General features: G+C 37.5%; 1 protein-coding gene and 1 long non-coding RNA gene across 2 annotated transcripts; one reads left to right on the forward strand and one right to left on the reverse strand.

Annotated features, from left to right (window-relative positions):
- Nucleotides 1-1,606: 1,606 nt before the first annotated feature.
- Nucleotides 1,607-35,996, forward strand: LOC148116713 (uncharacterized). Its single transcript, XR_015731253.1, has 2 exons — nucleotides 1,607-5,211; nucleotides 35,421-35,996. It is a non-coding gene; the product is annotated as an uncharacterized LOC148116713 (long non-coding RNA).
- Nucleotides 11,028-27,479, reverse strand: PROKR1 (prokineticin receptor 1). Its single transcript, XM_087882282.1, has 3 exons — nucleotides 27,272-27,479; nucleotides 24,411-25,038; nucleotides 11,028-18,538 (listed from the first exon to the last, which is right to left on the reverse strand). Exons 2-3 carry the CDS (start codon nucleotides 24,902-24,904, stop codon nucleotides 17,842-17,844), a joined length of 1,191 nt encoding a protein of 396 aa, XP_087738408.1. The 5' UTR covers nucleotides 24,905-25,038; nucleotides 27,272-27,479; the 3' UTR covers nucleotides 11,028-17,841.
- Nucleotides 35,997-72,089: the final 36,093 nt, after the last annotated feature.

Here is a 72,089-nt window from a genome sequence, read left to right on the forward strand (position 1 = left end):
ATTCACCTCACAGGGTGGTGGTTGTGGGGAAAATAGGAGGAGGAAGGTGTGTTGAATATGTTCATGTCCTTGAGTTATTTGTAAAAATAATAAAGGCAGGATATAAACAAACAAAAGTTCCTGAGACCACGGGAAATCCAAATAATCTGTAAATTCATGAAGAACAGAAGAAATATGGACATGCAAGGAAAAAGAAATGAATGGGATGAAAAATGAACGCTTGACCTGAGCAAAATGGAACAGAGTTTTCTGAGTAATGCCAGTGATAGGCAATAAGTGACTCTTTGGAGGTTAGTGGTTTAAAACTCCCATCATCCATCCAGCCCTATATAATAACTCCAATGACCAATGATAATGGTAGGGATTGTCTGACACTACCTCATGTCCATGAAGATTGAAATGGTTGGTAAAATATGCACTGGAGTTTGTGAAATGCTGCTTGCCCCAAAGGAAGGAGGAGAGAGGTAAAAGTTATGAAGTCACCTTCCATCAGCAATTCCTTGTGCCTTTGGAAAACATACAGCATGTGAAGCCATGTAGCATAAAACCAGCATTATGTCTTCTTCATACTTCCTGCTTCCATTAAGATGTTGCCATTGACCCATATGCTTTTGGTGAGTGCAATGGATTTTCTATTTATGAAATAAGTAACCTCCAGTTCATCATTGTGCAGATTGTAACCTTCAGGGGTATGAATTGTCATATTTTAGAGGGATAAATATGCATCCATTTGAAATATTTATAGATTGCTTCAGAAAGTATTTCATTTGAGGTTCTGAGAAGCAAAATATTTCAAAAGAGTTAAATGCACTATTACTTTTCCAGTAACAGCCGGTCCACTTGCATTCACCTTACCGAATGCACAAATTACATTGTGTAAACTAAATTGTTGACCAGACAAAACAAGATTAGAACTGCAGTTAACTTTGGGGTGAGATCAGCAGAATTATAACTACAGAGCGATGACCTTCAGCAGTCCAATGAAATAGAACACATTTTCAAAACCAGTAGAGAAAGTGTAATAGTCAACAATCCTGAGGATTATTTCAACGGTTTGACACTTAAATGATGAACTCTTGCCATATGATGAATACAATGTTACATTGCTGTACCTCACATAGTTACAAAATTATGGAAATATGTAAACCAATAGCATCTTGTCTCATTTTAATCATAATAAAATGAATGTTTTCACATACCTTCTGATGATTAGAACAATAATCTATCTGTCATAGGCTATTCCTGCTTTAAAACTGACAGGAGGAGCCTGAGTGGCGTAATGCGTCCTACTAAGGCAGTTAACATCCAGCTGCCTGCAATTCTGCGAGTTCAATTCTCACCAGGCTCAAGGTCGACTCAGCCTTCCATTCTTTCTAAGGTGGGTAAAATGAGGACCCAGTTGTGGGGGCAATAAACTGACTTTGTATAAAATATACAAAAGTATGAAGGCTATTGCTTAACGCATTGTAAGCTGCCCTGAGTCTCCGGAGAAGGGTGGCATATAAAAATCAATAAATCAGTAAATCAATAAATCAATAAATCAATAAATCAATAAATCAATAAATAAAATATCCACAGATATATGGTTACATAATTGGATCTTATTTTCACATTATTTGTCTTTTGTAATTAAAAAAATAAATATATTGTAAGATTTATTATATGTTCCACCAAGTGGAGCCAGAAACAAACATGGGGCAGATTCAAGTTCCACTAATTTCATCTGGAAACAAAATGTGAATAAGTATCATTGTTTAATTTACAAATGTACATCGTATACAAGTGGATATAGCATGTACAGCACCAATAGCTTTATATAGCAGTATAAAATCACTAAAAAATCTGAAATGCCCAGGTAAGGAGATGAATTTGAGTCAGTCCTAAACTATGACAGATACATCTAGCTATATAATAAAGTTAATATATTAACAGTATATTCTACTAAAGTACTGGTCATGTTTTGACATATTTAGTAATATCTTTTAGTAAAGTCTCACAATGTGTTCCTTATTTTAGATCTCTTCAGGTGATTAATGCTGGCACTTAAAATGATGAATTATCAAGGCTCCCCTTGAGTGGGATTGAAAGAATTCTCTCTCAATTACAGATATTTTTAAAATGAAAACTCTTTAACTCCCTTGTTCTATAACTGCCACTGAACCAACAACAACCCATCTATTGATACATTTTTGTTATTGGTACATTGAAAAGTAATCCTGCATTTATCAATACATCTTGGTTGAAGTGGGGGAGAGGGGATAGAAAAGCTTATACAACTTATTGACTCGGAAATTAGCTTTCTGGAACCTGCAGATCTCAAAGATGAAGGAAAGAAAGGGGCTGTTTTTTGCAATTTGAACAAAAGATAGGTAATTAGTTTTGAATTTGGATCAAACTTGGCAAATGTATGCCAGCCTCACTCCTTCAATATCAGTGGGGACCTTTTATTAAAAGCCAAATGGAAGATAGGATAGGAAATCTTTTTTTTTCATCTTTTTCATCTTTCCAACTATTACATAATCTTCTGTTCATTACTGCCGTAATCAAATCTTAGGACTGGCCAGTGAACAAACAGGTTATTTTTGAAACAGATCTATTCAGAAATTATAGGAATGCCATGGAGAAAACTGTTTAAAATGAAAACTCACTCACAAAAGCTGTGTGTTACCTGTAGATAACATTCCCATTAATAAAGTCACTGAAGATTTCTATTAATATAATAGTATTGTGCGCTATCAGATACAAATGTGTTCCAACTCCAGCTCAGCAAAAATTTGAGCCTATTCATATAATACTCTATATATCCTAATAGTGTTGTATTGTGGGGAGGAGGTTAGATAGTGAATTGTAAAAACATCCAAAAAGCCCTTTACAGACAGAGTTAAGCAGAAAGACCTATCTGGCATACCGAGTCATAGGATCACACAGTGTAAATTTTGGAAGGGACTAGTTCAACTTCTTCCCAATGCTTAAATCAACTTCTACAGCCGCAGTCCCCAACCTTTTCGGTGCCAAGGAAGTTTTCGTGGAAGACAATTTTTCCAAGGACCGAGGAAGGGGGGATGGTTTGGGTTTTGCACATTTGCTCGTTGCTCACCTCCACCTGTGCAGTCCAGCTCCTAACATGGTACCAGTCTGTGGCCCAGGGATTGGGGACCCCTGTTCTACAGCATCCTTAAGAGATGGCCTCCAGCCTTTGTTTAAACACTTCCAGCAAAGAGGATGGACCAACTCCTGATGCATACTCAAAAACCTATTAAAAAATATTCTCTGATGTCAAACTGAAATTTACTTATTGTAACGTTAGTGCCATTGTTTCTTGCTCTGTCCTACAGAATAACTCTGAATACATCTCTCCTGACTTATATGTGACAGTCTTTAACATGCTTGGAAACAGGTATTTTTGGTTGCAGGAAGCTTAATAGGTATATCAGCCCTATAAAGTGAACTAGGCTAAGAAATCAATGTCATGTTAGTCAGTACTACTTTTATTGTAACAACCACAGTAACAAAACCTTGCGGGTCTGAGTTTGCCTCCTGCAACCTTCCCTATTTCTTCATGTGATTTAGGCAGGGACTTGCCTGAGATGTTTTCTCAAGTTACTTTGATGATTCAAGCTTAGTCCCCCTTTTAACTTACAGTTGCCTTGGTAGCAGCTGTCCCTCCTATCCTTCAAGGCCATTCCCTCTGCCCTCTACAATTGTCCAACAGAGATTGACAATTGCTGAGTGCTATTGTTAGATAATGTAATATTTTTTTGTGTTCTATAAATTAAAGCACATGTACAATTGGTATTTTCAAAATCATAGATTTATCTTTCAAAGCAATGGACATTCCTATTTTATTAAAACAGGAGTCATTGGCAGCTAAAGTCCAAGTCAGATCCTATTTCTGTATTTGGAAGAACAGGTGTTTTGTGACCATCCAGCCACATTTTACAAACATCCCTATTCCATAGATCTAAACATAATTTGGAAAGGACGGCAAAACAAAATCGGAACAGATGATATCTGTGCAATATCATGACTCATAAAGAAGTATGTTGATTGTGAAATTACATCTTCCACATTCTTGAAAATTTATCATGGTACATTCTAAGCCTTTTCAATGATGTTTTCCTCCTTTTGTTTAACAACCAAGCTAGCCATATCTTACACAAGTTACAGAAAAATTATAATATTTTAGTTGGCCATAGCAATCCAGAGATACAGTACCTCCCTTAGGTGCATGCAAAAATGCCATTTGATACGCGGGATTATTTTACTGCATTTGTGGACATCTTGGAGTGCTTCACATTGAAGATCTGACCTCCAACCACTTGCCATAGTTCATTCTGGAGGCTATAAAGGCTCAGAAGAATCCTTTGGAAGTCAAACTGGTTGGTGATTGAAAGGCAGGTTACTCCACTAATGGTAGGAAAGAGGAAGAAATTTAGGATTGGGTAGAAAAGATGATAGGTGACCCAGTCGTGGGGCAGGGTAGAGGTGTTGGATGATCAAGATTGAAAAAAAAAAAAGCACTTCAGAAAAGCATGAAGTTCTAGGATACAATTGTAGCTTAATGTCTTTATCCCAGTTCCCAAGAAATGAATTATTTCACTTGTGGCCTGTTAAGGCACTATTTAGTGGACTACTCATTTTTACTGCTGTACTGTGCTTTGAATGATTCTCTGGATGCAAATGCTTCAAAACCCAGTTTAAATTTGGCATGCTCAATAACCTTCCTTAATGTGGTACACTCCAGAAAGCATAGATTATGCATCCAACTGGGGGATATGGGAGTTATAGTATCACACATCTGAAAGGCTAGAGATGGAAAGGGCATCGTTTCACAAATCCTAGCAGGGGTTTTCTATTTCTAGCTCCAGTAGGCTGTATAATTTTACAGTATGAGAAACAGCTGAACTGTAGCTAATGGAGTCCCACCAATAGAGTTTACATCTATTAATAAGATTTAGTTAGCTCTTTCTCCTTAATGGTGTAATTGGGAGCAATTGGATAAGACTGCTTTTTATAATTTGATGATACTGTAAAGACTGCTGCAGCCAGAAATACTGATTTTTTTTTTGTTGTTGTTGCAACATATGGCAACTGCCATTACCGGTGGTAGCAAATCTTGTTTGCTTTGGTCTTCCAGAATCTTTAGAAATGCATTTATTGCCTCCAAGCTTAAAGATGTGCATTGGATGTTTGGTTGACTCAAGGGAACAGGTGAGTAAATTATTATACAAATCTGAAATATACCAAGCAGAGAGAGAGTCAGAGAGATGGAAGGAGATAGTTAATTCACAAACTTTAATCCCACTCAACCCATTAAAGCCTCCCTTAAAGCTATCCAGCTCAATTTTAGCTCTGGAAAAAGGGAGAGGTCTTACCTTCTCTTGATGGATGGTTGGTTTCACTGTCAAACTGCTCTTAGAATTAGAAACATTTTTCTCCCAATGTTAAATTGGAGTATGCCTTCCCTATCATTTAAGAACACAGTTTTATAGGCTTACACTCTGGGATGAAAGGAGAAGATCAAGGGTGCCATGTAAATTAGACCACAGTCAGTTCTGGTGATCATTTATGAACACAGCTTTGCTTTGTATACACTGATCTTCCAGTACTAATGGTTAAAGCAATAATTTAGTGCAATTTGTGAATAAAGCCTCTCTAATTCATGCTGTTTTTCTGTCTCTTGATTCTCCCACTAGGCTTTTTGTAGCTTCCTGTCCACTTAAATAATGTGATGATCTTGAAAGTATTGCATAATTTTGTGCATATTGGATTGGGTCTTAGTAAAAGTATTCTCTGTCTGATTGTAGTTTTGGGGACAATCCTCCAGATAACATCACATTTGATCACTTCTAATAAGTACAGGAAAAGTTTTGTTGGGTCTGAAGCACCGTCAGGTGGTGTGGGCTATGTGAAGAAACCTCAATTCTTAATCTTGTTTTCCCTTTTGTTCCTCTGTAACTTCTTTCTCAATCATTATTAAAATTGTTGGATGTTGATGGACTTAGTAATAAAAAAAACAAAAACAAAATAAAACCATCCTCAATGGCTGAGAATGCAATAATTTACTAGGTTGCGATCTTAATACTTTTGTATAATTCCATTCACACTTTGATGTCAGTAGAAATTTCAGTTCCTTGTCATTTAGATTCCACTTATGTACTATGGAGGTACATTTTATGGATTCTACTCTATACCAGTGGAGTTATGTTTGTAATACACTGTTTTTCTTTTAATTCATATGGGAAAAACTTTGGAAGCAAAATTCTTGCTTGTCCCAATATTTTTCTTAGTTTTTCCAGTTGTACAGTAAGTTGCGTCTGCTTGACTAAGGAGCCTCTTAAAATCATTCTCAGCAAAAGCTTTATAAAAAACAGGATTTATTTCCCACTTTTTATTTTCTTTCTACTCCTCTACTATTAAGACTGACCTCTAACTAAAGATTAGTATATGGCAGCAAAGATATTTTGTGTGTGTGTCTGTGTAAAATATACATATATATATACTGAGTTTTGCACCCCATATTTAATTACTCTAATTAAATTATTATTACAGACCCTAAGCCTGAAAAATACTGTGCAGATGCACACAAAGGTATAAAACGGTCTTCAGACACAACATTGTTGAGTAATGATTGGTTACTTGGAGTGTAAAAGAAAGTATTATGCAGGAAAAATATGTGATTATAGTGTAATATTGTAAAGCTGTCTCAGTATGTGACTTTGCGTGATCATGTTGTAACCTAAGTGAAAAGACAAAGACTGGAATACCAACTTAAACATATTAAAATGGGATAGTTAAATAGATACCAAACCCTGATCCTTGTCATTCTTCCTTCTAAATTCTAAATGATTAAACAGATTTACAGAAACACACCTGTGCCTTTATGCATATGTTATGAGATATATCAGATAAAAGTGAGTATGGATTGCAAAGGATTATTGTATTAATTTACCAAGTTAATGTGTTTATGTACTGTATCCTGATATTTGTGAAAAGGATTATGCCTGTGTTGGAAAGAAAATGTTTGTGCCAACATAGTCCATGGCAATACTGCCATCAATATGAGCAGCTCTGGCTTTTAAGGCCTTCTGCTACCCTTCTGGAATGTTTAGTGCTATCCATATTTGTAAACATGGCAGAAAGGGTTTAGAAAAGTGAGATTTTTTTTTTATGCTGAATTTCCAGATTTAGCATACTCAAAGATAATAGAAGATTCTGGTCTCTGAGTCTGACTGCATCTTACATCCAAAATCATTACATTCAAAGCACGAAGATCTCACCAACAGGCAGAAAAATGGGGATGACAGAATTTGACCAGATAAGTATACAGAGTCAGGACTTTTTAACCACTAGAGATAGTTGTATTTCTATGGGGATGGTGCTTTTCCCAACTGCAGCAGTGATGACACAACTCTTAAGAGATTAGAGAAAGAAGACTTCTCTCAATGCTGTGAGGCTTCCTGAATTCAACTTTGCTGTGTTCTGTGGAACTTGAAAATGGCTCGGCTGAGATCACAAATAAACATAGTTCTATAATATCACAGTGTAAGTTGTCAACTTGCATGATAGATCAAGTTCCAGTGCTTAGATTTTGATCCTACCTACACAATCAGCCCAGTATTATGCATTCTACAGCAACACTGAAAGACTGACATTTGACATATTGAGAACTAGGCAAAGATTAGCTTCAGATAAAGTTGAACTTTTTAAACATCACTGCTAGCTAGGACTAATAGTTCTGAGCTGCAAAATCCCAAGCAATCATGAAATGGCTACAAAGAGAGTTGTCTGTATGTCTTTTGTGCCATGTAGTAGTCATTGTGGTGGTATTGTAGCCTCTAACTCCCCCTCCCCTTAAAAGGAAAGCTTTTTAGTGAATTCATCAGTCCCTTCTTGGAGAAATTTAATGAAGCATACAACACTGCATTACTTACAGTGCTACTGGGATTATCACTTGTATGTTTCAATGAACCTCTGTTCAGCCACTGATAATTCTTTGTGAACAGCCGACTCATTATGAATTTGGGAAAGCTATGATGGACCATTTGATTGTTCTCTGTGGACCACAACTTGGTGCCAAAAGATACAGGAGAAAATGTGAAGAAAATGTATTATAAAATTTTCACTGACCTATCACAAGAAATTCTTAAAGCAAAGGGTGTGTGTGTGTGTGCAATGCACATGAGCAGAAAGTTTGCTCCCAAAGAAAATCCACTGGATAATTCAAAATCACCAGCAGTTATAGACTTCAAAATAAAATAGAAAATACAAGCAAGTATTTGGGGATTGGACTCTTGGGAAAGAAAGAACACTTTAAAGAGGCCTCTGGCTAGGTGGCTGGGTTTAAGCAAGCCAGTTTGAGCAATATAATGGCTACACACTTGGAATAGAAGAGTTAGCTGAACGGTCATTGAATAGCACGCATCCTAAGAGATCCATAGTTGCTACTTGCTTCTCTCTGAATGTTAACACTCCATAAACTGACTTGCTTTCCTTTCCAAGCTTTCATTTGATTAATATAAAGGAGGGTGAGTCCAGTAGGCACTTGCTTCTATCCATAGTTCCATGGAAGACACTCCCTATATACAGAGAATAGGCATAACTAACCTTTTTCAATATATACTGATATTAACAGGAGAAACATCTGCAAAAGCACAGATATTTACTGCCAAACATCTGCAAAAGCACAGATATCTGAAAAACAAGTACTTGATGTTTATTTTTAAGTATCTACTGTATATCGGAATGGGAATTTATTCAGGTGATGCCCTCAGTTATCAGTTGTATGATGCTTTACAGGAAGCATGGCTGCCTTATATAAATGATTGAACTCACTTCTGCCTAGGATGGGAATTAGCATATAATTTGTTTCAAGCGATAAACAGAAATCAGGGCACTGTGTTCTTTTGCTTCTCTTTGTTGATTTTGCAGTTTAGGAGCTAGATATACTGGCTAAAACATTACATGCTGGCTTAGTTGTTTGTCGACAGTAAGCTGGAGAAGTGGATTCCCCATAGTGTTTTTAATAGAGATGTACTGCTGTTGTATAGAAGATGAAGCAGGTTGATTTTTGGGGCTAGAATTAATCAATGGAAATAGACTAGATTTTAGAATGGAAAATTGTAATAGACTAGATTTTAGGAAAATGGACTAGATTTTAGAACAAGCTTTTCAGTGGTTGGAGACATTCAACATGGGAAGTAATATCTCAGGGCAGGGTTGGGCAACCTGTGTTATATACAAACTACAAGATCCCTTGGACAATCTGAACGTCTCCTCCCCCTGTCCTTAACAGGCACAGCTAACATTTTCAGCCAGTTCTTTTTTCTTTTCCCTCCTGTATTTAGAAGAATTGTAGGGGACAAAAGAGGTGCCTTCTGTTTGTGAAAACCTATTTATTGATGTATAAATCAAAATTTGAGACCACCCCACTCATAGCAAGTCTATATGGGGTGGAACTAGAACTCACACACTTTTAAGTTTTTAGCCTGGTACCTTAATCACTACATCAGACTGGCTCTCATACTCTTTAATCCTTGACCAAATAGGTTTTGCTATTTCTGCTAATTCTGTCATCTTCACGATCCATTCCTCCATTCTGGCTATTCCACTATTTCTCCATCTTTGTGCATATAATAATCTTGCTGCAATAAAAGTGTCATTTATGAGCACTCAAGTGATGTAGCGATAGGACAAAATGACAAAGTGCAGGCAAGAGGCTGAAAATAAAATTAATATAAATATATAAGCTATATTTAATATATAAAATCTAGAAAGCAATATGCTTTCCTTATTGTGTGATAAAACTCTTCAATGGAAGGAAATAAAGGCTGAGCTATCTCCAGAATTGTGTAGATGCATCTTGCCCGGTGGATCTTGCACTGAGCAAACAGTCCGTTTGACAATTTTCAAGATTTTTCTCAGCTCTGTGATTTGACTTCCAAACCAGGAGATATAGTCAACTTAAAAAAAAAAAATTGCTGGTGTAAAAGGACATTCATACACTGTAACATTTCCTTACACGTCCCTGTATAATCAACTGTTATAAAACACTGTTTTGCTCTGAAAACCAGACATTGTCAATATAAAAAAACATTAATTAATTGGTATCTTGCCCAGCCAGGTCCTGAAAAAACAGGAATGTAGGATGAGGTGGGGAATAGGATTTAACAATGGACGGCATGTGGAAGCTTAGCTGTGGTGCCAAGTTGTTAATATTTATGATTTGAATAGATATATGTATTCTTTTGTTTCATATTGATATTGTTTTCATTATTGATTGGAAGACGCCCAGAGTTCATTTAAAAATGGAGGTCTATTTAAAATGTTTTAAATAAACTATATAAATAAAGAATGGTAGATATAATAAATATCACCCTGGCATAAAAGATGATCAGGCTTACAAATGATACATACCACCATAATTTATGACAATCTGCAGCAATATATTTCAGAATGATTTATGTCTTTTTCTTGACACCATTAGTAAATGATGGTGAGCCTAAACATAATGATTTTCTAGCCTGTCATGTTTATTTTGGCCATATTATTATGTTAAACCATAATTGCATTATTTATCTCCAGAAGATATGTGATATTCCCACTGTATACAGCTGGGCTGTAGAAGGCCAATTTGACTGAGCTCAGGACTATAGCAAAAATCCTAAACATATTTTAATTTCTTAAGGCACAGCTTTAAAAATATTAGAAGCTTCTTTTGGGAGCAGTATGTATTGCATCAGTGAGTATATTTAACTCAAATACATTGTAAATGGAAAGTAATTTATCCTTTTAAATACCGAAGGCTAAATATATGTGCTCCTTTAGAATGTGTCTCATTCTTGTATGACTGAAAGGGAGATTGTCAAGAAATCATGGAAAGTAATGATTATTTAGATTTGGGGGGGTGGGGGAAGAGACAAATATCTTGACTTTTTTTGTCCTTCAAACTACCATAAAGTTAAACTTAATTATTATTTCTTTGTGATGTTAGCTGCAAGCAAAAACAAACAAACAAACAAACAAAAAACAGCACCCAGCCCTTTATAGATTCTCTTTCTTTCAACAAAAAGTGAATCAAAAGAGTTGCTTTGATAAACAACCATTTATATTCAGGAAATGGCAGCATCTAGTTGACCTTGGCTGATCTTGAAAAACTAAGCAGGATCAGAAATGATATTTCTCAGATGGGAGGTCACCTAAAGGTCCCAGGTAGATTGGGAAGTTGAAAAATGCCCCTGGAAAAAAGCAATAAAAACATTTTGACTCAGCCGGTGGGGTGGGGGAGATAGAAACACATGAATATGTCTATGAGGTCACCAGGAATTGAGCATAATATGAAAGTAACTCTTTTTTTTTTGATAACCAGTAATTCTAGTAGGTGAAAAGAAAGAGAATTAAAAACATTTTTGTACACTTTCCTAGTATTTGCTATTGTTTCTGCATTTCTTGCAAAACAAGTCTGACTAGGTGGCTCAGTGGCTAAGACACTGAGCTTGTTGATTAGAAAGGACAGCAGTTTGGCAGTTTGAATCCCTAGTACAGGTCTCCAGGGGGTTGGACTGGATAACGTCCAAGGTCCCTTCCAACTCTTTTACTGTTAAAAAGAAAACAAAAACCTACCAAAACCAGCCTGGGTGATCAGGTACACAACACAATAATGTCAATATGCCCAGTATTGAGTTCTGAATTACTGCAGTGAAAATAATCAAGAAAAATAGCAACTGAAGAACCTGTCTTTCTTTTGGAAGATTTATTGCCATTTTTCAGGAAAAAGCATTTCTAAAGCAACTTATATCAAAACAGTTTCTCTATATCTTTATACGCATTGGAGACGAGTTTATTTTCTTACATATGATGATAAGTCTGGTAATGTCTAGAAGGAGTGCTTTGAATGTCAAAATATTGATGTGTTCAAGTATTTTGCTCTTTTTGCAATCAAATGTTTTTCAAGGCAGCTTACAAGCAACTGGTGGCAATTATACAACACAAGCCCAAATGCATATTCATGTTCTCGCTCTTTTTCTCGCACATATTCATTCAGCAATCTTTTATTAATAAGCACTTCTCCCTAGTAAAAGCTACTAAATGCTCCTTTGGGCTGATGTTGGAGTATTCTCGTGCCACAACAGCAGACAAAATTTCTGCCTATGGTGAATAACCTGCTGGGAACAGGTTGGCTAATTATGAGGAAATGACTATTCTCTTTGAAGAGTTTTTTTTTTTTTAAATGAATCATCCCAGATGGTGTTAGTCAACGAAACTGGAAGATGGTGCAGGACTAACATTCAAAGGGAATAAATTGCTTTTTAAACGGTCTGGTCAACGCACAATGGTATTTGTATGTTGTCCTATTAAGGTATCAGTGGCAACATTTCTTTGTAGTAATACCATATGTCTTTCTGTCCTGGCTTTGGTGATTAGGAAGCATAATGCAGTGGAAGTTCTTCTTGCTTTGGGATTGATCCCAGCTGATGTTAGCATGGGAAGGACCTATTTCTTTTGGCTCCTCCCTCAATTCCTATTTAACTAATATGTGAAACCTCCAGCATTCTCTCCAACGTTTAAATGTTTAACTGTTTATTTTTTTATAAAGATTTAACAGACTTTTTTTTTTTACCTGTAAACTGCCCACTATCATGTAGAGGTGAGATATGTGGTTTATAAATATGATTAATTAATAAATAAACCACTGGTATGATTAGTATGAAATCAGATATCATCAATTTACGAATGATTTGCTTTTATACTCTCCCCCCCACCCCCATGTGAGCCAAGGGATGTCATCAAAATGCTTTCTCAGTATCTGGAGGTTAGGTTAGGATGGGAAAGAATAGGTTTTGATTTAACCCAAAGCAAAACAGAGTAATTATGGGTTTAGGAATCTCCCAAGTCTGGAGATTCTCCATCTTTAAATTTGGATGGGGTTGAAGTCCCCTAGATAAAAAGGATGAAGAGTTTGGAGGTTCTCTTAGACTCTCACTCTTGTTGAAAGAGCAAGTGGAAACCATGGCCATGAGGGCTTTCCCCCCAAATTCTTCTTCTCTCATTGCACCAGTACATAGGTCAGGAGGTCTTGCCTACCCTGTTTCCCCCAAAATAAGACATTCCCTGATAATAAGCCCAATTGGACTTTTGAGCACATGCACTAAAATAAGCCCCCCCCGAAAATAAGCCCTTTCCGAAAAATTTTAAATGCAGAGCTGGAAATCAGGTAAGACGGCAAGAGGAGCCCCATCTTGCTCCATGTGCCCCAAAATAATAAGACCTCCCCGAAAATAAGGCCAGGCGCTTATTCCGGGGTTCAAAAAATATAAGTCAGGGTCTTATTTTTGGGGAAACACGGTATGGTTACTCATGGCTTGGTAACCTCCTGTTTGGACTACTGTAATACTACATGGGACTGCCCTCGGATCATCCAGATGCTTCAATTAATCCAGAATGCAATGGAATAGGTAGTTATGGATATAACATGCTATGCCATCTGTGTTTGCTATGCATGACTGAAGGGAGAAGGCTGCATTTCAGAGATCTTATCAGTACATATTTTATGTGCTGTTGGGAGATGGATTTTGGGTAAAGTATTAATAGAACTCCAGGGCTTATCACTCTGGTCTAAGGATGTGACCAGAAAAAAACATTTCAATACATAAATACATACATACATACACACACACACATACCATGTTTCCCCGAAAATATGACCCTGTCTTATATCAGTACAGTATAGCTTTTATAAAATTATTTGTATTGTTTAGCTGTGTTTGTGTGTGTTAGGTTTGATACATCAACATTCCAAATACACATACAGCATTCACAGTTAATTCCTAAGTTGGGGATTTTGGGCATGACTACAGATGATGGGTATTAAGGAAGAATAAGTGTTTAAATTAACCCCTACACCATGATGGATGCTATGCAGTTTCTACTTGAACACATCTAAACTCCCACTTCTCTGTGTAATTAGTTCCATGGTTGAACCATTAATTAAATAGATTTTAATTGAACCATTGTTTCTATTATCTCTCCCACTGCTAAATGAATCCAGTAAAGCTAGAAAGTTTGTGTTACAGTTAGCTTATATATTTTTAAGGATAACCACTGCTATATGCCTCTGTCATGATGATAGAAAAAGGATGACATGTACTTTATCCTTGAGTCCTGACATCTAATGTAAATATATAAGTTATAGTATTTGTGTTATGATGCTGTGGTGCAAGTTTTGTGGTGTCTCTTGTAGAACTCTATAATTATTGTGTTTAACTTCTATATATATTTTGTCTATTATCATAGAATATGTTTACCTGTATTATTTTTGAATCTTATCTTTTTCTTTACACACACACACACACACACACACACACACACAATCTTGAAGCAAGTACTTTGTGCCTTGAATAATTCTCATAATAAAACTGCAATAAATCTGAAACCTAGCACAAGACTCCTTTCTTTTCTTGTGCCTTTTCTATTGACAAATAGCATAGCTACCCTTCTTCAAAGTAGGACTGCAAGTGGGATTTGAAGAAGGAAGCTGAAATAGAGCTGATAAGATAGCTTTTCTGATATTCTCCAGGGTGGGGATGGGGAGAGAGATCAGAAAGATAATGCATTATTCCTTTTGCAGCATGGTTGAGATGACCAGCAGTTTGGATATTACTAGATGAAGAAGACTATACAGTATGAATATGAGGTGTACATCTCTGTTGATGTACTCATAGAGTCAAATAGAGATTGCTTGTTTCCCTTTTCCTATGTGAGATAAAATTAGATTTGAGGGGGACCAATTTCATCAAGAGATTGCTATTACCACTAGCTCAGGGTGCAAGAATGAAGAAAATGTGGAAAACGCATGTATTTGAGATAAATCCCATTCAAATGAGCCCTTAAAATCTATTGATAGATCTCTTGCAGGTTGTCACATCTTAAACATTTTATTGTGAACCTCCTCTCCCACATTGATTCATAAATACACAAGACCAAGATACAAAAGCTCCACTTGACATCAAAACTAGTTTTACAAAATGACCAATGTTTGTAGCTTTACAATATGAAATTCTCAAATCCTAACAAATGAAGCCAACTATCCTGATTTGCATTCAGGCTCCCATTGATTGCTACTGTCTGTTTCAAAAATGTGGTTTCCTCACGAAAGAGTGTATGATGAACTTAATGGCACTGGTTTTGTGGAAGTTTATGCAGAGTTTGTCAGTGTGGGTTGTACTATAGTGTGGTCAAAGCATATAATAATTAGAACCAATTGAGCCTATAATTAGCTCCTAGTAGTTTACTCCAATAGTAAACGTGGTGGCTCCAATAGGGATGTGGTGGCTCAGTGGCTAAGATGCTGAGCTTGTTGATCGAAAGGTCGGCAATTCAGAGGTTCGAATCCCTAGTGCCATGTAATGGGGTGAGCTCCCGTCACTTGTCCCAGCTTCTGCCAACCTAGCAGTTCGAAAGCATGTAAAAAATGCAAGTAGAAAAATAGGGACCACCTTTGGTGGGAAGGTAACAGTGTTCCATGCGCCTTTGGTGTTTAGTCATGCCGGCCACATGACCATCGAGATGTCTTCGGACAGCGCTGGCTCTTCAGCTTTGAAATGAAGGTGAGCACCGCCCCCTAGGGTTGGGAACAACTAGCACATATGTGCGAGGGGAATCTTTACCTTTACCTAGTTTACTCCAACTTTATTTCGGAGCAAGTTCCAGTAGGTTTGATGGGATAATTTTGAGTAAACCTCCATATATTTGGCTATAAGGAAAGAGATTATCGCACTAACAAAGATCATACTCTAGAACTGACCATCTCTTCTTACACTGTTAGCCTGGGATGATGTTATTTGGAGGGAATCGTAGGAATGTTACAATAATTAGAGCTCCCCAACTATTCAATTACAAACCTGGTTCTTTTCATGGCATCCAAAGTTCCTGGGTCTTTCAAGTAAGCTTCTTAGCTGGAGATGTTGTTAATGCCTTATAAATTGTCCTGGAGAAATCTCAGAGTAGGTAGTCTGTCAAGATTCCTCTTACCAAGTGGGGTAACCCTGCAGACAATGGGGATGAAGCCCAAACTCTTTTGCCCAATCTGGGGCTCCCTCCAAAATGGGTGGGATTTCAACTCCCCAAATGCTTAGCAATGGCTATGCTAAAGGCATAAGTGTCAGTTCAAGCATTGTGACATTATGATGCAAGCATTGCCTCATCGTACATGCATTATAACATCATACTTAGCGGGCAGGATGTATTTGCCACTTGTCACCTTGCACCCATGGATACTTAAAGCTAGCTGGGGAATTCTGGGAGTTGAAGTCTACTCATCAGGAGGTTGGTCATATTCAGCAAGGCCAGTTCACAATATTTGGTAAGTTCCCTGATTTTCTTGACTGCATTACTTTGGGGGACGGGAAGGACATTTCGGTTTCAGGAGAATAGTAGGGAATTATTTTTTTCTTATCAGACAACATTTGTTCTGTGTTTCAGATTTGCAATGTGTACTTTGCATTTTTCAAGTCATGGTAAATATCTGTAAGAAAGAAAAGATGAGTACTGTGTATGCACCATACATAAAATGCACAATGTTTGGGCATCTTCCAGCTTTCCCAGTTTTTTTCTGTGAATTATATCTATCCAGGAATATATTTTCAGTTCTCCCTATTATGTACATGTGTGCTAACTGATCTCTATGGCTTTTCTTTCTATCTGGGTACCACAAGCATAATTGACCACCTTCTACTCAGCACTTGAATTACAGGAAGGCAGAAAGGCCTTTCCTTTTTAACTGTTTTGAAGCAAACCAGTTTTAGAAAGCTCTGAAAAACGATAGGGCATCTCAAAAAAACTATGGTTCAGAAGGCAATATGAAGTTCATTAATTCTAAAGTAACAATGGGATCCTTATCTACCTATGTAGCTTGTTAGATCACTTTAAACAAGAGTCACATCAAAGTTATGATAGAACAGTGTTAGGCAGCCAATTTAAATTTAAATAAATAAATACATACATACATAAAAATAAAAAGATGACCATAATAATGAAAAAACCCAGTGTTTTCCAAATATAGGGGGGTCTGTTTTCTTTTTCCCTAATGTAAATGCAAGTTAAATAGATTTGAGAAATGGGAAGAAGCTGACTGAGAGAAAGTATAGCAGCTGTATCAAGCCTGTAGTAGGAATAAAAACATCTCATCCATACATCTATAAACATCAATAGGCTACAAGATTTCTGCAAGAAAGGGATATTACTGATACTATAAAGGGATACTATTACAAAGAAAAGAGCAGAAATTTTACAGAAAATTTGACTAATTTCAGCCATTCCAGAGTCCAGTTTAAGGGACCTTATCACAGTATTGGAATTGCTTGGGTAGGTTCTGATAAAATAAGGAACATTTTGAAGCTCATTGGTCCATAACAATTGGCTGATCATAAAAGGTTCCTTGCCTTTCTTTGTCTTACACATGGAGTGAACAGGCATGTTGTTTGCCTCTGTCCTGACATGAAGTAATGGGGATTTTGATGAGAGTCAAGAAAGAATCTTAGATTTCGGAATAATCCCATTCCCCCTCCCTCAATCATTTTCTGATTTCCAGCCTAGATATACAGTAAATATAATTTCAAACCAGAGAAACTGAGTCACAACAAAGTGAAATAACAGTGATAAAGCTGGTTGTGCTCCAGTGTTCTGCTTTCTGGAGCATTTCAGGGGTCTTGTTCAGTCTGTGCTCTGCTGGACAGCAACTTTCCTGGTAAATGTTGACACATTGAAAAAAGAAGAAAAGAAAGCAAAGCTGTGAATGAATGAGGCTATGGAATCTTGGCTGTGAGACTAACATCTGTCAAGATTTCATTTTAGTCTAATGCAGTCCACCTCCTCAGTGATGGGCATTGCACTGGTTCTGATGTCCATATCTACACTAGCCTTGGATCCATAGTAGGTGGACCTCCACCTAAGCAGCATAATCTTCTTGAAGTATTTCATGGTGGTGTTCTTGACTGTCACAAAGCACATGGTATTTATCATGCTATTGCTCATGGCGATGCATTCCACTATGTAGAAAGCTGTCAAGTAATGCTTTTCCTTCACAAAGACAGTGGGGAAGAAGTCACGGACGATTGTGAAGCCATAGAAGGGTGACCAGCAGAGAACATAGGCAGTTAGGATGCACATGAGCACCAGCACAGTTTTCCTTCTGCAACGAAGCCTTTTTCTGATCTGCTCCGTCTGGAAGCCTGGCACAGTTTTAAACCAAAGCTCCTGTGAAATCCTGGCATAGCAAAGGGTCATGGTGAAGACTGGTCCAACAAATTCGACACCAAAGATGAAAAGAAAATAGGATTTGTAATACATCTGCTGATCGACTGGCCAAATCTGTCCACAGAAAAACTTCTTTTGGTTTTTTATCATGAATAGTTCAGTCTCGGTTGCAAAATAGGCTGATGGTATTGCAATGATCAGGGAGACGATCCACACCAAAGCAATTAGACAAGTTGCTGTTTGGTAATTCATCCGAGGTTTCAATGGGTGAACAATGGCAAGGTACCTGCAAAATACAGAAATTTCCAAATTTGTATTAGAAAAGAGCCACTTGTTTTTATTGCTTCAAAGCATCTTAAGGTAATTAACTAAAATGGCCATTTGTTTTATTGGCTGCCGAGCTGCTCTTATTCCAATATTTAAGAAATGAAATTGTAGACACTGTATTATTGATATAATGCTACTAATTCTAACCGAGAAATTGGGAAAACAATTTCTGCATTTCATTATCCTGCATTTCAAGCCCTAGTATAATTTTTTTTTCAACTGGGGAGTACAGCTCCCATCATCATCATTGCTCTGTAGACTCCAAATATAGCTTTCCCTACTTCACATACCCCAGTCTGTTGGGCTACTATACCCACCATTCCTTGACAAAATAGAGTTTGGTTAACTATAGTTTATCCCAGTGCGAACTAGTAGCGCCGGTGGCGGGAGGCTCTGCCCACCCACTGGGATTTCATTACGTCCCATTTTTGACCCTCTGCGCATGCGCAGAAGGCTCTCTGCATGCGCAGAAGAGGTGTGCACTCTCACACTCCCGAACCTGTAGCAAAGGTAAGTGCATTTCACCGCTGATGAAAAGCGGGCCACATCTGCAGGCCACCAAGAAAAGAGACATTGTCCTAATATTTGATCAAAAGACTTCTTCCACTAATGTTAAAACATAGCATCCAATAATAAATCACTCCTAGAGATACATAGGAAGGGACATGATAACTCCAGAAAAAACAGCAAGATACCACTTGTTCAAAGGAATCTGGGACCATGCTTCTCTAATTTCTTCAGATTTCAGATAAACCTGCAGACACTGGTCACAATCATACACAGTGCCTGTTCTCCCCTGCCTTTAATTTCAGAGAATTAGGGAGGGTTAATTCTGAGATGCTTTCTCTATCCCCATTTGTCCTTTGGACTATAGGCTATGGCACTTTGTTCTGACTCCTAAGAGCGACCCGTGCGCTCCCACAGAGAGGGCCTCCTCGGAGTGCCATCAGCCAAACAATGTAGGCTGGTGACCCCCAGGGAGAGGGCCTTCTCTGTGGGGGCACCTACCCTATGGAACCAGCTGCCCCCAGAGATAAGGAGAATCCAAGACCTCGGTGCCTTCCACCATGCCCTTAAAACTTTCTTTTTTCAGCAAGCCGGGCTGGCTTAACATATTTTTAAATATTTTAATTGGTTTGTCTTTTTAAACTGGGGTCAAATTAATATATATTCTTTTAATTGTTTTTAATGTTTGTATTATATGTTTTTATCTGGCTGTACACCGCCCTGAGTCCCTCAGGAGAAGGTGCGGTATATAAATTTGAAATAAAATAAAAAAATAAACAAATTATTCCTACAGCTCTTTACACTTTACAGCCATGTACAACATAAAAATCCATATGTTGATTTTTGTAATACATGATTTATGATTTTATGTATGTGTGGATCATGGGTTATTTATAGTGCCATGGCTTAGTGTGATGTGCAAAGCCAGAATCTGTACACTTTGGGTGACTGACAGTGTGAGAGTTATGGCTCTGTCTGAAGAGGTCTGGATTTGCATTGGGGAGACTATACAATTTGTTTCATCGAGTTTCAGAGGCAATGTGGTTTCCCTCAATGAGCCACTTTGTGTCACCTTGAAGACTTGGACAGCAGTTCTGATAGTGCCAATAAAGGGTAATATTTGTAGCTCAGGGTTGACATGAGGGGTCCTTGGTGCTCTCTGAACTTGGTTGATGATATTACCTAGTTTGGGTAATAAAACAACTGCAAGAAAACAACCAAGCTCAGAGAGCACCAAGGACCTCTCAGTTCTAATAGTATGAAGAGGTTTCTGAGCCTGATCAGGAAGACTCTTCCAACAATGGAAAACTATTTGGAATAGTTAGGGAAGGCATCAGAAATAATGCAATTGCTTCACTTTTAATATGTGGGGTTTGTGTATGTGGGATGAAGGTGGAAATTGTCATAGCTCTTCTTCAGTTAGGTGATTGGACTGAAGTTTTGCATAGCCCTAGGGAATTAAAAGGGACATGGTGGCTCAGTGGCTAAGACGCTGAGCTTGTCAATCGAAAGATTGGCAGTTCAGTGGTTTTAATCCCTAGTGCCGCGTAACGGGGTGAGCTCCTGTTACTTGTCCTAGCTTCTGCCAACCTAGCAGTTTGAAAGCATGTAAAAAATGCAAGTAGAAAAATAGGGACCACTTTTGGTGGGAAGGTAAGAGCGTTCCGTGTGCCTTTGGTGTTTAGTCATGCCGGCCACATGACCACCGAGATGTCTTCGTATAGCATTCGCTCTTCAGCTTTGAAATGGAGATGAGCACTGCCCCCTAGAGTTGGGAACGACTAGCACATATGCGTGAGGGGACCTTTACCTTTACCTTTAGGGAATTATTGGTCAATGTTCACAGCATCATACTATTAGCTCTTCAAGGAATATCAGAATGTACTAACACCTTCTTTAGATTTTTTAAAAAACTCATTTTGTACACTGAGATGAGTTTCTCTTCACATCTTTTCTCTCTACATGACAGTGACATTCTCCAAAGTCAGGTTGTACAATAAAAAAGAAAATCAAATCTTGTCTTTCCTTTGTCACCAAATCTTTTCTGCTGTAGCGTAATATTTTCCATTTCACTGCTCTCAAATATTTTCTATTTGACCTTAACTGAGTAGGTGGTTCCCATTATTTGTACATCAGATCCAACATCTCAGATGGTGATACAGGTAGTATCAAATAACTGTGTAAAAAAATTATTCCTGGTACATCACGGAGTAAACTATTTGAAGGGAGTATACACTTATTTATAGGTTTCCCTATACATTGCTATTAATCTGGCACATTTAAAAATGTAATTATTTAGAGAATCCCATGGTGCATCATATAGTTTCATATATAAGATTGATATCTCTAGGGCAGGTCCATATTTTAAAAAGAAATGACAAATTCCAATTCTTCCACATTTTTAGCCTATTCTGCAAAGATATCACATCAGTATAAAGGTAAAGGTTCCCTCACACATATGTGCTAGTTGTTCCCGACTCTAGGGGGCAGTGCTCATCTCCTTTTCAAAGCTGAGGCACCAGCGCTTTCTGAAGACATCTCCATGGTCATGTGGCGGGCATGACTAAATGCCAAAGGTGCACGGAACACTGTTTCCTTCCCACCAAAAGTGGTCTCTATTTTTCTACTTGCATTTTGTATGTGCTTTCGAACTGCTAGGTTAGCAGAAGCTAGGACAAGTAACAGGAGCTCACCATTATGCGGCACTAGGGATTCGAACCACTGAACTGCCGACCTTTCAATCCACAAGCTCAGCATCTTACCCACTGAGCCACCACATCCCCTCACATCAGTATAATTGTCTATAAAAACAGATATGCTGATGAATGTATCAATGTATATTTGAAACATGCCATTAGATGTTGAATATGTCAATGGCCACTGAAAATTGATGTCATAAATATCCTTAGCTCATTCCAAGATTAAGCTGTTGTACAAGATAGAAATAATGCTTGAACAGAAAGGATTGCTATCTTTATAGGATGTCTGGTTTGGTTCTGCAACCCAACAAGACAGACACAGACTTCAGAGGATAATTAGAACTGCAGAAAACACAATTACTACCAAGCTGCCTTCCATTGAGGACCTGTATAACGCACGAGTCAAAAAGAGGGCTGTGAAAATATTTACAGACCCCTCGCATCCTGGACATAAACTGTTTCAACTCCTACCCTCAAAATGACGCTATAGAGCACTGCACACCAGAACTACTAGACATAAGAACAGTTTTCCCCCGAACACCATCACTCTGCTAAACAAATAATTCCCTCAACACTGTCAAACTATTTACTAAGTCTGCACTACTATTAATCTTCTCATTGTTCCTATCTCCTATCTCCTCCCACTTATGACTGTATGACTGAAACCTTGTTGCTGGTATCCTTAAGATTTATATTGACTGTTTCCTAATATGATTTGATTTTTTATTTGTTCCCTATGACTATCATTAAGTGTTGTACCTTATGATTCTTGACAAATGTATCTTTTCTTTTATGTACACTGAGAGCGTGTGCACCAAGACAAATTCCTTGTGTGTCCAATCACACTTGGCCAATAAAGAATTCTATTCTATTCTATTCTATCCTCTGGGCAAACCTTCCACAATTTGGCATTCTCTCCAAATGAGTTGGATTATAACCCCATTATCCCCAGCAACCCCATTATCCCCAGCTACAGATCGCATGTCAGAAAGCAGTACAGATAGTCCTCAACTTACAACAGTTCATTTAGTGACTGTTTGAAGTTACAACGGCGCTGAAAAAAGTGACAATTTTTCACACTTATGACCGTTGCAGTGTCGCCATGATCATGTGATTTACATTTGGATGCTTGACAACTGGTTCATATTTATGACCATTGCTGTGTCCTGGTGTCACATGATCCCCTTTTGCAACCTTCTGACAAACAAAGTCAATGGGGAAGCCAGATTCACTTAACAACCGTGTTACTAACTTAACAGTGATTCACTTAACAAATGTGGCAAGAAAAGTCATAAAATGGACAAAAACTCCTTTAGCAAATTTCTCACTTAACAATGTAAGTTTTGGGCTCAGTTGTGATCGTAAATTGAGGACTACCTGTCCTAGTTAAGGAGATGAGGATTGTAGTTTTGCAATCTGAAGGAAAGCTGCTACCAAGAACATTTTTCACACACATATCTAACTGACACTAAGAGTTGCTGCTAATAGAGCATCTATACCTATTTTATCCAAACTTTGCCATTTTCAAATGCAAAAAAAAATCCCATGAATTACTTTGGGGTTCTTTTTAAATCTTTTTAAAAAGCCTGCAGATTTACATAATTGCTTTAATGTAGGATTGTTGCCTGAAACATAGATTCTCTTGTGGAGGGGAAATTGAGCAATCTTTGTTCATGATTAGTGTTTCATTGCAGCCTCCTTAATAATTACGCTGGAAAGTTATTCCTTTCAGCCTTGCCTGTGTTCCATATCTGAACGCTGTTCAAATCCTTCGATATATTTCAAAACCTGATGTTTGAAATGCAATAAATGGTTTGGGGGGGGGGATCGAGTCCCACTAGGACAAACAAAGCAACGGCATTTTGATTTATATCTGAGATGTGTACAACATGCTGTTTCAGTCTAAGCATTCTAAAACTGCAAAAATGAGATCTGATTTCTGCTGGTTAGTGGTCAATTGGGAAAACACAATTCTCAGAAGCATTTTGCTTTCATTCTGCAAATTGCCTTCTTCTGCAAATGACAATAATTATCAGCATGTGAAACAAACGAAGAGCTGTGTTTTTGAAAACAAAATGCTTATTACTTTGGAACCATTTGCAGCAACCACAGTATTCTTCCCTTCTTCATAACCACTTCTAAAAGAGCAGAAATCCATCACCTATCATTAATGTAGTAATGCAGGATCACTGGAATTCCAGAGGTGAGTAACCTTAGAAAAGCCATCAATGTCACTCTCAGAAAGCCAGAAGAGACTATCCCAAGCAGAGGTATAAGTGGAAGATTTCTGCCCAAACCTGGGGTGGTAATGGCGGTTGATTGCTAAATTGCAGGGCTGTGACCCCACTTTCAATCTGCACACAGCTCTGCCAAGACCTAGCAAGCTTTGTCAGATATTCCCCCAGCAGCTTTTTATTATAACTCTCTGCTTTTGATGTCAAATGATAACTGTGATTTATCTTTCAGTGCAATGATGGTGAAGGGCTCTGAAATGGAAGAAGGCTTCCAATAAATCATACTTTTTTTAAAAAAAAAGAAAAGAGGATTAGGGAAATTAATTGCAAAAACAATAGATACAGCAATTCCTGGCTCCAGTCAACCCTAGTTTTCCAATAGTCCCCTTACCTGTCCATAGCAATGGCCAAGAGTGCATTAGTTGAAACATAGAGGGAAACGGTGCGCAAATAATTGATGGATGCACAGAGGATGTGGCCATGCTCCCAGGATAGTTGGCGCACCACATAATAGTCCATCTCAAATGGACAGCAAACAATGGCTACAATGAAGTCTGAGATAGCCAGGTTTGCAATGAGAAGATTGGTGAGATTCCGCAGCTTCTTATAACGGATGAGAGCAGCAATGAAAATGAAGTTGCCAATACCGCAAACCAACATGATGCCAGCCAGTGCCACACCAATGACAATTTTGGCAGCGAAGAAAGTGCGAGTCTTGGTCACATCATCATCATCATCCAAGAGCAGATCATAGTCACTGTAGCTGAAATTGAAAGGGAAGGTGAAGTTTTGATAAGCAGGGAAGTCTCCAATATGGTTGCCATAGATAGCAGCAAAGCTGGTATGTGGGTATGTGCTATTGGGATGATGTGCTTCCTGCTTCATGGTGTTGTTTTTGTCTCTTTACTTCAGTGATGCTTTATTGAACTTTATCTTTTCACCACCATCCATGGGAGAAATCTCACTGTTCTGTAAGTCATGTTCTCAACATCTTCAACGGCAGCAGTATCATTTCTTACCTTTCAAGACAGGAAAGAAGTAAACCCACTTAGAGAAAGGCTAACATACAGTTCTCTCCCCCAAAACGTATCTTGAGGCATGCCAAAAGATTGGGAAGGACAGTCACAAATCTTTTTTTCTAAGATCCATTCCCACTTCTTTATGGTCAGACAAAACAAGGTCCGTTTTGTCAAATCCACATGAGGGGCTTTTTCAGGTAGTTACATTTTATCAGAATATTTTCCGCACAAAGACAGAGCTCACTGATTGACAGTGAGGAGAGGGAAGAAATAAAGTTAAATTTCCTTCAGCCTTCTGCAATCTTTGAAAGGCTCCTAGAGAAACAAAATTGCCACTCTTGCATTTTAGCAACCCAAGTAATTAAATTGAGTGTGATGAGTTTCATGCCAGCCAGATTTTCTTTTGCAAGTAGATAATTCCAGTACCAGTTTAAATTTCTCAACCTTTTGTTCAAGTCAACAAAACAAATTGATTGATTGATTCTTGACATGAATAAACTACCTTAACCTCAGAGGCTCAATAAATCACTCCAAATACAGAAAAGTAAAGGGAAGTTGGAGAATCTTACTGTGCAATGGAATCAATGATTCCATCCTGTAGGGACAAGGGAATGAAATTCTTCAGCTGCTTGGAGATACTATGATTATATAAATCAAGAATTGCTATCCAAAGTTTTAGGTAAGGTTCTCTGATGCCCTGATCTGAGTTCTGGCCATGAAGGGTTTTCCACTTTCATGAGTAAGGAGGATTTTCAACACTGAGTCTCTCAAATATATATTGTGCCATCTATATTGGACCATTCAAGTGAATCGAGTGATTTGTGGGGGCAATAAGCTGACTTTGTATAAAATAGAGCACCGCTTTGGGGGGGGCCAAAAAGCCCTACTAAGCAGGTATATACAAAAGTATGAAGGCAATTACTTAATGCATTGTAAGCCGCCCTGAGTCTCCGGAGAAGGGCGGTATATAAATCGAACTAATAAATAAATAAATAAATAAATAAATAAATAAATAAATAAATAAATCTATAAACTGGACTCATAGAGCTAACTGAATTTCAAACTTCACCACTGTTTTGGATCTGTAGTTTGCTCATTTACCTGGACCACTTTCCTCTTTTATATAAGGAAAAATGCTTTGCAAAAATAGGACTTGGTTGGTTCATTATAACAAAATCAGCAGTGCAATGGCTGCTTAAATAGCCTCTGGACTCCAGGGGAAAGGATGTGGTTAATCCAATCTGTCTGTTCTGGTTAGAAATGGTGCAAACATCCTCAGGAAAAAGAGGGGTTGAAAACAAGAGGAATTTTATATAACCTTTCATCAATGACATTATCTTATGTAGTCTCATGTTTGTGTTTCCATTACTGGAAGGAAGACTCATATGTAAATTTGCAAGATCAGAATGTATATTTTACATCTAATTATGTAACTACCCAAGTGGAGCAATTGGATTCCAAATGCTGCAAAACAGTTAGACTTATTTTGCATGGTGGAGATGTCAAGCAGCGTCCGGTATTTTGTCTGGGTAGTAAAGAAGATTCTGCTTATGCTGATCAAACATCAGTCATCATAAATTGGAGCAGCCTATATATTCCATCATAAACAATCACACAACCAAATAAACAATTAAGCATAATTTTCAAACAATACATTGGGATTCTCAGGGCAATGAGCAGCCAGATTTTGCCATAAGAAACGTCTCTGGGAAAGTTCAGCTGCTTATCATGTTTCATGTGTAGTAGGAATGTGTGATGCAAATGAAGAGGGAAAACATTTCACCTAAGTCCGTCTAAAGAAAAAGGTAAAAAATGCAGACTTGTTAAAGGCTTCCTGAGGCATTAGGTGGTTGCCAGGTCAAATCTTTGTTACTCTTCCGTTGGCATTCACATAATTTTTGTGTGAAATTTAAGAGAAAAAAGTCTAACAGCACCATGTGTATCAGATTTATTCAGAACTAAGTTTCACTGACTGTCAGTGTTTCCGACAATTCCACCCCAAAGAAACTGCCTTAGGAATAAAGTGTAAATTTCTAGAGATTAATCGTTATAATGTCTGAGAAGAGTGCAATGTTGAACTATTTTCTCTCTGTGGCAGAAAAAAAAAAAGAACAGAAAAATCAGTATGCCTTGACTGTAAACAAAGATATAATCAAAAGAAACTAGTAAATTGTACATACTGTTATTGCTGATAAAAACAAAGCCACTTAAAAATAAATATATCAGACTGTACCTGTTCTAGGGCTTGTACTTAGGATAAATTCTGACTTCTTCATATGCTGTAATCCCAAGAATACTTGGAGAGTCTTGAAAATCACTGCAGAGTTAATGAAATTGAAGAATGCTGTCTGGTTCTAGAAGTGAAATTGCAGAATGCAGGTCTTCTTTAGAGCTGAGCAAGAACAGAAGTCCGGCTCTCTGTGTGTCTGCATCTAAAGTCTATCCTCAGTAGGTGGCATCTTTATGCATATGTAATTTTAAAGAGGCAGTACTCAGTATGTCATATTCTGATACACATGTGATGTGTATGTTAAGAATCCATGTGTGTATTTTGCCCAGCCTTCAAGAAAATGGATTTTATTTTTACACCTTTGAGTTTGTCAAGGGGAATTATCTTAGAAGGCTTGTCCTTGTGATCTACTTAGATCACTTGACAACCAGAGAAATCCTTTCTTTTTCCTTCTCCTCTCCAAAAGGAATTGTGCTTTTTTGCTGAAAATCTAAACGTAGTATGATTTTCCATACAATGTGCTTTTCTTGACAGAAGTTTCAATTACTGAAATTGTTTTAGGCAGTTAGTGCCGTTTCAAAGGTTTCTGGAAGTTGGTCATCCCCTGGACCTGATGTGATTGAATTTACTGCATGAAAGCTGCCTTCTCAACTTCTAACTGAATAAATAAATAGTGGGATAAGAGATAAGTGCACATAGAAACAGTCCATCCAGTCCAAAGCCTTTTAAAATACCATTGAGTGGTTGCAGTTAATGGTGTCATTTCCCCAAATTTTGCTTTTTCATGTCCATCATTTTACAGTACTTTGTCCCCTTTGTGTAGATTAAATATTTAATTAATGTACTCAGACATCCTGGCACTGATAATTATATCTATCAGTTCATTAAATCTAAGTCACAAATCCTATGTCATGATTGATTTTAAAACAACATGACTATGCACTGAATGAAAAAGTATTTAGGGCTCCTTGTGGAATTCGTGGTGCCTCAAAGGCACCATTAAAACCATTTGTAAAAAATGTAAAGCCCAGAAATCTTTTTCCTCTTTAAATTAAAATCTGAGACAGAAACAGATTATAAATTTCACTGTCCCCTCTCTGATCTCTCAAACTCCCAAATTTTAGCACCCTGCCTTAAGATTTGTGTTCCATTCTTTTGTAAGCATGCAACAGAAGTGAGGGAAAAAAACCTTATAGTTAGTCCACTGGCCTTTAACTGTACATAGAAATACTTGTGGGTCCTCTGACCCCAAGAATCTTACTATAGAGCAATGGACTATTTGGAGCTCTGTTGGTCATCTGACTACATCATAGAAGTGACCGTTTCATCGCCCAAACTGACTGATCTATCTAAGCTGTTTGTATGCATGTTTGAGTTGCTTTTGTTGTTATTCTCATATTTAGATTCAGTCTTTTCTTCAGGAGCTCAACGTGGCTTATATATGGTACCTCCTTTTACCATAATTGCATCATCCCTATCTTATGAGGAAATTAGGTTGAGAATCAATGATAGTCCTAAAGTCACACAGTGACTTGTTTGATGATGAATTCTACATCTTAGTCCAACAGATTAACCCCTATACTACGCTAGATCTTCTCAAATGGTAATTATTACGGTAAGAGAAATTTCTAGTACCTATTGTAAGTTCAGGTTCTAACTACATATTTACTTGAAAGATGAAATCTTTTCACTTTAAAAATGTAGGACCCTGATGACGCAGTGGTTAAATGTAGTATTTCAGGCAAACTCTGCCCATGGCCTGGAATTCGATTCTGACGGGGCTCAGAGTTGACTTAGCCTTCCATCTATCTGAGGTCAGTACAATGAGGACCCAGATTGTTGGGAGCAATATGCAAATGCGGACATTGTAAACTGCTCAGAGAGTGCTGTAAAGTGCTACAGGGCAGTATATAAATCTAAATGCTATTGCTATTACTAAAATTCACATTAATTCATCACTAAGAAGTACACTTAAAGCAACAGAATAGAAATATTAAAATATCAAGAAAGCAGTGACTCACAATTGATACCAACCTTAAACTCAATAATCACAGTTACAGATGCTCTCTGACAGGATTTGCTTTGCCGTAGAGTAGGAGTGCCCATTGAATCTCCCATGGGAGCTATTCCACATGTGGGGACCAATATAAAAAAACCCCTTCATTTGGGCTTACTCTCACCTACCCTCACTTATGTGGGAAATCTTACCTATGTAGGTGGTCATTAGCCCTGCAATATTTTTTGCTGAATTGAGTAGCCCCTCTTCTTCTTAACATCATCCTTCCTGCTGCAGACAGTTGTGCGGTACATGGGGAAGCCAAATGATTTACAAGGGTCTTTGATATAAGTTGACCGGACACAGCTTTTATTAAAGAGGAGCTGATGCTGTTGAAGGGGAGAGATCCCTTCTGTATCATGGAAAGCAAAACATGAAGGAGAGGCCTGAAAGAATGGTGGTGGTTTTTTGCCTCTCCAGTTTATCGCAAGCAATTCTCTTCCTCAAATACAGAATGCCCCCCCACCTTCTAGGCAATGTACAAAGAATGAGAAGCTTTCCCATGAAGCTTTCCTCATTTCAGAAAACATGGATTCCTTGAAGATGAGACCCCAGCAATGGAAATGGGGAAGGAGATGCTCATCCCCACTGCTTTAATGACTTTGAATCCTTTTGAGTCCAGACCTCAGTCGCCTTTCTTGTCAATTTACCTCTTTCATGTCTCTGATTTCCATTCAGGTTTTCCCTCCATATTTCTCTTTCCTTCCCTTTATATGCAGGTGGGTGGTCCATTAATCCTACAAATGGGGGACATTTTACACAAATCATTTTAATCTTTCATTCTTTTGCTGCTGTTGTTCTGGCTCTGTTTTTTTTTCTTTTCAGAAAGATTCTGACCAATCAGAATACATGTATGCAGTGGTGGGATTCAGCCAGTTTGCACCATTTTGGGAGAACCGGTTGTTAACTTTCTGAGCAGTTTGGTGAACTGGTTGTTGGAAGAAATCATTAGGGCAGAGAACCTTTGTTAAATTATTTGAATTTCACCACTGCATGTATGTGTATATGTATACATGTACACACAAACACACACACACATTTGTATGTGCAAACATATTCAAGTAAGACACATTCACATTTATCAGGTGGATTTACAAGATGGGTTTCAGTTGTCATTAGCAACCATAGACAAAATGACAGGTATGTCATTGTGACAGTTATGTAGTTGTGACAGGTATGACAGTTGTGTAGGTATTTGAGGTTAGTTTATTTTCTCCCTATTGGTGGGGAAGGGTTATATTAAATTCAGAGTTGTCCTCTATTCATATATATAGGGTAGCTGCAATATGAATTAACATGAAAAAAATCTGATTAGCATCAATAGAAAGTCTTCTCCTAATGGTAATTGTTTCATGAGTGGGTATGTGATATTTATTTAGATTGCATCCTGAATGAAAGAAACCTTGAGCTGTAATGTGAATGATGCTTCCACTCTGTGTTTGGATATTCATTCATTTATTTTTCAATAGCATCCTTTGTGGCTAGCTTAAAGGGGGCTGCAGAAAATGATACTGGGATTGCTCTTAAGGAAGAGATTAAAAAAACTGGGTGAGTAGAGAAAGTGATATGCTGAATAAACTGGCTCAGAGCCAGTGATACAGAATAAGAGGAACGACCTTTAAAATAGAATTATACAGCCTTTATTGTTCCGAGGGCTGCACATTTTTTCCAATGTAACTGAGTTTTTAGTACGAAATGATGAAGACAATCAAAGAGTGATTAAATATGGAAGAGAAGGGAGGAAATCCCCCCCTTTTTTCCTCAAATAAGAAAATTGTTCCTTTAGCCAGCCAGTATGATGTTTTGCAAAATATATTAAGTACAGCAGATAGGAGTATAGTATAGGAGTATAGTGAATATAATAGAACATAGCATGTAACTTTTACTTGGTAGGATATGGTCAACGGATTGCAAGTTGCCTCAAGATTAAAAATACTGGCTGGCATAGAATAGCCTGAACATGCCTAGAGTACAAATGAGCTAGGGTTATGCTAGTGGCTTACTGCCCAAAATATATTTGTAAGATGACAAGAATGGCTGGCTGAAAATGAGATGAGAGAGCATTCTTCTTACTGCTTCCCACTTCTTCTTCTTTTTCTTTTTTGCACTTTTCATAATACTGCTTACTGCCTGTGATAATATGATAGGTATGTTGGTATAAACATATGCATGCATGTTGTGACACAAATGATTTGCCCTGAAGTTTTAATTCACCTTGTGAATCCCTTTTCCAAATAGAAAGATAACATGACATATTTAAATTATTTATTAACCTGGAAAAAATATTGAAAAAAGTTAAATCTCAGGAAAGAATCACATCCACATGCAAACACTTATTTAGTTCTCCCTTCTTACTGTAGCTTGAATCTCTTACTAACAGGAATGCCATGGACCAACAAAATGGATAAGCTGTCAAAGGGCAAAATCTGTATCTTTTTTTCTCCCTGTCCCAAAGGTGCTTTTTTCAAGAGGTAACTGGACTTTCTTGTTTTTTCTCTGAAGACATTTTGCTTTAAAGAAAAAGGGGGGGAAAAGGAGGGGGGAAGTCTAGTTGCCTCCTGAAAAAAGCACCTTTGGGACAACCATGACCTGGATGACTGAGAATCTCTACAGACTTTTAGCTATACAATTTGGGATGAACACCCTTTGAATGGCGTGTGAGTAGGAATGGATTTCCAGAGGAAAAAAATGTAGATTACAGGAGCCAGGAACACTACTCATGTGACCCCGAGGACACTGATAAACCTCCAAGTGCTTCAACAACCTTCTAAAAGGATGCAAATGATCAGCTGTCTGCAAGGAATATAAATCCTTCCATTCCCCAAGATCCTGTCAGAGCTGAAGAAGCTTCTTGGATGAGAAGCAAAATGTCTTCAAAGACATTTCTAGACTCTAGAAGTCCAGTTGCCTCCTGAAAAAAGCACCTTTGGGACAACCATGACTTGGATGACTGAGAATCTCTACAGACCTTTTTTCCACTGTTAGGCCAGTCAAGTAGTAGATTTGTAGAATGTTTAATTTCAGCAGGACTTGAACTCATGGTCTAAAATGTCTGCAAGCAAACAAGCAAGTTTAGACAGAACCAAGTTCTATGTAGTTCAACCCTGAACTGAGATTCTCTTCCATTGAAAGACACAAAGTTTGAGTCATAATAGTTGAAACTTTGAAAGCCTCCATCTTGGGAAAGGTTTTTTTAACTGTTTCTACATGCCAATCACCTAAACCTTGTTTCTGATCCTTTGCACAAAAAATGGTGTCACTGACATTTGAGATGTTAATTACAGTTATTTCAAATATCAAAAGCCTGGGCAGTTCTAAATTCTGACCCATCTAATACATATTCCCTTCATGATAAATAAGATTACACAAAGCACAAAAAGTAAGAAATGTTAAGGAAAAGAAATGAAGATATAAAGTAAAAAAAGGGAAAGAGAATATAACTATATTTAATTTACATCAACCGCATTTTCTATACTTCTTCGTAACACTGTATCCTTGCAAATAATTCTTGCTTCTAATACATTTATATAGAGAGCCGTATGTTGCTTTTAGTTCTTTCAACTTGAATCTCTCTCATTTTGAGGATCTCATCAATTTCATGCTATTCTGGTTTTCTCAGTTTGCTTCCTTTTAACCTATTATTCACTCTTCTTACACACACAAACACTTAGACACAATTCTACACTCATTCATTCTCTTTGTAGGATCAAATCATACTGTACATTGTACTACTAGATCACTTTGGTATTCATTTCACACTCATCCAGTGCTCATTCATCCCTGACTGTAATTCTTTTTGCCTTATCATACTTACTTAACTCACTCATTCCCATTGTATTCAGCTAACATTTATAAACTGACTTACCAAATCATATTGGGCTATATTTATGTTTAGATTTATATATGTAAAATTTGCTGAGAGTTATTATGATGTTGGCTGCTATGTGTTTTTATTCTATATTAAATATTCTATTTATTTTTATCTATTTTATTGTAAGCCACCCAGTCTGTCAGTCAGTCAGTCAGTCAGTCAGTCAGTCAGTCAGTCAGTCAGTCTGTCTGTCTGTCTGTCTGTCTGTCTGTCTGTCTGTCTGTCTGTCTATCCTATCTATCTATCTATCTATCTATCTATCTATCTATCTATCTATCTATCTATCTAGATCTGAATTAATATTTATTTGTTGTGGGAGTCAGATGTTATGTGGAAGTTACAAATTTGTGCATGTAGAACAAGTGCATGTAGAACAAGTTTTGTATCATGAATTTTGCTATTATCAAAAATAGAAGGTATGGAGAGTTATTAATCATACTTTTATCCTGAGAGCATCAAGCTCTTTGGGAATAAGCTGGTAAGGCCAAAATCACGATCACATCACATCACATTCATATAGACATATGTCACACATACTGTATAGTTCATCCACACATATGCGAAAAAAGATAAAAGGTTTCCCCTGTTCAGTTGTGACTGATTCTAGGGATGGTCATCTAGGGGTGCTCATTGGTGCTCATCTCCAATTCTCAGCCAAGAGAGCCTGGTTGTCTGAGAGATGCTTCCGTCATCATGTGGCCAGCATAAAAATATGGAATGCTTAACCTTCCAGCTGAAGTGGTACTTGTTTAACAGCTTGCACTTGCATGCTTTCGAACTGCTAAGTTGACAGGAGCTGAAGTGAGTGATGGGAGCTCACCCCATTGCACGGTGCTTGGGCTCAAACCTGGGTTGTCAGCTTTCCAGCTGATGAGCTTAATGTCCTAACTGCTGAGTCAGGGTAATCATCATCAGGCTGAATTGTGTCTAGAAAAAAATATAACATTTCCCAAAGGAAGTGGATGGGAGTATGGCACCTGTTGATTCTTTGAACTTGCCTAAAGGATAAAAGGTAAGCCTATGGAAAGTAAATGTTTCTGGTAGTGAAGAAATTCCAGTATAAATGAGGATATCAAGATCTTTTTTTCCAAGGAGGAGAAATGTGACCTGGGACAATAAATGAAATCGTATTATTATTGCAACTGTGGATGCATTATTTAAATCCAGGTATGTGACAAGGCAATCTGAGGAAGGGGCAAAGCAGGGCTTGTGAGAATCATGGTAGATTGTACTGAAAAGTCCTAAGATCTGCCTTTGAACTCAGTTCAGGTGCTTGTCTTTGCAATGTCCTGATATTTCTTGTTGATAACCATTTCTGGTGTGTTGTGCTTATTTACTGGAATGGAGAAAAATGGAAAACTCATGTTAGTTTTATGCTATTTGTGTGAATACTGCCGACCACCCAAATATGATGAAACATCTCCCTTCCTGAACAATTTTTAAAGCACACAATATGTAAATACTGAAAAGTGTTCTCTTCAAATGTGAGATGGGAAAATAATGCATAAAGGCTTCATATTAGTCCAATGTATGATTAAACAAGGAATTCTAATTTGAGAAATCTGGTTTGGAATGCTAAGCTCCATAATGTATAATGTATACATAATGTATAATGTTACGTTTTAAATATAAAAATTATGTTGATTTCTTTACAATTGAACCTACTCAATTTTTTTTCTTAAGTGAATGCCTGCTGTTTTTCCCAATGTAAAAGTACAAGCCTTCTTCAATTTAGAAACTCTACAGCATTTGTAAATAGAAAATTCAATCCATTAGACTGGGATGTCATTTTGAAATAAGGAATACAGGAATGATATCTGTGGAGTTACTAGAAAGGTCAAAAATTATTTTATTTCTCAAGAACTACAGTGCTGGAGATATCTTGACAACATTTAAATACACAAGAAAAGGTCAATGGTAGCAGAATTGAGGATCTGTCAGATTCCATTATGGATTCAGTTTTGTTTTCATTGTTGAGAATTCTCCTATGTTACCACATACATTTTATTCTAAGTTCTTAGCAGAGCAGCATCAGTGATAAAAACTCAGTTTCCCCTTGTGTTCTTTCTGGCTTTCTGGCTAGCTCAGTGTTTGTGTCAGACTCCAAAAATCAAAAAAGACACATTGAGATTCTTCTAAGCAGTTTTCTTTATTGTTCCACACCCATAGGCAGAAATCCTGCCAATCTACAGCAGTCTACTTACAGCACAAAACTTCTACTCTAGGTGTTGTAACCCCAACTCCCGAGCCTGTCCTGACAGAGGAAGAGGATTCAGAAGGTGATGGGGAGGAACTGACAAGGCTTCCCTCTCCAGGACCCTCCTCCATCCGAAGGCCAAGAGGAACAGCCTGGGATATGCCAGGAGGAAAGCATATCGGAACAACAATAGATAGGGAGCAAGGATGATGAATCCTGGCTTGATCCCAGGCAGCATCGGAGGGAGAAGCATGCACAGCAACAAAAGAGGCGTGGGAGGGCCAGAGATTGAGCTGAGTCACTGAGCCACATCCCACAAGGAATAAAAGTGGGTGTGATTGCTCTTCAGGCTTTGTGACGGTCAAAGTTAAAAACCTGAGAATCACATAGTGTTACCTGAAATCTGGCTTGTGCATATTTTGGCTTGGACCTTGGCTAACTTTTACTTCATGGTTTGCTTTTTGCTGCTGAACCGGACTGAGGATAAACTCTCTCTTGCTGACTGTGAGTGAAAACTGACTTGGCAGGCATTTCGCAGTTTACTGCCAAAACTCTTATCTGCAAGGGTTTCTAGTCTGATTGCTTAATAAAATCTTGGCAGGCATGCCTGGTTGTGTCTTTGCCTGTGTGGGGAAGGGGGACAGAACACTAGGAAATATTAAGGAGGAGCCGTCTTTATCCTCTTTCTCTCACACAAACTACCTAAACTGCATTATCTCTTGCTTCTCTGTAATACACTCCTTCCCCCTCCTGGGAACCTGGATAATATTCCATTAGAAATGTTAGGTTAAAGATTCTTTCAGACTAATGAGATCAGATTCTGTAGCTTTGTTTCTGAATGCTTAGCTGAAGATCTTTACCAAGGAACAAGAGTAGTTGGGAGTATAATACAATTTTCATTATAATCACCACTGTATGCTCAAAGTGAACTGTTTGCTGTGTACGTAATCTAGAGGGGTTCAGGATTAACTTGCTTCTGCTAACTAAACCTGGCAGAAGCCATTTTCCTAGTTTATTGTTGCCACACACTATGGGAGGGAAGAGGAGGTTGGAATGCCTTGCTAGACACAACATAGATCTTTTTCCTGAGAACCAAGGTCATCTCCCAGTGATGGGAGGAGAAGGAGGAGTATGCCTGAGGAGCCCGCCAATTAACCTAATTGGCCAATGTGACCAGTGACACTTGGGGAAGGGGTTATTACTAAAACCACGAGAAAGATTCAGAATTGGTTTTCCACTAAGCATGCCAATATGATGTACCTAATAAAGAAGTTCTTTAAGGAAACAGGTGGCCTCGGAGTTCTGATTTGCTTGGGATCATTAATTGGAACCTTGACACCTAGGTTGCTTGTTTGATTATTAATTTATATTTGAAAACTCCAATCAGAGTAGATTTGGAGGGAGAGGTAAATAAGCCTGAAAAATACAGACAAGAACAAAACTAAGAAAACAGAAAATGTTACAAACATACACCACAATAACATTGTAACTAAACAAATCAATTACAGCAATCAAAATGATATTGCAAAGAAGAAGGAGCAGAAGGATAGCAATGACAAGAATAACGACAATAAATACAGTGAATAAGTCTCTTCAAACTTGATATCCTCCAGATGTATTACATATAATTCTCATAATTATGGAAATTATGAGAATTGTAATCCCAAGAGCCTCAATGGCACAGTGGTTAGAGTTCTGTACTGCAGGCCACTTCTGCTCAAGGTTGATTCAGCCTTCCAGCCTTCCAAGATGGGTAAAATGAAGACCCAGATTGTTGGGGATAATATGCTGACTCTGTAAAACCGCTTAGAGAGGGCTGTAAAGAACTATAAAGCGGTATATAAATCTAAGTGCTATTGCTTTTGCTATATGGAGGACATGAGGTTTGAAAAAGCTGGGGTAATCAACTTGAATTTTAGCAAAAGAAAATGCAATATACCTCAGTGAATTCCAGCAATCAGTACAGATCCTATAAATCCATAAAATTGTTCTTGTGGGTAAAAAAAAAGAGAGAGAATTCTACTTATAAGCCAACTACAATTTTCTTTCTGTTTTTAGATATCAGAATGAGTTCTGCTTACTGATTGCTCTCCAAGTAGCTCTGTGTTTAGGAATAGCAAAAAAATATATCCCAGGAAGAGCTAAATTGCTTGAGACAAACTAGAAAAACTGCCAATCCTTTAAATGGCTTTCATAATTGGAAATAGCTATATAATTATTATTTTTTATTGCTGCCAAGGAATGCCTCAGAACTTTCTTGATAACAATCTCAGTGGAATGTAAACCGCTGTTTTTAATTTTAAGTGTGCCAAGAAAATATTGTTGATTCAGCAAATGGCAAAGACATATACACATATATTTGTACTTTGTTTAAAGCATCAACCATAAATGTCTAATTGTCTTTCCGTTATATTTGTCTTCCCAAATTGTTTTCTTCTTTGTTCTTGTTTTTACTTGCAAATGGTATAAACTGCATGCTACATCTTTGTTTTATGTTTAGCACCATATGCCTGTATAACATCTCTTCCTCATTTTGCAGTCCACACTGTCACCTCCTCTGCTGTTCTGGAGAGTCCTCTATCCTTCAAAGAGCATAGGAAACTGTAGAGAAAGATGGAAATCAGAATGGACATTCTTTCCCCTTTCATTAGGGGAAACAGCTATGGTGGCGCAGTGGTTAGAATGCAGTATTGCAGGCCAATTTTGCCTACTGCCAGGGGTTCGATCCTCACTGGCTCAAGGTTGACTCAACCTTCCATCCTTCTGAGGAAAATGAGGACCCAGATTGTTGGAGGCAATATGCTGACTCTGTAAATAGCTTTGAGGGCTGTAAGCACTGTGAAGCAGTATCTAAGTCTAAGTGCTATTGCTATCAAGACGATTCCTCTTGTAGATCAGGATCCTCCTGTCCCTGGAAACCAGGTTTTGGATCTACCTCTATAAAAACATTTGATAACTCAGTGAAACAGAAATGCTTCTGTTTATGCATGTGAGCTCATTCCATTTTATTTGCACCCCTCCCTTGCAATAAGTCAACACTTTACATGATAATGCCATCTTTTATATCTTTAAAGAATTATTCTGATTGAAGTATTGAAATAAAATAAAAGTCCTGGTATTGCATCTCATAACTGGTTCTTCAGCTTCTCCTAGTTTTAGGAATGGCAACAATTGCCTATTCAGACACAAATGACACTGATTTTTGCTATCCTTCTGACTTCAGAATAAATGCTTTAGAAGCAGCATCACTTTATCTAAAGAGACCCAATCAAAAGCACATATGGTAATAGTCAACAAGGACCATAATATTTTGTATGAACTCTAGATATTTCCTTTTAATAAATAAATCCAGATCTCATTATTCACAGTGCTGCTAGGAATTACACCTATTCTAGTCTAGAAGACTAAATCTACACCAAGTCCCATTATAGCATATGACTCAGGCCAGTCATTCAGCCAAGAAATTTTCCTGAAGTTGCAAGATAATGTACACCCTTTTGTTTTTCTTTTTCAGTTCATTTATTATTAGTATCCATAATTGGAATATCTTCCTATTTCCAATTAGTTTTAGAATTGTCTCCTTATAGTTAGTATTGGTGTCCTTCAGAAATAAGGTTTAGTGTGGTTGACAGTAAATACAGAAGAATCAAAATGGCAGTCAAAGGAAGATACCATGGAAAGATAACTTCAAATGAAAAGATCTTGTAGCCAGCTGTTTGAAATGGGAATTAAGGACAGTAGAGACTTCAATGTAGAAAACAAAATCTGGAAGCATATAAAGAAGCCAAGCTGATTGAACAAGTAGCTCACAAAGGAGCTGAAAAGCATGTATACAGTATTGGAGATGATCAGAGCTATCTAATATGAGATATGAGAATGCTTATGCTCCACAGTTTTTAATCTTTACACTTTGGCTTTAAGTATGCTGTGGAGGTTCTGTCTCAGTTTCTGGAGGCTAAGTGAATATGGATGGGGAAGAACAGCTTTCAATTCAATCCTAGCAAGATTGAATGAATTTGGATTTTAGGGCTTAGGAAAATCTCAGATTTTCCATCTTTAGTTCTGGAGGATTGTAGTCCTCCAAATGAAACCAGTGCAGAATTTGGAGTTCCTCCTGGACTCACACCAAGAAATAGGTGGCAGCTATGGCCAAGAGAGCTTTTGCACAGCTTCAAGCTTGTGCACCAATTGTGCCCATTCCTTAATCACCTCCTACAGTAAATGAACTATTTTACATGGGGCTGTCCTTGAAGAGCAGCCTCAAAATCCAAAATGCAATGTTGTGGCCATGTTAGATTAGATCTCTACTCTGCAAGATGCATGGATTGCCAGTGTGTTCCAGCTTCAATTCAAGCTGATGGTAGTTATCTATAAAGCCCTGGCATGCAGCTGAGTTATTTAAGGCACTGCTTCTTCTCCAACTGTGTGTACCTGTCCCATCTGTTCTGGCAATAGAGGAATGCTGTGGGTCTCAACTGTTAAAGGGTGTTATCTGGTGTGACCCCAGAAGAAAGTTTTTTTCAGTCATGGTGCTTGTTCTTTGGGACATTAGCTCCCCTCCCCAAAGATTTGATTAGATTGGCTTTTCACAAAGCTTTGAAGTCTTGACTATGTCACCCTCCATGGGAGTCAGAACATATGGCAGAGCTCATGGGATAGTTATGCTATAGTTATTTGTGGTTTTATTTCACCTGCCGATTATGTATTTGGTGTTATGATGTTGTGTTTTTAACTATCGTTAGTCACCCAGAGTGATGATGATGAGATAAGCTGCTATACAAATTGAAATAAATGTATGCAAATAAATCCAGAAAGGAAAACAATTAGCAGACTGAATGTTTTGCAAGCTGATGTGTCTCAGTTCAGACAGTGTTTTCGAAAGGTGTTTTAGAGTCAAGCTATCATGAGCACCAGGCAGGAGCATCTTAAATAGTAAGTGTAGGCATGCCCTAACATTTAGGATTTCCTACTATGCAGTATGTATTTAAGCAGCTTGAAATGTCAGTGTCAAATACAGTAGATATTTTGTGAATAGCTGCTTTTTACTAGCAATTATATTCTTATCTACAGTGTAGCTTCTATTGCTCATTTTCTTCTGCTGACTGCCGCCTGCCTGCAATTTGGCAGTTGGAATCTCACCAGGCTCAAGGTCGACTCAGCGGTCCATCCTTCCGAGGTCGGTAAAATGAGGACCCAGATTGTTAGGGGCAACATGCTGACTCTGTAAACCGCTTAGAGAGGGCTGTAAAGCACTGTAAAGCCATGTAAAAGTCTAAGTGCTATTGCTATTGCTAAACCAAGATGTTAAAGCTGACATTCCAACAATTGCTTTGTGGATTTAACCTTGTTTATTTTCTCTTCCATCTCCCAGTGGTGATAAGCCCATGACCAGATACACTTTTAAAATCCACCTTTTAGAGCTATTGAGCAGACTTGACCTGTTTTACCATACAGAAGAATTACCCCTTGGTTTTAAAAGTCTTTTTTTTAATTAATTTTTTAATTTTTCAATATAATAATTCCATTTTAAATTAAACAGTGTGTCGTCCGGGTACAGATATCTTTGTAAAGTAATAATCAAAATTTACAGCAATATTCATTACTTTAACATTAATTCTATAATATTAAAATGATAATAAACATAATAATCATATTTGCTTCTCTCTCTTAACATATCTTCTTTATTTTACTAATCTTTTTCTTTAGTTTCCCTGTTTCTAACTTCTGTTTTTATTATCTAACCATTAATAAAATAAGTCCCATGTCATGTAATATTCAGTTTGATCTTTTACTTGATTGCTAGCATTAGTCTATTCATTTCTGCACATTCTAATATTTTCCTGATCACATTCTCATCTGTGGGGATTTCTTCACTTTCCCAATTTTGTGCAAATATGATTCTAGCTGCAGTTAATATATGAATAATTAAATATGCATTCCCCTTATTATATTTTTCGGGTAAAATACCCAACAAGAATATTTCTGGCTTTAAGTCAATGTACTGCTTTATCATTTTTTCCAACCACGTATGTATTTTTGTCCAATACATTGTTGCCCCAAAGGTGCTTTTTAAGGAGGCAACTGGACTCGAAAAAGTCTCCAAACCCATTTGCACTACTCAGGTGACCCTGAGGACACAGTTAAACATCCAAGTAGCCTCAACAACTCTCTAAAAGAATGCAAATGATCAGCTGTCTGCAAGAAATATAAATCCTTCCATTCCCTACCATCCAGTCAGAACTGAAGAAGCTTTTTGGATGAGAAAACATCTTCAAAAGAAAAAGACAAGAAAGCCCAGTTGCCTCCTGAAAAAGCACCTTTGGGACATTAATTCTAATTCTATTTCCAATGCACCAAATTTGCATGACTGGACTTTTGTTAAATGGGCTGCCTGTTTTTTTTTTTTTTAAATTGAGGGGGGGAAGTTAACAGTTTTTTACAGCCCCATTTTATAATCTCCCATTTCCCCCCCCCCAAGCTGAAAGAGAAGTTTCTAAATGAAAAATTGATCTTGTTTTCTCCGGGATTCTTTTGAAGAGATCAAATACACTTTATTCTAAAAAAAAAAAAAAAAATAGATGGTAACAAATAATCAGAGTTTTTGCTGAACTCCAGTGATTGTGTGGAGTTCTGCAGTTCAGACATAAGATTGATATATTCAGTATAATTACTATTTCCTATATTTTTAAGGCTCCCCCCCCACTCTTTTATCAGACATAAAAAGTCACAATTGAAGTGCAACTTTAGCTGGGGCTCTCAGGGACACATTCAGAGTTTTTAGACCCCATGAGACCTTGGAGATTCAGTTGTGAATCCCATCCCATTTGAGTGAAAATCATCCTAGGATTTAGCAGACATCCCCTGACCTATTGTGATAAAATCACAAAAGACAATTTAAGGATAAAGAACTTAGATGCTATATTCCATTGTTCCCATTGTAGAGCATCACATAGCATAACTGAGTAATGCCTTAGATTTCTGAAAGAATAACTCTGTCCACTCCATTCTCAGAATCAAAATCAGCTACCTTGCCCTAAAGTTTAGCTGTATCATTCTCTTAAAGGCCAAATACTGGTATGGTCTCACAAAAGCTTTTAATACCTACAACAACCTAGAAAAGTTCTTTGTGACTGCAGTTTTGAAACACATGAATGGAGGCACTAATTTCTGGAGATGGATACATGGAGACCAAGAAGCTGGGGCAACAGTAAATGCCTCTGCAGCACAACAATGTAAATGTGAAAAGGACAAGATTTGCTTGCCTTTCTTTCATTTATTTTTATTGGCAGTAGAACCATTGGCAATGAAAATATGTCAGGAGGATAAAATGCCAGGCATTAAATTAGCAACTCAGCGACATAAACTAGAATTATATGTTGATGAAGTTGTGCCCACAGTTAGTCAGTTGGAGGACTCTTTAGCATTGTTAATGGATATATGCAACAATAAAACAGAGCTCTTTTGTCAGGTTTTTAGATTAATAAAGATAAAACTCAGGAGACCCAATGCAGGAAGAAAAACAACATCTGCATTAAATGGGGTTCAGCACTTTTGCAAAAAAAAAAAAAAAGATCCAATATGTAGGAATTTATTTGACAAAAACTAATAAAGATCTGCTTAGAAATAATTTATAGATTTAAATAATATATCAATAGACATTTTAAGATGTAGAAGACTAAAATTGTAGTGGTTAATTTCAGCCATTAAAATGAATATTCTACCAAGGCTTACTGTTCCAAATAATTTCAATGAATAGGGAAGACCAGTGGTGGGTTGCTATGCACGCGCATATGAGCAAACTGGTAGTGCCAGGATTTGAATCCCACTACTGTTGAAGACAAAGAATTAAGTGACTGGCATAAAGAAGTAATAAATTACACACAGTATAAAAGGTAAAGGTTCCTCTTGCACATATGTGCTAGTTGTTCCCAACTCTAGGGGACGGTGCTCATCTCCGTTTCAAAGCCTAAGAGCCAGTGCTGTCCGGTGACATCTCCATGGTCATGTGGTCGGCATGACTAAACACCAAAGGCGCACGGAACATTATTACCTTCCCACCAAAGGTAGTCCCTATTTTTCTATTTGCATTTTCAAATTGCTAGGTTGGCAGAAGCTGGGACAAGTAATGGGAGCTCACCCCGTTATGCAGCACTAGGGATTCAAACCGCTGAACTGCCAACCTTTCAATCTACAAGCTCAGCATCTTAGCCACTGAGCCACAGTATACAGTATAGCTTTAAAAAAAAAAACAATCTGAGGTGCATTCAGTCATGTGAAACACCCCACTTACTTCTTGCATGCAGTAGTACAATCTAGATCCAGATGTATCACATACCCCTACAAGCAGGAGATAGCATACTAATTAGTGTTCATGTAAAAATCAAGCAACAAATATTTCATAAGGCCTAACCTTGGATCAGGCAGTTTTATTACTCTGAAAATTGCATCTGAAACACAATGAGCTCTAATAGGCTGTGTCTGATTGAGCTTTCAGCAAGAACACTCTGTAAATCCCTTTAAGCCCATTGAAGCCCAAAGTTTCCCTTGATTTACGCCACCAGGAAGCTCTGTTTTAAGTTATTCACCCATAAAGGAACACAGAGCTTTGTGTATTATACCAATCACTGTAAGTCTGTGGTGTCTATAGCCTCTAAGACAGAAATACCGCAACTGCATTATAAATAATGACAAATGAGGGCTGCTTGCTGAACAATTAACCAGAAATTAGTTTGAGGCAAATTTATCCAAGCTGAGACATCTGAGTGATTCTTGAGTCTCTTTCAGTCTTGGAGTTCCAAATATTCACAAACAAAAACTAATCATTTTCTCTGATTAACCATTCAATTTAACAGAGTATACTAACATTAAAAGTTTCTCTGTGTAAGTATGCTTACGTGTGTAGCCTATAGATTTACATCTATAGGCTACACACATAAGCATACTTACACAGACATGCCATCCATTTTGATGGTAAATTACCATGTAATTATTTTTTTAGTTGCAAAGTAATCATTGCACTCTGATGTTGCACTGAATATATGTGCTTAAATGCATGCAGCTAAACAGATAATTGAGAGCCAGTTTGGTGTAGTGGTTAAGGCATCAGGCTATAAACAGGGAAACTGAATTCTAGTCCTACTTTAGGCACAAAGCCAGTGGGGTACTCTTGGGATAGTCATTTTCTTTCAGCCCTAGGAAGTGGCAAGGGCAAACCACTTCTGAAAAGGCTTGGCAAGAAAACTGCAAGGACTTGTCCAGGCAGTCTCCAAGAATTGAATGAGATTGAATGGAAGTTTTTCCATTCTTATACCATGTGGGTATATCTATCTATCTATCTACCCATCCATCCATCTTGGGTCAAACTCTGAGTGCACCAACATGAGCCAGAAAGGAAGGAAGACCTGGCAATAGCTATGTGCCCTCCATAGTGATTACAGGGAAAGGAAAGATTAAATATTAAACTGCCTAATTCAACTGCAGGATGCAGAAAATAGGATTTATTAAATGGGCATAAATGAACAGAGGTAAAGATTTTGGGAAGAGGAAGGAAGAACATACCAATGCCAAATGATAGCTAGGTAGCCCCAGCCCAAAAGGTTAGGTAATGGAAGGGGAATAGAATGAGGAAAAGAAGCTATTTGGAAAAGTGAAGAGAAAAAGAATGAGACAGAGGAAACTAGTTCAAGAACATATATAAGACTCACAGAATTCCCCAGCCAGTTGCTCAGCTTGAGGTAAAGGTAAAGGTTCCCCTCGCACATATGTGCTAGTCGTTCCAGACTCTAGGGGGCGGTGCTCATCTCTGTTTCAAAGCCAAAGAGCCAGCGCTGTCTGAAGACGTCTCTGTGGTCATGTGGCCGGCATGACTAAACACCAAAGGCGCATGGAACACTGTTACCTTCCCACCAAAGGTGGTCCCTATTTTTCTACTTGCATTTTTTACATGCTTTTGAACTGCTAGGTTGGTAGAAGCTGGGACAAGTAAAGGGAGCTCACCCTGTTACGCAGAACTAGGGATTTGAACCGCTGAACTGCCGACCTTTCGATCGACAAGCTCAACGTCTTAGCCACTGAGCCACCGCGTCCCACCACAGCTTGAGGTACCCTGGCTTAACATCCCTATAGTACAGGTATATAATATCCAGCATGTAGATTGTTTCCTAATGATACTACAAACACTATAAAAGTTCACAATTAGACTACTGCAGGGTATTCTTTCTTACAGGATGACCAGGAAGAAAGAGAAGGTACCCCTACAATTACTCTGTTGATGGAAGGATTGGTAGCAGACTTGATGAGAATAAATGTTGTCAGAGATTGGAAAATATTCAACTTGGGAAATTTCTGGAGAACTCACCTATCGGACTCAGGACTGGCTTCAATGTTATATATGAAACTCCTTAGACATTAGCTGAAGTTAAACCCAAAGCATCAAATTTAATATGTTTCTTTTTTTTCTTAGTCTTCAACTAGAATAGATTTGGATAACCATCTAGCCAATTTGTATTACGGGCACAACTCAGTCAAGGCATATTTTGATTAATTTCTACTAAAATGAACTGGCTTATGTTAGCTGTGCCTATGACTTATTCTAGTGCTTTCAACAGCATTTAAGTGAAAGCTAACTTTTCTCAAAAGGTACCATGTTTCTATAAATAACAAATTTGTAACTGAAGACCAATGTTTAGTAACACAGCATCTTGACATTTTTAAAGCTTGTAAAAGGAACAAGGCTTTTAAATAATTAAGTTTAGAAGTAATGGAGCTAAAATGTTTTTTCCTCCTCTCTTTTGAAATTTGTTTGCACTGTTTTGTTCTAGTTCCTCCCTTGTTTTGGATTCAGCCTTTCGCATGCCATGTAACTGCCAAAGGCAATTCTTCCCAGAAAGGAAGGTTGCCCAACCCGATTTTACATGGAAAGAATAAAAAAGAAATGTTCAACAAAAACAGCTTTATATAAAAAAATAAACATTATAAAAAGCCTCTTGTGATTTGTATGTTTTTTTTTTTTTTTTTTTGTAGAATAAAGTGTATTTGATCTCTTCAAAAGAATCCCGGAGAAAACAAGATCAAATTTTCATTTAGAAACTTCTCTTTCAGCTTGGGGGGAAATGGGAGGTTATAAGATGGGGCTGTAAAAAACTGTTAACTTCCCCCCGCCTCAATTAAAAAAAAAAAAAAAAAACAGGCAGCCCATTTAACAAAAGTCCAGTCATGCAAATTTGGTGCATTGGAAATAGAATTAAATTAATGTCCCAAAGGTGTTTTTCAGGAGGCAACTGGGCTTTCTTGTCTTTTTCTTTTGAAGATGTTTTCTCATCCAAAAAGCTTCTTCAGTTCTGACTGGATAGTAGGGAATGGAAGGATTTATATTTCTTGCAGACAGCTGATCATTTGCATACTTTTAGAGAGTTGTTGAGGCCACTTGGATGTTTAACTGTGTCCTCAGGGTCACCTGAGTAGTGCAAATGGGTTTGGAGACTTCTTCGAGTCCAGTTGCCTGGACTCTTTAGAAGTCCAGTTGCCTCCTTAAAAAGCACCTTTGGGGCAACAATGACCTGGATGACCTGAGAATCTCCATAGAAGCTTAGCTATGCACTTTGGATGAATGCCCTTGGACTGGTGTGAGAGTATGAACGGATTTCCAGAAAAGTTGCAGACTATAGGATCCATTTGCACTTCAGTTTGAGATGCAGACAACATAGACTCATCTCCAACAGCCTGTGCCTGTCTTCATCAGTGAAGGGACACAGGACAAAAAAACATCCTGCAGCCAAGAAGGCTCCACTTCCATTTGCACTACTCAGATGACCCTGAGGACATAGATAAACTTCCAAGTGCCCTCAACGACTCTCTAAAAGAATGCAAATGACCAGTTGTCTGCAAGGAAAATAAATCCTTCCATTCCCCACCATCCAGTCAGAGCTGAAGAAGCTTCTTGGATGAAAAGCAAAGAAAAAACAAGAAAGTCCAGTTGCCTCCTGAAAAAGCCCCTTTGGGACAACAATGACCTGGATGACTGAGAATCTCCATAGATACTTAGAATTAATCTGTACTTCCATTCTCTCCCAGCTCAGAATTTTTAGAGACTTGTGAATTGTGAAGCATGATGTGTTAAATATCATCTCTCAAAAGACTGGAAGTACCACCAGATACCTGGGTCATATTATCATATGTGGTGGACATGCTCAAAGGCAAAAATGTATTGGACAAAAATACATACATGGTTGGAAAAAATGATAAAGCAGTACATTGACTTAAAGCCAGAAATATTCTTGTTGGGGATTTTACCCGAAAAATATAATAAGGGGAATGCATATTTAATTATTCATATATTAACTGCAGCTAGAATCATATTTGCACAAAATTGGGAAAGCGAAGAAATCCCCACAGATGAGAATGTGATCAGGAAAATATTAGAATGTGCAGAAATGAATAGACTAATGCTAGCAATCAAGGAAAAAGATCAAACTGAATATTACATGACATGGGACTTATTTTATTAATGGTTAGATAATAAAAACGGAAGTTAGAAACAGGGAAACTAAAGAAAAAGATTAGTAAAATAAAGAAGATATGTTAAGAGAGAGAAGCAAATATGATTATTATGTTTATTATCATTTTAATATTATAGAATTAATGTTAAAGTAATGAATATTGCTGTAAATTTTGATTATTACTTTACAAAGATATCTGTATCCGGACGACACACTGTTTAATTTAAAATGGAATTATTATATTGAAAAATAAAAAAAATTAATTAAAAAAAGACTTTTAAAGCCAAGGGGTAATTCTTTTGTATGGTAAAACAGGTCAAGTCTGCTCAATAGCTCTAAAAGGTGGATTTTAAAAGTGTATCTGGTCATGGGCTTATCACCACTGGGAGATGGAAGAGAAAATAAACAAGGTTAAATCCACAAAGCAATTGTTGGAATGTCAGCTTTAACATCTTGGTTTAGCAATAGCAATAGCACTTAGACTTTTACATGGCTTCACAGTGCTTTACAGCCCTCTCTAAGCGGTTTACAGAGTCAGCATGTTGCCCCTAACAATCTGGGTCCTCATTTTACCGACCTCGGAAGGATGGACCGCTGAGTCGACCTTGAGCCTGGTGAGATTCCAATTGCCAAATTGCAGGCAGCCGGCAGTCAGCAGAAGAAAATGAGCAATAGAAGCTACACTGTAGATAAGAATATAATTGCTAGTAAAAAGCAGCTATTCACAAAATATCTACTGTATTTGACACTGACATTTCAAGCTGCTTAAATACATACTGCATAGTAGGAAATCCTAAATGTTAGGTCATGCCTACACTTACTATTTAAGATGCTCCTGCCTGGTGCTCATGATAGCTTGACTCTAAAACACCTTTCGAAAACACTGTCTGAACTGAGACACATCAGCTTGCAAAACATTCAGTCTGCTAATTGTTTTCCTTTCTGGATATTATAACATGAATATATGTGAAATACCATCAAACTGAGTTTTTATTGTGTCCCAATTCATTTTTGGTGTGTATCCCTTAATGTGTCACTCAAAAGCCCAAGGTAGTTTTTGCCTTTCTGATCAAAGAAGGAACATAGTGTGGTGGAATGTAGCCTGGATTCCCAGAAGGGAGGGGCTGCATTCCAGAGTGCCAAGATATAGCAAATTTTAGGCAATTTGGCTAGGAGAAAGAGAGTTAAGATAGTGGATCCTGCACTTGCGGGAATACACTAGGAAGAAGGAGGAGGAGGAGGAGGAGGAGGAGGAGGAGGAGGAGGAGGAGGAGGAGGAGGAGGAGGAGGAGGAGAAAGATGGCTTATTCATAGCAATTTTCAGAGTATAACTTTAATGAGGCAAGTAGTTGCTTTAGTTTGGCAAGATTTCTGTTTATAAGTTTATAAAGAAAACTGCTCAGAGGTAATTCTATGTGTCTTTCTTGGCTCTTGGGGCCAGACATATAATCCCTTTTTCTCTGGTTCCTTAATTTCAACTTCCCCATTTCCCAAACAAACTTTAAAGGAATCCCAATAGATTTTAATCGTTCCCTTTCTCTCATCAACTTCTTTTTGCAATATTGAATTGCTCTGGGTGCCTGCTCTTTTTAACTATCTTCCTTCATTTTAGATCTCTGCCTCCCAGGTAAGCCATCTTTTCCCAGGGCTGTGTGTTTGAAAGCTCCATGCTTTTATATCATATCATACACTGGGAATGCTTCATTGTTCTCTTAAAGAGCCTTGCAGAATTTCTACTTACAGATGAATGACAAATGTGACATATCATACCTTCTCCTCATTTTTTTTACATATTATTGCTTCCTAGCAATTTTCTCCCCCTCCTGAGATAGCATGCTACATTTCCTTAAACGGTTCCATAGAAATACAATGAAATTAGACAACCTTCCATTTCCAAATCAAATCTTTGAAATGGTTCTCCATTTCATCACAGGTGAAACCCCCACCCCTCAAAACCCAAACTCTACCATATTTAAACTCTTAGCGAGCGAAGAATGTTAGGGAAGCGCTGAGCAAATTATAGTTGACTTGAAGCAATCAACCGGCAAATTAATTATACCCTTTCATTTGTTTTGTTCCACATCCCTTATAGATGATAGAACTGTAGGTTATGCCAGTTTTTTTTGTTAATTGTGGGTTGCATATATGTATGTGACTACTTAGCTAGTGATTCCAATGACATGATGAATGGGAAGTGTATCTTTAGAATTTATTTCTAAAGAGTTCAGCTACATTTCTAGATTCAGAATGTTGATAATCATGTACCAAATTTGTATAGTTCCTGCCACCGGAAACTCTTAAAGTAGCATTTCTCAGCCTGAAAAAAAAAGTGTTGTGATGGAATTTTTCCAAATTCCTAGCCAGGTGGACTGGCAGTTCTGGGAGTTCATGTGAAGGCTAACAGGTTGGGGGGAGGGGAATCTGTCTTCTTAAAAAAACTGAAAGTCATACAAGAATTGTCAACATAAGCTTTTTAACTCATGTTTCTTGTGTTAGAATCCAACTTTGGTGATTTTGTTGGAGAATTTCATTTGTTATGTTAGCAATTATGGTACATGGAGGTCTAGTTGTGTATATGCACACACATATGCTGTGAACCAAGAAGGTGCTACCTAAGGTTATAAATATTTCTGTGATGTACCACCATTTTGTTAACTAGGTATGTAAACATACATCTAACCATGGTACCATAATTAGGTATATCAGCAAAGTTTCTTATTTGTCATATAATAACCATATGGATTTTTCCAGTCTAGATCTAATATACTTAATCTTGTTTCTGTCCAAATCAACTTTAAAAGAATTAAACAAGAAAACATCTTTTGGGATTAAGCTATCTGAAAAAAAGTAATTGCTTTCTGGATCAAATGCAAATCCAAATTGGCCAGACTGTTTACTACAATGAGCTTTTTAGTCAGCACAGGAATCTAGAAACCTCCTGGCAATTTCATCATCTGTTATATTTGCCTTATCTTTTTATGTTGAGAATGGGCGTGTCTATGAAGATGGAGTGATTCCAAATCATGGGAAAAGGCATAAAGGATTTTGTTAAGATTGGTTAGAACTAACCTCTTCAATCAGAGAAACGAATCAAAATTGAATTGTGTGCACACTTTCATAGCATCTAGTATCCAATATTTGCCCCAATAAATCACATTGTCACTGTTGCAATATTTTCAGGATCAGACTCAATAAAGATAATAGGAGTTAGAGCTTTAAATATATTTCTTTTTAATTATGATAGGCATTCTATATTCACTGAATATTCAAAGTAGAAGCAGTTAGAATGGTGAGGGTGGCTCCTTATATATACAAGGGGTGGAGCTAGGAATGGGAGTGGTAAGTTATGAATACATTAAAGTCCAAAGAATAAGTTAACCTCTGATGTTCCATATATACATTATTTACACATTGGAGAATAAGGCATTTACATCTGACAAATCCCCCTCTAAATGCCGGTTCGTTACACAACACCAATTACATTCTGATTCAGGACAATATAATACATATAATTTAGAAGTTAAATATTTGTGTTGTTTAGAAGGTAAGGGTTTTGTTAATATGTCAGCTAATTGTTCAGAAGTATCGCAATGTATTGCTTTAATGAATCCGTCTTGAGACAGTTGTCTCACATGCTTAAACTTTATATCAATATGCCTGGACCTTTGTCCAATTGCATCGGATCTGGATATTTCAATGGCCGCTTTATTGTCTTCATGCATAATAAATGGTAAAGTGGGTTTCTTCCAAACATCAGTGATCAGATCATTGAACCATACAAGGTTATTTGCAGCCTTGGACAAACAAACATATTCCGCTTCTGTAGTAGAAGTGGCTACTAGTTCTTGTTTACCAGTATACCAGTAAACTGGACAATCATTCAATAGAAAAACATAACCAGAAGTACTCTTTCTGCATGATGTATCACCAGCCCAATCTGCATCAGCATAACAAGTAATTTTTGGTTCTCTGTCATTATTGGGTTCCAACATTAAACAAAAATCTAATGTACCCTTCAGATATCTTAGAATTCTTTTGACAGCTTCCCAATGATACAAGGTTGGTTTACTAACATATCTTGACAATAGATTGAGAGGTAATGCAATATCTGGCCTAGTCCAATTAGATATATAAAGGAGTGAACCTATAACTGATCTGTAAAATGTGTTGTCTTTAAACTCAGGGGAAGATTCATCAGTGTTTCTAAGAAAATCAGTTTGCATAGGGGTGTCACAGGTTTTGGCATTATTTAAGTTACATTTGTTTAGGAGTTCGATGATTTTATCTTTCTGTGTAAGTTTGAATCCCCTTTTTGTTTTGTTAATTTGCACACCAAGGTATTTATTCACTTTACCCAGAGATTTCAGTGAGAAGTGTTCATTTAACTTATTTACAAAGATTTCCCTGCTCTCTTTATGCTTTCCAATGTACAAAATATCGTCCACGTAAATTAATACAAATTCAATATGATCATTACTCTTTTTTACAAAGAAACAGTTATCAGCAGTGGTGGCGTTGAAATCCATGGTCTTAAGTACTTTTACCAAGCAATCGTACCATCTTTTGCCGGATTGCTTTAATCCGTATAGACTCTTATTTAATAACCAAATTTCGTTCTTATTAGTGTATTGACTGTGTGGTGCTCTTACATATATTTCCTTATCTAATTTTGCATGTAAGTATGCGGTCTGTATGTCATATTGGAATACGTCCAGATTGAGTGCAGATGCTACTACAAGGGCTGTTTTGACACTCTCTGTTCTCACTGTGGGTGAATATGTGTCAGTATAGTCTTCTGGATATTTTTGTGCATAGCCTTGTGCAACTAGTCTAGCCTTGTATAAGGTATTGCCTCCTTCTAAGTTCTTAATTTTATAAATCCACCTGGTACCTATAATTGTTTTATCCTTAGGTGCGATCGCAGGTGTGAATACATTTAATCCTTGTAAACTTTCCATCTCTTTTTCCATAGCTAGTTCCCATTTTTCTCTTTCCTCATGTGGAAGTTTCAATACTTCTTCATATGTATTAGGTGTTATTTGTTCTCCATTCATATGCATTATGTAATCTTTGTATTTATTTGGTATTTGGTTTCTATTGTTTCTAATAGTTCTTTCAGGCTTGCTATAGTTATCATGCAAATATCTAGCTTCCTTTTTTGTTAATGTGTCTGTCTTTATTTTATGCTGACTATTAGTCCAAGTTTTGGTTTTGTTCTTACTTTTGTTAATATTTTGATTTTCTGTTGTTCCTTCCTCGCAAGATATCGTATCTTTACATTTATTAGGAAATATTTCATTAAGGTGCAATTTTGACCAATTGGCCTGTTCATGGAACACAGCTGTTCTGGATACTATAAATTTGTTATTACTATCAATAAATCTGTACCCTTTGGTTCCAGTTTCGTATCCCATGAATCTTAATCTCCTGGATACGTTTTCTCCCTTTCTCCTCAATTGTTTAGGTATGTGTACGTCTGCAGTGACTCCAAATATGTGCATGTGTGATAATTTGGGTTTTCTATTGTACATCACCTCATATGGTGTCTTATTCACAATACTGGACCAGGTTCTATTTTGAGTATAATTTGAATAGTGTAATGCCTCTGACCAAAATTGTTTGCCTAAACCAGCATCCTCTAATGTGCATCTAATCATGGTTTGTAGTGTGGAATTTTTCCTCTCTGCAACTCCATTTTGAAATGCAGAAAAAGGATTGGACGTGAAGTGTAACATTCCTCTATCCTTTAACCATTGGGAGAATTCTTTAGACATGAACTCACATCCCCTATCTGTCATAATTTGCTTTATTCTGATATTGTGTTGTGTTTCTATACGTTTGTAGAATTCCTTAAATTTCTGAAATGTTTCATCCTTGTGCTTTAATGTGTAAACAAAACCATAGCGGCTGTAGTCATCCACTATTGTTAGGAAGTAACGTTTTCTATAGGTAATTGAGGGACTTAATGGACCAACTAAGTCCATATGTACCAAATCAAAAATATTGTTAGTTGATCTGTTAGATTTTTTTGGTCTGGGACTGGTTTTTAGTTTGGTGGATTTACATACTGAGCATTCCAAATAATTTTCACAATTTTTTATTTTGACACCTTCTGCGTGTTCAGTCATTTTTTGTACTACAGGAAAGCTTGCATGTCCTAACTTCCTGTGTAAGATGTGAGCACACTCATCATGAATTGGTTTACCTATTTTTGGTTTCTTTTCTTTGTATGTATTTTTGTGATCATGAGTTATTCTACACTCATCATTGTCACTGTTACTGACATTTTCATCATCTGCTTCAATACAATCTTCCATATTTGAATCAATGTTATGTAAACATCTTTCTTTAGTTATCAGATAGGGTAGACCTCCTTTTATCATTACAGTACCTACATTTGTTTTGTTCTTTTCTATAGTTGCTTTCCCCTTTGAGAAAACTATATTGATATCAGATTCTCTGCTTAATTTTATGGCACTTAGTATGTTGTGAGGTATTTCTGGGATTAATAATACCCCCTCTATTTTCCCTAGACCAGGCAAGGTCACATTTCCTTTGCCTAGTACTTGAACCTTTTCTTGATTAGCTACCCTTATCACAAACTTATCTTCTATAAATGAAGATAATATACTTTTGTTGTTGGTGGTGTGATTTGTTGCACCAGAGTCAATAAGCCAATTGTTATTCTCATCCTGCTGTGTTCTGGTGCTGTCTTGTTTATTTAGCCCATTCAGTGACCCAGATTTCCTCTCTTTTGAATTTTCTCTACCCCCTCTACCTTCTTTGTAATTTGGTGGGCTTCTATATTTGTGTCTATCTGTGGAAGATTGTCTGTAATTATATTTGCTCCTATATTCTGGCCTATGCCTCTCTCTTGAGACTTTGGGGCAGTCTCTTCTACTATGTTCCCTGGATCCACAATTGTAGCATCTAAAGGCCTCATTATGTTTATCTTGAAAGACTACTTTCCTAAAAGGTTTGTGGTCTGTTTGGTTACTGGATCGATTTTTTTTTGAATTGTCTTCTGCTATCAATTTGTTAGATAGACTTTCTATGGATAAATATCCCAAATTAATGGTATCTAAATGTGACATAAAGCTATCCCATGATGGATCAAGTGAATTGATAATAACACTTTTCATTGTTTGATCTGAAATCACTTCCCCCCTCAATTGTAGCTCAGCTCTTATTTTGTTTAGATTTATCAAATGCTCACTTATAGAAACCCCTGGTTTTACTCTAGAGGAAAAGAAATCCTTAGACATTCTTGTGGTTGTAGCTACGCTATCGCTGTGAAATAGATTAAACATGCATTGAATTATTTCTGATACAGTTAGGTTTGGTTTGATGCTATGATACATTGTAGGAGACACGCTAGATATTATTATGAAAAATGCTCTATGATGTAAACAATCTATTTTTAAAGTCCAAGGTCTTCTTGGAGGGCTAGTTATAAAGAATAGTAAATTTTCTTTCATGAAAATAACCTGAAGCTGTTGATACCACTCTTGTAAATTAATGCCATCAATTCTAAGTTTTGGGAAGTCACTGGGTAAGTTATCTACATTATTCTGTCCATTACTTACAACCTGGGGCAGTCCGTGATCTCTCAAGTGCAGGAAATTACAGAACGGCATTGGGATGCTTGTAATGAGTCTGCGCGGTTCTCTGGCCAGTTCAAGTCCTTCTGGGTCGTCTACGTAGTTTCGCACATGCGCGTTGCTCATTTCTTCTTTGGTGGCGTCGTGGAAGGTTCTCTCCCTTTCAGCTCTCTCGATCCGCTCCTCCTCAGATGAGTCGGTCTCTGGCTCGGTTTTTGGGGTTCTGGTGGTGGCGACGGTTCTTTTCTTCCTTTTGTGTGCGTTGGCATTCGATCTTGTCTGTGGCGTAGGGCGAAATCGGCATGGCTCTCTGGGCTCGGGCGTCGTCGCTTTCGAAGTCAGGATGGGAGCGTGCAGGTCTTGAGTCGCCTGTTTGATTTCTTGCTTCTTCGTAGATGTCTTGGTAATTTTCAGTCTTGGTCCAAAAGCAGCAAAAAGCGTTTTCATTGCTGATTTTACTTGAGATTTTGTTAAATCGTCTTCATTTTCTGATTTTGGATCATCTGAAGAGTTTGAGACTTCTTTCTCACTTTCTTCGTCTGATAGTGTTTTTCGCGCCAGAAATTTTGAACTGAGCGTTTTGATTGGCTCTGCTCCATTCTCTTTTGAAGTTCGTTGAAACCAAGATGGCTGCCATTCAAAATTTCGCGCGGGATCACATCTTTTCTTTTTAACAACTATTTTCTCAGTAGTCATCTCACTTACGGTTTTTTGATCTTTGAGTTTTTCTTTAATGACGTTTTTCTCTCTCGCTGCTCCGCTGTTCTTCAGCATCTCCTGGAGATCCGCGATGAGACTTTCATCATTCTTTTGGTTTTTTAGTATCTTTAATATCTCTGACCTGAGTTCGTTATTTTCTATTTCAATTTCTTCTTGGTCATTATTTTCACTCATTAGTTCTTCTTCTTCAGTGGTGTATTCTTCGGATTCTCTCGAAATCGCATTGGTGGATTCGTTGATCATCTCTTGATCAGTTTCTATTTCTTTGCTGTAGGCCCTGGTGTTGGGCCTATCTTTCTTGGACATTTTTAATTACTTATTGAGTCAATCAACCATCCTCTGCTACCAGCTTGTTGCAATATTTTCAGGATCAGACTCAATAAAGATAATAGGAGTTAGAGCTTTAAATATATTTCTTTTTAATTATGATAGGCATTCTATATTCACTGAATATTCAAAGTAGAAGCAGTTAGAATGGTGAGGGTGGCTCCTTATATATACAAGGGGTGGAGCTAGGAATGGGAGTGGTAAGTTATGAATACATTAAAGTCCAAAGAATAAGTTAACCTCTGATGTTCCATATATACATTATTTACACATTGGAGAATAAGGCATTTACATCTGACAGTCACCTCTCAGTTCTGTGCACATAAAACTTAATGGAACACAGCCAAATGAATAGACTACCATGCCTAATAGAATGAATGGGCTAAGTACAATAGAAGGCATAATAAAACGGTTCCATTTATTTGCTTTCATTGTTGCATGCATTCTTCTGAAGTTTCTTGAAAAGAACTCTTTTGGGCTCAGCATGACCATTATGTCAACATAATTGGGATCAAATGAATAGAGAGATGGTGTATTCAGTTTGCAACACAGTTTTGCAGTTCCTCATTTGTGCTCCCCTTCACTGTCTCCACAACACATTTTGTTTGGTCAAATCCTCAATAAATGGATCCACCATAACAACAAATTAATAACAGGAAAGAAGCACATCTGGGCACTATCTTCCATGAGGATCTGATCGATCTTGTCAGTTGCAGACTCTTGCTCCAAGATTAGCTGTGTATGCCAAAGCTCACACCGGCATGACAATACAACCACAAAAGGAATGGCCTTTTCTTTTCTGGGTGGTATTATTAATATCCGGACGTGCATAAAATATGAGCCGTTGGATGATGTTGCACTAAGGTTTTGATTAAATTTCTCTCTGGATTTGGTGGAACAAGAAGAAAATGTGTTTGTAGCAAAAAGGCTCAGCACTGGAACAATAATGAGGTTTTTTAAAAAAGGCATTAATTGCATTCCTCTATTACCAACCACCACTCCAGTCATTGATTGCACTTCACTATCTGGTGCCTTCCTAATTGATTCTGCTAATTCATTCTCCCATGTGCTCCCCTCACTCCAGAGATACTAAGTACAGAATGAAAAGGGCTAGTACTAAAAAATGATAATCCAGAAGTGTTTTATGTGTGTATTTTAAGACCATGGTAAAACTGGGCAAGGGTTCTCAAAGGAGATTTTCTTGTATGATCATCATAACCTCCATTGTTTGTTGCTTTTCTAAAAGATTATACCCAATGCTGCTCATAAGACATCTATGACCATTTTAAAAATGTATTACAGATGCAATTGCTGCCAATATTACTAATATAACCAATATTACCAATATTACTAATAATACTAATGCTGACTGTGGTCGTTATCAACAGCCATGGTATTCAGACTTTGCCAGCCAATGCTTTGTAATATTTTAAAATTCCTTTGCTTTTAATATTGAGGTAGATGCTTGTGACAAATAACACAAACTTGCATTCTACTCTAACTTCCCTAAAAGTTGCCTTCCACAGATTCATATGGGCTACAATTCTCAAAAAATCCATTCCACATAACCAATCGTCACCTGAGGAATTCAGATCATTCGGTTAACTGCTTTTATTTTGAACGTCAGTAATTCGCTGCTTACTTTAGCCTTCTAGATTTAGAAGATTTAGCCTTGCAAGGAGAGAATCTGCATTCAGGGGAAAGTTTGGAAAGAAAGAATCTGTTTATTCTGCTGGAGAATTAATTGCTGCAGAATTGAGGAGTTATTATTTTATAGTTATTTATCAATATTTATCAATCTTTGTTTATTAATAATTTTCTGTAAGGGTATTGAATTAGTAATTGGGATATAATTACTATCTTATATAAGAAAATTGAATTTTATTTTGAAATTTGTTAAGTGCGTATTGTTCTTCAGAATTATTTTTTCATTTCCATTTAAACTACACTTTTTTATATAATTTTTTTAATTTTTATTTCTCGTAAACACATTTACATGTACAGTCATTTTCATCATTTTTCATTCATCTTTTCTTTTAACTTTCATTTTTAATTTTTACTTTTTCAGGACTTCTCTTTTACCCTTTACTCCAACCTTTCTTCTTCTCCTCCCCTCCTCTTCCTTCCTTTCTCTTCTCCTACTTCCTTTGTTCTTTCTCTCCTTCTCTTTCCTACTTCCCCTTCTCTTCCCCCACTCCTCTCTTCTTCCCCCCTTCTAACCTTCTTCTCTACTCCTCTTCCCCTCCCTTTTCTTCCTCTCCTTTTCCCTTTCTTCTTTCTCCTCTTCTCTCCTCTGCTCTCTTCTCCCTTCCTCTTTCTCTACTCCTTCCCCTCTCTCCTGTTGTTTCCCTTTTCAGTTCAATCTAAAGTGGTATTTGAGCTGCAGAACTGAGGAATTGTTATTTTATAGTTATTTATCAATATTTATCAATCTTTATTAATAATTATCTGTAAGGGTATTGAATTAGTAATTGGAGTATATTCTTACTATCTTATATAAGAAAATTGAATTTTATTTTGAAATTTGTTAAGTGTGTATTGTTCTTCAGAATTACTTTTCCATTTCCATTTAAACTACACTTTATCGTTGGGTTGACATGTTGCACAGACCCATAGTTTACTTAATTGCAGTTTCTTGTGGAAGTAACAGTTTACAAGCCTCAGTGCCAGGTTGATATAATACATTAACTTGAAATCAAACAAACCAACCAACCACATTATGGGGTTGGTGGCATATATTAATCTATTTTGCAACTGCAGAATGGTTTTGTTGCTTGCAGCTACAATTGTCATGGAGAAGATGGCTGATTTATTCAATAAAACACTTGAGCTGGCCATCCAGAAAGTTTGTAAGGAAGTAGTTCTGATATATATTTCTTTTCGTTTAAAAGAGTAGTGTGTAACGCAGTGTGTGTGTTATTTTTCTTAAATTAGAAGATTTATAAATCTGGTTCTATTACTTTGCATATCTATGGTTCTAAATAAGGTATTTTGCACAGTTTAAATCTTTCCAAATTTGATTCTAATAGTTGATTCCAATAGTTGATTCTAAAATTTGAGTCCCATGCCAAGCAACAGTTCATACCAACACAATTCAAGACCACCATTTTTGGAAAGTGTGTGTGTGTGTGTGTGTGTGTGTGTGTGTGTGTGAGAGAGAGAGAGAGAGAGAATGTGTCTGTATATGTATGTAAGATTTCATACAAAGATGGTGACATTATTTCCATCTGTCCAATTGCAAGCACTGGAGCTTCTTATTACTACACTTAAGGGAGAATATTTCCCATGGAAGCACAGACCCTTTGAAGAATTCATTGTGGTAGAAATGATTAAAGCTATCTCAAATACAAAGGCAGCAAGAAAAAGGATGGAAAAGCCAGATAAACAAACTGTACATTAAAAAATATAACATCTTCTGACACCTTTACAAGAATATTTTCCAAAGATCAAAAGAAATCCTGAAAGCTGAAGAAGAGTCGATGCAAAATGCTATATTTATTATTTTTTCTTTCTGGGAAGTAAACATATTCTTTTCCCTTCTGAAAGTAAAAGCAAAACATGCATCCCCTCTTTATTTATTTTTTTGCCTTTCATGCATCGCTTCCATTTTGTTGAAAGAATCCAACTTCAGATGGAGCTAGTTTGGATAATAAAATAGCTGAAGAGAGAAGGACTTAGAAGAACCATGCCACGCATATTACTGTGAACGAATTTGGAATCTGGTGCAGTGAATCCTTGCTGGAACAAGAGGGCAAATGGGAGATCACCTACCTTCTAATGTAATTTATGCATGTATTTTGCTAGGCTTTTATGCCATTCCATCCCAAATGTTATGACATGGTTGGAAGTCTCTTATTAATTCAAACTCAGTGTACTTTCTCCACCTCTTTTGACTCTTCTTCTCTAGGAAGCACTTGAATTAGTAGGACAGTACCAAACATGTTATAACCATTGGGGTGGAAGGGCATAAAAGCCACATGGAAATGGCCATGCGATTTATTAGATTTATATTCTACCTTTAACTTGTACAGTCCAAGATAGCAAACATAATGCTTCCTCCACAGTGGAGCAGTTGTTAGAGTGCAGTACTGCAGGCTACTTCTGCTAACTGCTGGCTGCCTGCAATTTGGCAGTTCGAATCTAACCAGGCTCAAGGTTTACCCAGCCTTCCATCCTTCTGAGGTGGGTAAAATGCGAACTCAAATTGTTGGGGGAAGTATGCTGACTTTGTAAACCGCTTAGAGAGGGCTGTAAAGCAGTATATAAGTCTGCTATAGCTATTGCTACTCCTATTGCCCATCACAATAACAACACTGTGAGATGGGTTGGGCTAAGAGAGGGTGGCTGCCCCCAAAGCACCTAGCCAGCTCCCATGCCTAGCAGAGGACTCCATCTCACATAGCTCTTTTCTAGTTTGCCACCTTAGTTTCTACTCCAAGTTGGGTGTTATATACTGTAAATCAAATGTCAAGTTCAGAAAGTAATTGAAACCCCGTGCAAGCCTTTCCGCATACATGTCCAAATGGATTTAATTTAAAAATATAAATAAATAAATAAAAAGTTTTGAGTTTTAGCAATAGTCTAGTCATGAATTCCCCCCCTTCTGAAGATGTTTATTTATTTGAATTTTTTGAAATGCTTTCAGATTTAAAGATTAACAACCCTAAAAAAGTGCAAAGCTTTTGATTGTGAAGATACGCAGGAGTTTTCCTGGTCACAGGGCTTCCCGTGATCATGAGATCAATTACTTTTGAAGGGTTTCTTTCTTTGAATTTACGTAGATAACACTATGTAAAAATCATTTTGTGTATTTGTACTCTCTTACCTTTTTCATATGATGTGTTTCCCCTTGTTCATCAATGGGAATGCCAGCTGCATTTTGCCAAGTGGTTTCTGAACCTTCTGGCTTCAAGAAGTCTTTTTTTCTGCAATAGGCTACCAAGTAGTTTTGACAGAGCTGGATGTTGCCGGTGACTCTTTTGATGGGACATAATCACAATTTATTGCAAATCCTTTGGCCTTTATCATTTTACCGTTTGCATGAATTGCAACCCAGGCATATTCATCTTTATTTCTATGGAGGAGGATAAATAACAACCATTAGTTTTTCAAAGAAGCTTGTTTGGCATGATTAATAGTTTCCTTGCAGAAACCCAAGTTACCTTTATAATTTATACTTGCACTTGTATAAGCACAATCGGAAACATAGTGGACCAGGCCTTCTACATACAAAGGATGGGTGGGGGGGAGGGCAGGAGAGATTCTATTCTACACTTCCAGCACTCTCTCTCAACTCCTGGGAGAACATCTAATGCAGGGGTGGGTTGTACTTACCTTTACTACCGCTTCGCTCGCACACGCGCCTTGCTTCTGCGCATGCGCAGATCACTTCTGATGACATGAGGGTCAGTGAGCGGAGCTGCTCACCAGTTTTACTACCGGTTCTATAGAACCGGTCCGAACCGGAGGCAACCCACCACTGATCTAATGGGTAAATGCCGCCACCACCCACTACATTCCAGAAAATGTCCCTCTCTGATTTACACAAGAAGAAGGACATGATAAGTACCTTCTGTTGATTTCCTTTCTGTTCTGTAACTTAAATAACTGGGGAATTAGTCACATATATATGCTCTAATCAATTTTTTTTCCAGAACAAAAATGCTGATTCAGGAAGAAATGCAAGTCCCTGTATACAGACAGTCCTCAACTTGTGGTTGTCCACAGCTGGAACTAGATCAGTGGTAGGTTTCAAATTTTTTTACTACTGGTTCTGTGGGCGTGGCTTGGTGGGTGTGGCATGGCTTGGTGGGCGTGGCAGGGGAAGGATACTATAAAATCTCTGTTCTGTCCCCAATCCAGGGGAAGGTTACTGCAAAATCCCCATTTCCTCATGATCAGCTGGGACTTGGGAGGCAGAGAATAGATGGGGGCGGGTCCAGTCAGAATTTTTACTACCGGTTCTCTGAACTACTCAAAATTTCTGCTACCGGTTCTCCAGAACTGGTCAGAACCTGCTGAAACCCACCTCTGGACTAGATGCTAAGCAAGGCAGTGATTAAGTGAATTGCATCCAATTTTACAACTTTTTTTTTTTTTGCAATCGTTAAATCATTGCAGTTAAATGAAACATGTGGTCTTGAAGCGGCTTCTCCCATTGGCTTTGCTTGTTGGAAGCCAGCTAGAAAAGTTGCAAGACGTGATCACATGACCTCGGAACACTACAACCATTGTAAATAAAACCTGTAAGTCACCCACGGTCATCTTGTAGGGGAGATGGGAAGCATAATAAATAAATAAATAAATAAATAAATAAATAAATATATGCTGGTAGCCAAGTGCTTGAATTTTAATCATGTGATTGTGGGGATGTTACAATGGTTGTAAGTGCATGAATGGGTTGTACATTACTTTTTTTGGAACTGTTGTCACTTTGAACGTCCCTAAAAAAAATAGTTGTAAGCTGAGGACTACCTGTAGCAAGGTTAAGGAATTAAAAGTTTAAACTCCTTCTGGAGTTTAAAGCCAAATAGAAGGAAGAAAAAAAAAAGTCACAATGATTCAAAAAATTCCCAGTTGTTTGCTCCTTCAACCAAAGACACACTGGCAGGATGAAAAGGAGAGCAAAGATAATAAAGAGAAAATCAGATAAGTCCCCCATAAAATTAAATCAATGTTCTATTTCTTAATTGGCTTCTGCTAGTTTCTAAAGTGCAATATATTTCCTGGATAACTGATCTCCTGGAGACTAATGCACTGCTGGCTAGGAACCAGTTACAAAACAGGTGCTCTGATCCATCTGTGTGAGAGAAGGCGCAACAAATACAAGATGGAAACACCCCTTCCTCTTGTTAAAAGCTCAAAGTGGGAAAGCACCTTGCTCTGGAGTAATTGCTCAGAGTCGGATTTTTTTCAGGCTTTGATGGCCTCCAACCACTATTTTAGGATGACAGGTTTGCTTTGATTGACAGTTCAAGTTTAAAAGTTTTGTTTTACTCTTTTGGGCCTGAACCTCTTGAGATGAGATTTTGACTCATTTACTAATACTACAACATCCAGAGTCAGCCATACCAAGACCAAGAGTTTATTAATTTGTCCCAAGGCTCTTCCCTATTCTACGTAGGACAGGTAGACGAATCGAGTATCTTGAAGGCAAATACAGTCCTTGATTTATGACCACAATTTAGCCCAAAATTTCTGTTGTTAAGTGAGGCATTTGTTAAGTGAATTTTGCCCCATTTTATGAACTTTCTTGCCTCAGTTGTTAAGTGAATCATTGCAATTGATAAGTTAGTAAGCCGATTGTTAAGTGAATCTGGCTTCCCCATTGATTTGGCTTATTGGAAGGTCGCAAAAGGGGATCATGTGATCTTGGGACAAGCATTGGTTCATAAATATGAACCAATTGCCAAGCATCTGAATTTTGATCACATGATCATGGGGATGCTGGAGAGGTCGTAACTGTGAAAAACGGTCATAAGTCACTTTTTCAGTGCTGTTGTGACTTTATATGGTCACTAAACAAACCGTTGTAAGTCAAGGACTACTGTACTAAAAACCATTGAGAGAAAACTTGACTGTTTTAGGGTATCCTGTTAATTACCTGATAGGAGCCATTCCACAACAAAGGAATGCCAGCATAAAAACTCTAGATCAGGGGTGTCAAACTGGCAGCCCGCAGGCCAGATGTGTCATGTGCAAGCCATGCCTACCCCAGCTCCATGAAGGGGAAAAACATTGTGATACATCATGTCATGGCAACGTGACGCCGTGAGTTTGACACCTGTGCTCTAGATTATAGTTGATCAAGAAATCAGTTATATGTGGCCTGAACCATGACAATGAATCCTGACCACACCACAGGACCCAACAACACAACAACACTTACCAACAACACAATTACATTACTATATCAGCATGGCATGGTGAATTGTAAAAAATTTACATATATTTAAACTTGTTTATAGTTGTCCCATTATATATTTTTGTGCATTTAGTTTCCTTCTGACTGCATGTTGTGACCTAGTGTTGTGGCCCGTCAGTGGCCTGTGCGGATCGTGGCTGATCCTGACGACGAGGAGGCTGATGTGGTGTCGCGCCAGCAGCCTGCACAGCCGGCGCTTGCGTCGGACAGTGAGGAGGCTGAAGAGGATGTGGTGCCAGAGGCAGAGACTCAGCCAGGGCCTTCAGAACCTCCAGAGGCTCCTTCAAGTGGAGATAGCGAAGTGGAGGAGCCTCTCCTCAATGCTCGAGCATGCAGGGCTGCCAAAAGGCAGGAGTGGCTACTCAGAAGGAGGAGGTCTCCTCGAGAGTAAGGCTTGAGGATAATTGGCCACTCCCTTAGCCTATTTAAGTCACAAGCCGTTAGTAAGTTTCTTGCTGGAAACAACTTGTAATTATCATCAGAGCATTTTTGGAAAAGTCTTATTGTATCTTGTTTTCTGGGCTGGCTGCCAACCTTTGCCGGACTTTGGTTTATTCTTGCTACTTAATAAATTTGATAAGGACCGTTGGTGTGTGTCAATATCCTCAGGAATCCAGAGCTGGGGCAGAACACCTAGGCTTACTAAGTCATTAAAACAAATGAGTAGTCCCAAAAAGCTCTTTTATTGCAACAGCTGTGAATTACTTTCATTCACAGCTGAGTCCCAATTAGTTGCAAAAAGTCCTTTGGGAGAAGTCCTTTGGGATAATCACCAACCTTTATCTCCTTTGACACGCTGCCAAAGACCTACTTGGCAAAGCTACACAGAGTCCAGAGTCAAATAGAGATGCCGACTGGGAACAGAATTAACAACGTTGCTTTCCTGCAAAGGGCCCACGCATCTTTGCTCCTCTTTTAAGCCTTATGGGAGGGGCCAATCATCTCCAGGCCTTACTCCCGAGTCGTCCCTTTTGTTTTAACTGTTTGTGCCTTCTGGCAGCTCTGCCCATGTGTGGACTAGGAACAGGCTCCTCCTGTTCCTCTGCCTCTTTGATGTCTGACTCTGGAGGCTCCGGAGTCTGTGCATAACTCCCAGATGGCTCTGGCCCCATCTTTGCCTCCGATGCAGAGCCCTCATCCGGGCCTTTCCCAGACTCCAGGACTGGCCCATGTTCCTCCCCAGACTCCTCACTGTCCGCTGCCAGCTCCGCAGGATGCTGGCGGACCACAACACTGTGTTGCGTCCAGTCCATCACCATCACTGTGGCCATGGCCATGCTTTTATATAGTTACCAACTTAAAAAAACACTTCTGCATTGCATGGACTGGATTCTAGTCTGGAAAACTTTCTGTCAAAGCACTGCATCCATCTCTAAACTGCTAAAATCTCTTTTTTTCAGCACAGTCCTATTTCAAGTCAATTCTTTTGAATTCAGTGTAGTTAGCTCCAGCAATATTTCTTTTGTTCCTTGGAACTTGGATTGAATATTGTGGAGTTTTCTTTTTTTAAAAAAATTAAGCCTCATTGTTTGTTTTCTGCCATCACTGATGGATGTGGTAATAATGAGCTCCCTGGCACTTTAATCTACACTCTGATGTGAAGCTTGCATTTGCTGATAATTAGGTTTAGAATAATGATACACAGAATTTCACAGTCTGTTTTTCATCTGGGTCTTTCTTGTTGGCCTGAAAGTAGAAATTCAAGATAGAATATGGTAAACTGTTATGTTCTTTTTTTCGATTGAGATTGTCTTCTTGTTCAGTCTTCAAATATACAGTATAAGTTCTGTATATGTACAGTGTATAGAGAGAAAGGAAGCAAAGAGCTATGACTATTAAAATGAGACTGGAAATATACCAATTGCCACTAGATGGGCGCTAGGAGTTTTCTGTGTATCTTTGTTACCATCTAGTGGTCATTTTGATTTTGACAGCCTATAGGAATCTGTAATTTGAGAACTGTTGGTTTATATAATTATTATAATTGCATGTTATTTCAATGGATTTTATAACTGGTTTATAACCAGTTCCCATGACTCCAAATCCATAAATATATCAGAAATAATAGCAAAACTATGAAGCAGGCTAGCTGACGAGAACTAAATAGCTTGAAATAGATCTATACTAATTTCCCTTTATTTCTTTGTCAGTAAAGATAAATTTTCAAATACTTTGGCCATCTAACGAGAAGGAAGGACTCACTCGAGAAGAGCCTAATGCTGGGAAAGATTGAGGGCAAAAGAAGGGGACGACAGAGAATGAGGTCACTGAAGCAGTCGGCGTGAACTTAAATGGTTTCCGGGGGATGGTAGAGGACAGGAAGGCCTGGTGGAACGTTGTCCATGGGGTCGTGATGGGTTGGACACGACTTCGCAACTAACAAAAACAACAAAATAGAAATTTAACACAAAAAATAGTTTGTCCTGGATTGGGCTGAAAGGCAAAAGCGGAAGTAGTCTCTGTCCCATATTTGGGTAGATCAGGTTGCTTAATCTCTCCCCTAGTATAGTCAACAAAGCAAGGAGAGCCTGTGGCTTAAAGGTTAATACATTTACCTAATATGTAAGTAGCCCAGGTTCAAATCCCAGAAGGGTATGGCTAGCTGACGAGAGCTAAATAGCTTGAAATAGATCTATATTGTCTCCCTTTATTTTATTGTCAGTAAATATTTATTTATTTATTTATTTATTTATTTTGTCAACAAGTACAAGGAAACAAGTAACGGTTTAGACATTAAACCGTTTCATGTTTCATGTGTCCATGTCCGTTAGACATGGACACATGAAAAACATTGGCACAAATAAAAGGATATAAATAGGCAAAACATAGCGATAAACACATAGAATGATTACATATAAATGGGGACAGTAGGACAGGGATGGTAGGTACCTTGGTGTGCTTATGCACGCCCCCTTAGGGACCTCTTAAGAAACATGAAAGGTCCACGGTAGACAGTTTAAGGTAAAAGGTATGGGGATTAGTGAGACCAACAACAGGATCAGGTAGAGTGTTCCAGACATTTACTACTCTATTGCAGAAGTCATATTTCCTACAATCAAGATTAAGGTGAATTACATTGAGTTTGAATCTATTGATAACCCTTGTGTTATTATGGTTGAAATTAAAGTACTCATTTACAGGTAGGACTTTTTGGTGAATAATCTTAAGAACTAAGCATAGGTCAGAACGTAGATGGTGTAGTTTGAGACTATCCAGACCTAAAATTTCAAGCCTGGTGGGATAGGGAATTTTATTTCGAGCGGAAGATTTGAGTACTCTTCTAGTAAAATATCTCTGGACCCATGTATTGATGTCTGAAATACAGTGAGGATTCCAAGCAGGTGAATAAATATAAATTTAACACACCCAAAAATAGTTCGTTGCGAAAGCGACTGCCTGCCGAAGGCTCATGGATTGGGGCTGAAAGGTGAAAGCGGAATCAGTATGTTCCGATACTCAAAAATCAGTAAGATATGCACATTTGCCAATGTCACTATAGGACAGATTTCTAACTACAGCAAATCAAATTCTAAATTTGAGTTTGCTCCCCAGGACCAACTATATTGAATGGGTGGACATAGAAATCTTTATTTTCCTTTCATCAGATGAATTCACATGAACAATATCATTCCTTTATTATCTGTTGCAATATTTTCAGGATCAGACTCAATAATATTAGTAAGAGTTAAAGATTTAAATATATTTCCTTTTATTTACAATAGGCATTCTATATTCACTGAATATTCACAGATAGAAGCAAGGAAAAGGGTGTAGGTGGCTCCTTATATATACAATGGGTGGAGCTATAAGTGGGAGTGGTGAATTATGAATACATTAAGAAGTGAAGAATAAGTTAACCCCTGATACCCCGTTCATATATTATTTACACATTAGAGAATAAGGCATTTACATCTGACAAATCCCCCTCTAAATGCCGATTCGTTATACAACACCAATTACACTCAGATTCAGGACAATACAATACATACAACTTAGAAGTTAAATATTTGTGTTGCTTAGAAGGTAAAGGCTTTGTCAATATGTCAGCTAATTGTTCTGAAGTATCACAATGCACTGCTTTAATAAATCCATCCTGAGATAATTGTCTCACATGTTTAAATTTTATATCTATATGTCTGGACCTTTGTCCAATGGCATCAGATCTAGATATTTCAATGGCTGCTTTATTGTCTTCATGCATAACAAAAGGCAAAGCAGGTTTTTTCCAAACATCTGAAATTAAATCATTAAACCATACAAGGTTATTTGCAGCTTTGGATAAACAAACATATTCCGCTTCTGTCGTTGAAGTGGCCACTAGTTCTTGTTTACCAGTGTACCAGTAAACTGGACAGTCATTTAAGAGAAATATATAACCAGATGTACTTTTTCTACATGAGGTGTCTCCAGCCCAGTCCGCATCTGCGTAACATGTAAGCTTTGGTTCTTTATTGTCTTTAGGTTCTAATATTAAGCAAAAGTCTAGTGTACTTTTCAGATATCTTAAAATTCTTTTAACAGCTTCCCAGTGATACATTGTTGGTTTGCTGACATGTCTGGATAATAAATTGAGTGGTAAGGCGATATCTGGTCTAGTCCAATTAGATATATAAAGAAGTGAACCTATGATTGACCTATAAAATGTGTTATCCTTGAATTCGGGGGAAGATTCATCAGTATTTCTTAGAAAATCAGTTTGCATAGGAGTATCACAAGGTTTGGCATTGTTTAAATTGCATTTATTTAAAAGTTCTACAATCTTATCTCTCTGAGTAAGTTTGAATCCCCTTCTAGTCTTATTAATTTGGACACCAAGATATTTGTTTACTTTACCTAGAGATTTTAACGAGAAATGTTCATTTAGTTTAGTTACAAAAGTTTCTCTTCTCTCTTTATGTTTTCCTATGTATAAAATGTCATCCACATAAATCAATACAAATTCAATGTAATCATCATCCTTTTTGACAAAAAAGCAGTTATCAGCAGTAGTAGCGTTGAAGTCCATGGTTTTAAGTACTTTCACTAAACAATCATACCATCGTTTACCAGATTGTTTTAACCCGTATAAACTCTTGTTTAACAACCAAATTTCATTTTTGTTTGTGTATTGACTGTGAGGTGCTCTTACGTATATTTCCTTATCTAGTTTAGCGTGTAGATACGCAGTCTGTATGTCATATTGAAATACATCAAGGTTGAGTGCTGATGCTACCACTAGAGCTGTTTTGACACTCTCTGTTCTTACTGTGGGGGAATACGTGTCAGTATAGTCCTCCGGATATTTCTGTGCATAACCTTGTGCGACTAGTCTAGCTTTGTATAGAGTATTGCCTCCCTCTAAGTTCTTAATTTTATATATCCACCTGGTACCAATAATTGTTTTATCCTTAGGTGCAATTGCAGGTGTAAATACATTTAATCCTTGTAAACTTTCCATCTCTTTTTTCATCGCTAATTCCCATTTTTCCTTTTCTTCACGAGGGAGTTTTAACACTTCCTCATATGTATTGGGTGTTGTTGGCTCACCATCCATATGCATTATATAATCCTTGTATTTATTTGGCATTTGATTTCTGGTGTTTCTAATGGTTTTTTCAGGTTTACTATCGTTATCATGCAAATATCTTGCTTCCTTTTTTGTTAATGTGTCTGTCTTAATTTTGTGTTGGCTATTTGTCCAAATTTTGGTTTTGTTCTTATTTTTGTTGATATTTTGCTTTTCTATGATCCCTTCTTCATGAGATTTTGTACCTTTATATTTATTTGGAAATATTTCATTAAGATGTAATTTAGACCAGTTGGCCTGTTCATGGAACACAGCTGTTCTGGAGACTATAAATTTGTTATTGTTATCAATGAATCTGTACCCTTTAGTACCGGTTTCATATCCCATAAATCTGAGTCTTCTGGATACGTTTTCTCCCTTTCTTCTTAATTGTTTAGGTATGTGTACGTCTGCAGTGACTCCAAATATATGCATGTGTGCTAATTTTGGTTTTCTATTATACATCACTTCATATGGTGTCTTATTTACAATGCTGGACCATGTTCTATTTTGTGTGTAATTTGAATAATGTAAGGCTTCTGACCAGAATTGTTTGCTTAAGCCAGCATCTTCCAATGTGCATCTAATCATGGTTTGTAATGTGGAATTCTTCCTCTCTACAATCCCGTTCTGGAACGCAGAAAATGGACTAGATGTGTAATGTAACATTCCTTTGTCTTTTAACCATTGGGAGAATTCTTTAGACATGAATTCGCACCCCCTATCTGTCATAATTTGTTTTATTTTGATGTTGTGTTGTGTTTCTATGCGTTTGTAAAATTCTTTAAATTTTTGAAATGTTTCATCTTTGTGTTTTAATGTATAAACAAACCCATAGCGGCTATAATCGTCTACTATTGTCAGGAAGTAACGTTTTCTATAAGTGATTGATGGAGTTAATGGACCAACTAAGTCCATGTGTACTAAATCAAAAATTTTGTTAGTTGATCTAGTAGATTTTCTTGGCCTGGGGCTAGTTTTTAGTTTTGTAGATTTACATACTGAGCATTCCAAATAGTTTTCACAATTTTTTATTTTAACACCTTCTGCGTGTTCAGTCATTTTTTGTACTACAGGAAAACTGGCATGTCCTAACTTCCTATGTAAGATGTGAGCACACTCATCATGAATTGGCTTACCTATTTTTGGTTTTTTTTCATTGTGTGCATCTTTGTGATCATGAGATGTTTTACACTCATCATTGTCACTATTGCTAATATTTTCATCATCTACTTCAATACAATCTTCCATATTTGAGTCAATGTTATGCAACCATTTTTCCTTTGTTATCAGATAAGGTAGGCCTCCTTTAATCATCACTGTGCCTATATTTATTTTATTCTTCTCCAAAGTCGCTTTTCCTTTTGAAAAAACAATGTTAATGTCAGAATCTCTACTTAGTTTTATAGCACTTAGTATGTTATGAGGTATTTCAGGTATTAGCAATACCCCCTCTATTTTTCCTAGACCAGGCAAGGTTACATTCCCTCTACCTAATACTTGCACCTTTTCTTGGTTAGCTACCTTTATTACAAATTTATCTTCTGCAAATGAAGACAATATATTTTTGTTATTAGTGGTGTGATTAGTTGCTCCAGAATCAATAAGCCAATTATTGTTCTCATTTTGCTGTATGTTAGTGTTGTCTTGTTTATTTAGCCCGTTCAGTGAGCCAGATTTTCTATCCTTTGAATTATCTCTGCCCCCTCTATTCTCTCTGTAATTTGGTGGGCTCCTATATCTATGTCTATCTATGGAAGACTGTCTATAATTGTATTTGTTTCTATATTCTGACCTATGCCTTTCTTTTGAAATTTTGGGACAGTCTCTTCTATTGTGTTCCCTGGATCCACAATTGTGGCATTTAAATGTTTCATTATATTTTTCTTGGAAAGCTACTTTCCTATATGGTTTGTGTTCTGTGTGATTGCTAGAACGATTCCTTCTTGAATTGTCTTCTGCTATCAATTTATTGGATAGACTTTCTATGGATAAATATCCTAGATTGATAGTGTCTAAATGTGACATAAAATTGTCCCATGATGAATCAAGTGAGTTGATAATAACACTTTTCATTGTTTGG

The sequence above is a fragment of the Pantherophis guttatus genome, chromosome 1 (assembly GCF_059756535.1).
Source record: "Pantherophis guttatus breed Tessera chromosome 1, ASM5975653v1, whole genome shotgun sequence".
NCBI classification, from domain to species: Eukaryota; Metazoa; Chordata; class Lepidosauria; order Squamata; family Colubridae; genus Pantherophis; species Pantherophis guttatus.

Bases quoted from the DNA above. Each gene is read 5' to 3' on its own strand.
- PROKR1 (XM_087882282.1), bottom strand. From the start codon at position 24,904: ATGAAGCAGGAAGCACATCATCCCAATAGCACATACCCACATACCAGC. The intron at 18,539-24,410 runs GTAAGGGGACTA...TGTATTTTGCAG, and splicing joins TTGGCCATTGCTATGGACAG to GTACCTTGCCATTGTTCACC.